This window comes from Vulpes lagopus, chromosome 4, assembly GCF_018345385.1.
Source record: "Vulpes lagopus strain Blue_001 chromosome 4, ASM1834538v1, whole genome shotgun sequence".
Lineage (NCBI taxonomy): Eukaryota > Metazoa > Chordata > Mammalia > Carnivora > Canidae > Vulpes > Vulpes lagopus.
In genome coordinates, this window is record NC_054827.1 from 70,569,017 (window position 1) to 70,641,105 (window position 72,089).

At 35.6% G+C, this 72,089-nt stretch overlaps 1 long non-coding RNA gene across 1 annotated transcript; it reads left to right on the forward strand.

Moving 5' to 3' along the window:
• Window positions 1-29,336: 29,336 nt before the first annotated feature.
• LOC121489988 lies at window positions 29,337-43,463 on the forward strand. Its single transcript, XR_005987477.1, has 3 exons — window positions 29,337-29,441; window positions 41,622-41,769; window positions 42,335-43,463. It is a non-coding gene; the product is annotated as an uncharacterized LOC121489988 (long non-coding RNA).
• Window positions 43,464-72,089: the final 28,626 nt, after the last annotated feature.

Below are 72,089 nucleotides of genomic sequence, written 5' to 3' on the forward strand. Positions count from 1 at the left end.
ATCAATCATGGAGCTTTCATATATCATGATTTAAGATGATACTTCAGGGACACCTGTGTGGCTCAGGGGTTGAGTCTGCCTTTGGTTCGGGGCATAATCCTGGAATTGAGTCCCCCATCAGGCTCCCTTCAGGGAACCTGCTTCTCCCTCTGCCTGTATCTTTACCTCTCTCTCTGTGTCTTTTCATGAATAAGTAAATAAAATATTTAAAAAGAAATAAGATGATACTTCATGTTCTTATTCTCTTGTCCTTATCACTCCAGCTACTGAAGACAGCTTCTTTTTCCCTGACTACAAAGGATCTTTCAGTTGGGGTAATAATAAAAATCTCTGAGATGTGAAATTTTTGCAGTTGCCAAAGGCACAGAAGAATCCAATTAGAGTTAATCTGGAGTCCTGATATATAGTGAACCTGAAGTCTCCCTCCAACTGCTTTAGATTAAGTGTTATTAAATATCAATAATTATCTCATTCTCCACTATATTTAATTCTATAAACTAATATATTCTATGAGCTATATGGATATTGCTCCCTAATTAATTTCCAAATCCTCTACCACTTATTTGGACATCATTTAAGGAAAAATTAAAATTTTATTTAAATTTATTTAAATAAAACTTAAATTTTTATTATTATTTTTATTTTCTCCACTATATATCATACATAATAATGATATACTAATGGATGAATGAAAGGCAAGAGTCATCTCTGTGACCAGAGAGGGGAAAATACTATGACCCAAGATAGGGAAGAGCTTCATTAAAATATTTTTACAAACATTATCTTAAGGCCAAAGCAAAAACTCCAGCCCATAAAGATAGCTTCCTCCAGCCAGAAATACCTCCTAGACTACTGTAGAGCTTTATTAAAAAGTACTCAGTAGAGGTAAAGCAGTTCATTAAGGTAATTTTTGTCATCCTTTTTTTAACTTGATACATAATTATTCTTTATTGCATAATTATATCTCAGATTACAGAAAATTTTAGAAATATATTTACTTTTGCTTTTGTTTGGGAGTAAGTCTTATCTTTTTTTTATCAACAGAGTAATCACTCCTGAGCAGATCTGAAACATTTATTGATGGTTAGTGTACGTTATATATCTTTGCTAATGAAGGCAATTAATCTATTACCACAGATGGGTTCACACTATCTTTCCTGCACAGACAGCACCTTCTTCTTTCTTGCCACATTTAAATCTTCATGACCTCATTTTTCATCCAGGATGATAATTTGTTAGCTACTGACTGCTTTAAGAACCAATCTACCATCCACCCTCTCTATTAGGATTTACGCATAAGTCTCCTCAGTGCAGAGAGGACTGACACAAACTGAAGAGTTGTAGGCGCTGTACCCATCAATGGACCAACAGCCTGGACTCTGCATCAACATTGAAGAGGAGCCAAATTAACCACCTGATTCTTTATCCTCCAGAACGTCATCAGGCTGAGGGAAAATGATTTTCCTTGCTTTGTTCATTGAACTTTCTAATTAAAGAAACTTCTCTAATCCTTTCCCTCAAACCGATGGAGCTTGACTTTTCCAAGGAAAATTGCCACTGATTTCTCAGGAGATGGCAACTTTACACACTCTTTTCTCTGCTTGGTTTTATCTGTCTCTGGCAATTGCAGTTCTGATTTATCAGTTCCCATGCCCAAGCTATTAGCTGACTGAGCCCAACTCTCAGTGAAGTATACGGGGCTAAGTGAAGTCGTGTTATTTTTTGAATGAAAAATAAAATGTGTTGAAGCATACTGAATATGCATCCCTCATGTGTAAAACTTGCCAAAATCGTTCCTACTTAAAGCTTAAGTACATATGAGGTTTGCAGTGTCATTATCAAACCTAAAAATGTTTAGCATTTCAATGAATGCTACCAATCAATAAGTATTGAAAATAATTAAAATGAAAGCTTTCTTAGGAAAGCCATTGAGGTTTAATTAAAAGACCTAATGAATGAAGATTTATTCAAATACATGGAACACATGTGATCTTGATTACATATCATAGAATTAAAATAGAGATTCATGCTTAAGAGCATGGACTCTCAACAGAATATTTGGAATCAAATTCTGGTTTTGTGACTCACTAGTTATATGGTCATGAATAAGCTAATTAATCATCCTATGCCTTGTTTTTCTCAAATGTCGGATGGGTCCGGGGAAGGACAGCTGAAAACAGTCCATGTTCAGAAGCAGACAAGTACTCTGGAAACCACATGATTGTTTTCCCCGAGCCATAGCATTAATACCCAGCAACTGCGTGAGTCATATGTTAAGGTGAATAAGAAATGTTTAGTGCATGCACTATGTGAGGGTGGATAATAAAACTGAGTTGTAAATAAGAGGCTGTAAGTTTATGCTTAAATGTACAATCAGGGCATAAGAGCCCCCCAATTAACTGTACCCAGAATTGAGAGAAAGATATTTGGCCAGTTATATAGAGAAATTTTAAAAATATATTTTCAGACCATAAAGCCTATTGCCTAATTTACTAAGAGAATAAAGATGCCTACCTATCATCAACTAAAGGCAATGATAAATGGAACAGGCTTTTAAAATTTGAGTTTAAGTTTTGTTCTTAAAAAGCAAGATGCATCAATGATATTAAGTGTCAGACCAGTTTACCACGAAATCAGCCAGAATTCCAATGGTTGACTCAGGTAGTCCGCACACTGAAAACTTGTCTTCCTAGAATACTGAATATATTCCCTTTCTTTTATTTTCTACTAATCTGAGGCACTGTTATTACTGCGAGTGTAGCAACCAACTACCCTATTTCTAAGGCTATTTCTTCTAGTTTTTCTGTAATGATTTCTCTTCCAATAACCTAAAATAGAATTAGAGCTAATGCAGGTATAGTTTGTATTATGGATTTTGTTCCTAAAGCCATGGGATTAATAGTTGTACAAGACTCTAGCCATCATCATATGTGTTAAATGAGAACATAGGTACAACATATTTAGCATAGTGCCTGGCTCTTTTTAAACACAAGTTACCCATCATCATCATCATCATCATCATCATTCATCATCTTCTTCTTCTTTATCATGATGATCATCACTATGCTCTGGGCACAGTTCATATGCCAGGGAACATAGAATGAACTAGATCGATTGGACATTGGCTGCAGGGAGTTTACATTTTATTGGGGAAGACAAAAAACAAACATGTTAAAAATGAATACAGGTTGAAAGTAAATACACAAAAAAACTCAGAATGTGATAAATACTGTGAAGAAAATGAACATGACAGTGAGCTACAGCAGAGCTGGAGGTCACTAATTTATAAGGACAATTAGACAAGATCTCTGAGGCAGTGCTGGAATTCAAATGTTAAAGAGCAAACCAGACTCCAAAAAACCCAAAAGAAGGACAACTTTGCAAATTTGAAACCACAAAGGAAAAAGAACTGAGGCTGGAAAAAGCATGACTTACATGAAGAGAAATAACCCCAGCATGTACGCAGCACAGGAAATGAAGAAGATTCAATAAGAGGCTGCATGGGGAAGCAAAATCAAGATAATATGAAATATTGGTAAGAAAAAGAGTTAGCATGCCATCTTGGTACAAATGGAAAGCCACTGAATAATTTTAAATAAAGATGTGTTATGCTTAGATGTATTATTATTTTTTGTAATGATCAAGACCACTCTGGGGAGCAAAGGGCCAAAGGAGGAAACAGTGGAGACCACTTTGAGGGCTGCAGCTGAGATCATCTGCAATTTTGAAAATAAATTACTATTTGAGAGCGCAAGAGACTGTGCTAGAGCTGTGGGAAGAATAGGAAGGCAGATCTACCTACTAAGAGTATGCTTCAGTCATCTGGGCGAGATGTAACAGCAACCGAAGCAAAAGCAATAGAAATAAAGAGAAATCAGTGAGTTTGGGGGTGGGGCATCTAGAGTGGAGAAACAAGGGATATTTTACCATTAATTAGAAGTCAGAAGTGAAGAAGAAAGGGTCAAAATTTGCCTTCAAGGTCTAGCTTAGGCAACCAACTAAATTTCAAGGTCATCCATTGATACCATGTACCATATATACCCTATGACAAGCTGGGTTTATTGAAAGATTGTGTATGTGTGTAATGCACAAATAATCAAATAGATATGTCCAGTAGGCAGTTGGGTAAATGGAGCTGAACCCGCAGAGACAAGTTCGAGTTAAAAAAATATATATATGGCACCATACGATTTCACTTATATATATGGAATTTAAGAAACAAAACAGATGAACATATGGAAGAAGGAGAAAAAAGAGAGAGAGGGAAACAAATCGTAAGAGACATTTAATGACAGAGAACAAACTGAGGGTTGATGAAGGGAGGGAGGGAGATGAGGGGTGGGCAGATGGGTGATGGGGATTAATGAAGGCACTTGCTATGATGAGCCCTGGGAGTTGTATATAAGAGACGAATCATAGAATTCTACTCCTGAAATGAAAATTGCACTGTATGCTAACTAAAGAGAATTTAAGTAAAAATTTGAAGGAGGAAAATTAAAATAAAGATCACATAGTCAGCTTTCTTCAACATTATCATTATGATTATAGAATTATTTAAATTAAAAAATATATACAGTATGTATGTGTGTGTATCTACTCCAATCTGAGTAGATTCTGATCATAGCACTGTAACCAGGTCCCAGAGGTTCCCCACCATCTAAGAAAATAACCCTTTAGAAAATTCAGAGTTCCATGAGAGCAAGGTAGCAAACACAGTGGTGGTGGGTAGTGGGGTGAGGAGAGAAACTTAGGGACTATTTAGCAACCGATACAAGATAATTTCAGTGATTTCCTAACTTGTTCATTCTTACTAGAACACATCACCTGAATGTTATTCCTGTTAATTATGTTAAGAACATCAGCATAATAAAAATGGCAACCTAAGCCATAGTTGTGGTTGAGACCTATTGGCATCAAATAAGAAATTTCTCTTATGCTTAGCAACAGTCTTCCATGGTTTACTGGAGAATCGCTGTACCTATTTTTCTTCATTAGCATAAAAAGGTCCAGACCAACCTAGCATAATCAGAATGAAAAGCTGCCCTATACCAGAGCTTCAAAAGACACCATGCAAGTAACAGGGATAAATTGATGTCATGACTAATCGTGCAACAAGAATCCATTAAACTACTACAAGAAAGGATGCCTGGGTGGCTCAGCAGTTGAGTGTCTGCCTCCGGCTCAGGGCTTGATCCCAGGATCTGGGATAGAGTCCCACATCAGGCTCCCTGTGAGGAGCCTGCTTCTCCCTCTGCCTATGTCTAGGTTGGTGTCTAGATACTCTAGAAAACCAAGAGGGAACTTACTTTCCTCCCAACCTCCCTGTTTCCTCCACCCTAGTCAGTAGAAACCGCAGGTTGAATCTAGATTTTTCAGCTCCACCCAGAACATAATGGGATGCCAGCCTTCTCGGAAGTGGTCTCAGAGAAGGCCTAGCAGAGCTTTACACACAGCTCAGCAGCAACAAAGCCATGCCTCTCTATCCACATCCACACTGCGAGCACTCTTCCTCAGCTTTCCAGCCTGGTACTATCAGCTGAGGCCTGCCTGTCACCCCTAGCCAGTCCCTTTCCCCTCGTCAGAAACTTTCATCCCTACCTGGCAGTAACGAAGCAACACCTTCTTGACAACCAGAGCTGGGTCACAGGAGGCTTGCCCCAAACCAATTTAAATAAGATCCCAAGTCTCACCATATAATTCCCCAAATGTTCCAGGGGTTCAGATGAAAAATCACTCATCAGACCAAGAACCACAAAAATCTCAAGTTAAATGAGAAATGACAACCAACAAATGCCCATAATGAGTTGACACCAATGTTAAAATTATTTGACAAACACTTTAAATCAACCATAATAAAAATTAAAATGCTTCGATAAGCAACTGCAAATAGATTTGACTAAAACAAGCAAATACAAAATACAAAATGCAGTAGAAACTAGAAGATATTCAGAAAAGACAAATGGAATTTTTGGAATTGAAAAATGTGGGACACCTGGGTGGCTCAGCAGTTGAGCATCTGCCTTTGGCTCAGGGTGTGATCCTTAGATCCAGGATCGAGTCCCACGTTGGGCTCCCTGCATGGAGCCTGCTTCTCCTTCTGTGTCTCTGCCTCTCTCTCTCTCTCTCTCTCTCTCTCTCCTCTCTCTCTGTCTCTCTCATGAATAAATACAAAAAAATTTTTTTTAAAAAATGTGGTCTTCAAAATAAAAATCTCAGTTCATGGGCTTGACAGCAAAATGGAGAACAGAGAGGGAAAACAATCAGTGAGCGTGAATATCAGTGGAAGGGAAACAGCCAGTGTGAACAATGAAAGCAAGCCAAAAAATTAAAAGAACCTCAAAAAAGACTATATTCATAGATATGGATAAGAAGGGGTAGTAAGAGAGATATTTTTGAGGTGACAATAGTTTTCCATTTCAACTGAACTTATTATGACCATGAGTATGAATCTATAATTATTTCAAAACAAAGGTTTTTAAAAAGAGAAAAACACAGACATTTCTAGTCTTTTTAAAGGAAAAATTGAAGTGATATTCGATATATTTGGGTTTATTTCTAAAACTGTATTTCCAGCTGTCTCCTGGTTATTTTTGTTTTTGTTTTTGTTTTTGTTTTCTATTTCTCTCCCTCCCAGCTTTAAGATTTACTGAGTTACTTTCTTCTTCATTTCTTATTCTTTATTATATCCAAGTTATTAAATTTAGATTTATGCTGCTAAACATTATATTTTCTATTTTACATGCCTCTTAACTGAACAAAGTAATACACTTAGGAAGAGTTCCATAATTCCCACAAAATATTAAAGGGCTTCTGAATACTTTTATCCTGACGCATAGGCTACTTTGTCCAATGTTTTAATTCTAGTCCTCTTTATTTCACAAATAAGTTATTAATTTTTGCCAGGCAATGTTGGTCTATACTATTTATTCGTATTTATCAACAGATCCCCTCACCCTTTCTTCCATTCTAGGCCTTCTATTTGATATAATATTTTTTTCCAGGTATGTTGCTCTTCAGAAATTTCTGTTAGTCTGTGTCTGTTGATAATAAACTCTAGGTTTTTGTTTTCCTGAAAATATTTTTATTTCTCTTTAACAACTGGAAAGCATTCATTCTGAGTATTGAATTCTAGGTTGACAGTTACATTATCTCAGTACATAGAAGAAATTATTCCAGTACCTTCTGTCTCCTATTACTGCTGTTGATTATAAACTGGTTATCAGTTACTGCTATTTTATTTGTTCTGTTGGTCTTCTTTGGCAGCTTTAAAAATGTTATTTCTAGTTAATATTCTGCTGTTTAACTATGATATGTCTAGGTGGAGATTTATTTTTATGTGTCCTATTTAGCTTCCCTGGATTTCCAGAATATCAGGCTTATTGTTAACCAAAACTTTTGGAAAATTCTAAGCAATTCTGTTTTCTAATACTTTTTCCACACTGCCTCCTTCTATTCACACCAAGATGAAAGCAGCCAAGTTTCCTGTTCTTTTCTCATTCATGCCTTAAGGCCAAAATCTAGTTACCTTCCATGGTTTGCTTCACTGAGAGGTATGGAAATTCCTTATAATTACACTAGTTAATAATATTCTTAGATTTTTTTCTGTATTTTAACTAATATTTTTTACTAAATGTACTAGTCATACTGCCAGAATTAAGATCAATATTATGTGTTTTTTTCCATGTGTTTTATGCAATAAATTAAGTACTGTAATTGAGAATTGAGACATTGAATAAGGCCTTAGTAAGGGACTCAGCATGACAGCACATGGAAGATGGTAGGTACTTAGCTTATAAAATGAAAATAAAAAATGCTGAGCTGGGAAATATTGATGGGGAAAATCGCTTTCCTAAATTTCAAATAAATTTTAAAGAATATATTTATTTATTCTAGGGGCACCTGGGTAGCTCAGTTAGCTAAGCGACTCCCTTTGGCTCAGATCATGATTCCAGGGTCCTGGGATCAAGCTCTGCATGAGGCTCCCAGCTCAGCGAGGAGCTTCCCCACCCCTTGCCCCTCCACTTGTGTTCTCTTGCTTGCTCTGTGCTCTCTCTCTCTCTCTCTCTCTCTAAGATCTGTTAAATCTTTGCTAAAAAGATTATTTCTTTTAGAGAGAGACACAGAGAGAAGGGAGGGGAGGGAAAGGAGGAGCAAAAGAAGAGGGGGAGCCTTAAGCAGACTCCTTGCTGAGTGCAGAGCCCAAGGAGGACTGGATCCCACAGCCCTGAGATCATGATGCAAGTGGAAACCAACTGCCGGAAGCCCAACTGACTGCCACCCAGGCATCCCAAATTCCAAATGATCTTATCAAATAATTTGATTCAACAGTTAATTCAGTTTTGACTTGAGGTATCTTTACTTAACGTTTTACCTATTTTATATAAAGGGAAATGTTCTAAACATGTTATCCTTTTTCATCTCTAGTTATAATTTTTCTTTGAAGCTTATGTGATTCTAATGAGTCTATTAGCTATACATAAAAGATTTATACAGCCCACACTTGAGGGAAATGGTATTTCACAAAAGTATGAATATTAGGAGGCAGGATCATGGGGCCACCTTCAAGTCTGTCTGCCACAATGATAATTATACATTAATTGTTACTATTATTATTTACATCGCTGAAAGAAATAGACAGAGGCTATATCTTTATGTAAAAATGCTTCCCTATCATTTTTGAAATGCAAGTCTGAGATAAATGCACACAGGCAGATCAAGCCAAAGCTGTGGTTCCCAGAATAATACCACTTGTCTTACAGGAGATAATGGTCAAATGATTGAGTCCATCTGAATTCTTCTCTTTTTATGCCAATAGTATGGCTTGATTGAAAGTTAGTTATGGTTAAGAATCATGACAGAGAGAACAATTCTATAATAATTTGTTTTTAATATAGAGATAAATTAAAAAATGAAAATTCATTGTCAGCTTTTCATACTGTTAAACAGCTAGTATTCATATATTTCTGCCCAAGACTGTATTTAATGAAATCAAAACAATATGGGTATGACAAGAAGGTGTTAAGATTAGGTTTTCATATGACTAAGTTATGACTATTATCTAGCTTAGACCTATTGTAAAATGCCGTTTATTATAAGCTACACTCTGGTGTAGCAGGGTGCAAAAATGAAAAAAGTTTTTAGAATCAGTCCTGTACAGTACCTAGAAAACTCTCCCTACTGAAATAATTTTAATATGGATCTATTTTATTTAAAATAATATAAATTATTTTAAAAATTCTTTCCTTAGCTAGTAATATGGTTTTCTTTATAGAAAATGGCTACATCTACTAGAATCTCACAAATATTACTAATATATTTATGTAAAGGGTTAATATCTATATATCAAAAATCTAATTTTGCTCCCAAGGGTCTGCAAAAGTCCACTATGAGAAGAAAGACACTCTAAGAAAGAAGAAATCTGAGAAATCAATCTGTAACACTACACACCATGATTCATCATGCCTACACATTGGTCCTCATTCCAGTAAAGTGATGATGAAGCAACAAAATTAGTCCATAAATGAGAATAAGGATATCTGGAAAAAGGAGTTGGAATCGTCATTGATGAAGTATTTCCTGCCAAACCAGGAGTAAGGTCATCTATAAATAAAATTCAATTCTGGAAGGGACATTATAGTCTTCCATAATCCAATGATGGAGAATTGGCTACTCTTGAGGAAACTAGTTCTCTTATCAGGGATTCAAAGTGCTCCCTGTTAATATGAGCAATGAGTGCTTTTAAGTGATTAATACCCCAATGCCCTATAGGTGTTACTCCTCTATGCATCAGAAGTGGGTAATAACTCACCAGGACTTTCTTACTATAAGCACATTGAAAAAAAGAAAACAGAGTTAAGGGATCTTATAGTGAAAAAATGTCCAATATATTAATGAAAACAAAGTGTCTTCTGACAGCGCATTTAACTGAATAAAACCAAAATTTTTCACTCATACAAAATGGATGTTTGAAGATTATAATTATCCTATTAGTCCAAATCAGAAGACAAACAACATAAAAATTAGAAAATTTGTCTTTGAACCATTAACTAATTATTGATTTGGCATAAGTGAACAGGCTCTCCATGTAACCATTCTTTTTCTAATGAATATAAAACATAGACATACGGTCAGGAAATATAATTTATTTCCTATCTTTTAATTTTTCTCTTTAAATGTTATAGTCTAATATTTTGCCTAATTTTCCCTCCACATACTTTTGTATTTAAAACAAAATGTTGAACTTCAACAGAAAACTACACCTCAGAAACATTATTTGACAATTCCCCCTTGACCCACACCCTCAATACAGAGTTGGCTAGAGTCAGCACTTGATTTTGTCAACTTTTTAGTTGTTGCCAAATATGAAAAATGAGATTTAATATTCAGTTACAGAAAACAATTCCCAGTCAACACTATGAATATATTTGAAACTATGGTTCATGTTAGGAATGAATCAAAAATGAAATATTTGGCTAAGAGTTTTCATATCTTGTCAGATTCTCCATACCCTTTACCCAAAAAATATTATGCTTATATGTGTCAACATAAAAAAAAAAGGGAGTATAAAAAAACCCTCAGTAACCTCAGGCTAATTAGCACAAGTGACAGAAAATAGATTGTTCAAATATGACATGACATAGGACTGTGCTGAAACAAGATTAATTAGAAATTACTTCAAATCAAATGAGTTAGCTCTACATAAAAGGAAAACACAACAAGCAAATGTAGAAAAGAATATAGAACCATAGCCTCATACTCTTTTCAGTTCTTTTCCCACTTTTCTTATGGTTGTGCATTGTCAGTCTTATGCTGGTTCCTTTTTCATATCTATATTCTAAATGTGAATGTTCTTTGCAATTCTGCTTGGAGCCTTTTTTTCTTTCACAATCCACCATACATTGACCTTGGCCATCTTACTCATGCCCATTGTTTCCTGTGTATATTTACCTCAGAAATAATTTTCTATTTCAATTTATCTTCTCCCCCACTGGTACCAGCTAAATATATACTCTCCTCATCATATGCATGGACTATTGCTTCCTGACTCCAAGCTTTCTCTCTCTCATCCACCCCCAGATCTGCTATTAAAGTAATTTTGCCACAATGTAAATGTTAAGACATCATCATCCTGCTTCAAACCAATTAGTGGTTTGCCATTAATTATAGGACAAAGCCTAACTTCCTTAGCAAGGCATAAACACCCTTTATGAACTGGTAACTTCCTGCATCTCTGCCCTCAGCTCCGATCATTTTTTTTCTTCCTACATTCCTAATCCAACCCTACTGAATGACTTTTAGCTGCCCATATTTGTGGTGCCTCTGTGAGAATGGAACGCGCGGGCAGTATGTGGTGGAAGAAATGCTTTCCTTCTTTGTCTGCTTGGCCAATTCCATTTTCTGAAACCCTGTCCATATGATTCCTCCTCTACAAAGTCTTCCATTCCCTCCTACAAACACAGAACATACCAATCTCTTCTATTAGTTCTACAACATGTACATCTCTCACTCTCATTGTACATGAAACACTTAATTGTAACTGTGTACACATGTGCTCTTTTCTGTTATAGACTATTAAGGAAAAATAGCACATATTTCATCTTTTTATCTTCAACTCATAGCAGAGTGCTTAAAACACAATAATGCATAATGGCCAGTTTATATATGGAACAAAGGAACTGATGTATGCGCTTCCAAAAAGGGATTTGAAATGAACAGCAATTTTCCAATGTGAGAATCATTCTTGAGAACAGGTTCAAAGCTTATTTTTTTCCTTTAAATTTGAAGCCTTGGAGAAAAACTTATAGCGTCTGATGGAGAAAATATATTAGTAGCTAAACCTTTCATTTTAAAAGAATGTCAAATTCTCGTGGAGTATAAAAATATCCCTAAGAAAGACAAACCTCCTCTACTCTGTAATGTAGTGAGTTAGTTTCTCCCCACTAATCAGCATCAATACAGTAAAAGATATCTCAGCACTTTTGTAATGAGGCAGCTGTTCGTAAATAGTTATAACACGATTATATTAGCTCACATTGGAAAAATGTTCAAAACATCTATTCTGTGCGAATCAGCTATTATTAACTTACAACACAGCACTAAATTAAGCATATGTGTGCACATTTAACACCTTCACACACATACCTGAGTTAATTCCTGAGTTTGGATATCTGTACCTGAGTTAATTTTTGTGAGATATAAGAAGTGGTTATATTAAAGCAGTCCCGCTGCAAATAATAGCTCTTTCATTTTTGCAACGCGTAGGCTTGTGCAGTTTAACAGTGACAGCATATTAAATATTCCAGAGGGAGAGTAAGTGACTCCCAACCTCGCCCCCAACACACACTCAGATGAAGACTGAGAGAATGGTCTGTATTTGGAATGACTACTATATTCTATAGCCTGATCCTCAACTTTTATGGTCTGGCATTTTGATTTGCTATCTACATCCATTTCTAGTAAGCTCTCAGGTATTGAATCAGGCTAATCAACATTACCAAAGAACAGGGGCACTTGGGTGACTCAGTCAGTTAAGCGTCTACCTTTGGCTCAGGTCATGATCTCAGGGTCCAGGGATCTAGCCCTCCATCTGGCTCCCTGTCCAGTGGAGTGTCTGTTTCTCCTCCTGCTTCTCCTTCTCCCAGCCCCTGGCCCCACTTATGTGCTCTCCTAAATAAATAAATAAATAAATAAATAAATAAATAAATAAATAAATAAAATAGTTTTTTAAAACAACAATAAAAGATTACCAAAGAACAGTGTATACCCAAGAATGCAAATTTACTGCAGGCTGTGTCTTTCTAGTGGTTTGAGTTCTCATTTCTTCTCAAGAGACAGCCTTCCTGAGCCATGCACTTGGATGTTCAGTTAGAAAACCTAAATTTACTTGGTAAATACCTTCTCCATCCATAAAGCAATGAGAAGATTCCAACTCAAAACAAAACTCTTGAGCCATATTCTCCTAGGTCTAAAAATGTAATTGCTCATTCTATCTCCCCCTTGGTACTTCAAACTTCCCCTCTCTTTGCTCCCATCCAGTTTTTCACCTCCATCCTGGGTCCCTCCTCTCTGCCTGGCTCCTCCAACACAGTCATTCTGTGTCCTTCAAACACCCAGATGGTTCCACACAAAACAATTTGCCTGAAATTAACCCTCACCACCCTTCTTCCCCACACTGAACACAATAGAATAGAAAGTTTGTGTTATATTCACTCGGTGATATACTATGTAGAGATAAGAATGAACCATCTACAACTATATGAAACAACATGGATGAAATCTAACAAATATAATGTTACATGAAAACACAAAAAAAGCTACATTAATGCCCCTGACATTAAATACTCAACTGCCAGCAGCTATGAACTTGCTTTCTTGTCTGGAAATGGCTAATATGGTGCAAACTCCAGGTTATGGGATAAGAATAGGGCAGATAATGTGAAGGCTCTATGATACTTTCTCTTTAGAATATTATATAAATATTTAATTGTTAAGAAAATATGTCCTTGAGAGCCAATGTTTTTCCCTTCAAATTTCATCAAATTTCTAATTCTAAGCTCTTTCATTTGCTTGAGATTCAACAGACTATCTCTCCTCTCTTAATGAGCCTTTAACTCTTCTAGGCCATAACAAACACAGTTTGGGTTTTTCATTGATCAGAAATAACTGGTCCTGAGTCTTTGTTCCCCAAAATTTAGATTTTAATCTCCTTATTTACGTATTTTCTGTTTTTTCAACCATTTATTTATTATTTATTTATTTATTTATAAATTTTTATTTATTTAGGATAGTCACAGAGAGAGAGAGAGAGAGAGAGAGAGAGAGAGAGAGGCAGAGACATAGGCAGAGGGAGAAGCAGGCTCCATGCACCGGGAGCCCAATGTGGGATTCGATCCCCAGTCTCCAGGATCACGCCCTGGGCCAAAGGCAGGTGCTAAACCGCTGCGCCAGAGATCCCTCAACCTCATATTTAAAATAATTTTTCCCCACCATAAGGATTAATCTTATCCGTGTTTTGTTCTTAGTTCCTGATAAATGTCTCCCTATAGGACAAAGGGAAGGCTGGGATGCTGGGCCCAGCCTGGGAGGTAGTTCTGGGCAATATGGCATAACCCTGGAAGTCCAAGAGCAGCTGTTAATACAGAATGTGAGTGAAGAGACATCTGGTAGAGAAAGCAAAATAATAAACCTAGCAGACTGTCCAACTACAGCATCATTTCAAAGATTTAAGAAAAGAAGGTAAAAGCAGTTATAATTTAGTAAAGGATATCAAAGTTGATTTTCCAGCAGTTCATACTATCCAGCCAGAGAAATTTTTCAAAATAATGAGTTTTCCTTCTAAAAAAAAAAAAAAAAAAGAGTTCATAATCTCCTGCAACATGCCTATTTACCTTAGGAGGTAAATATTTTTATTTTTTTATTATTGTGTACCACTGTGTCATTCCATGGTGGGAAAGATGGCAACAGATACAACCAGCCCATAATTCAGAGCCAGATTACACTAAGAAACATCCTTCCATAAAGAATTGTGTCCTGAACTATCATGATCTTCTATTCTAGGGCCTAAAGAAGAGAACTAATAAGAAGAAATAAACCGGATATTTCTGGTTTTTGAAATGTTGTAATTGAATAATTGAAGTGTTTTTAAGGACACATTAAGAAAGAATATTGAATTTACTGAAATGCACAGGTGGATTAGGAATTATTGCAACAGGCAGTCTATAAATGAGAGCAGTCTATAAATTCCTCTCTCAAATTTTCTGTAATCAGTCTAACATATTTTGGCTTAATTACTTATTAAACTTCATAAAGGTACTTACTCTCTTGTATTACCACACTACTTTCCTCATCTCCTAAATTTTCTCATTTTCCAGATAACTTAGCTAACTTATTCACTTTTAGGAGTTTCCATATAACACAGAATGAGTATATAAACAATATAAATACAATATATATGTTTTATAACATAATTATATATAACCTGTTTAAAATATATTTATATATGTCATATATGTCACAATATAAACTAAACATAAATATAAAGGCTGTTTGGTTTATAAAAATTAAAATTTTATACTCTTTGACTGGCATTGTGCTAGGTACCAGTTTTGAATGACATATACAAGCCAATTTTGATCAGCTTTTTAAATGACTTTTTTTCTGTTGTGTGGTTTGTTTTTCACATATACAAGGTACACAAACAACTGTACTATAAATTTTAGTGTACATAAAATATTCATAATTTAATCTTTTAAAGGTAAATCATAAAATATTACCATCAATTCTCCATTTAAAATCCTAGCCCAAAGAAATTAGCTTAAGATAAATAAGCATATTTTGTGGAAATTTGAAATAATTGAAAATATTTCTCTTATTCTTATGACTGTAGATGTTATATTTTCTTTGTACAAAAATGACTGCTCATCTTTGAAATAAAAATATATGAAAAAAAATTCCTTTCAAATGAATACCATTGAAACATGTTATAACACAACTCCCAGACAAGTTGCATAATAGGTAACATTTTGAAAGACAAAAGCAAAAGCTAAAGACAGACTAAAAATAAATTACAAATAATAGCTGAACTTCAAGGACCAGGAAATAAAAAAGCATAAACAGAATAAGACAAAGGCAGAAAACTCAATAAAAAAAAAAAAATGGGCAAAAGAGCTCAACAAATAATTCTAAAAGAGGATATCTAAATGGCCAACAAGCAAATAGAAATATGCACAGTTTTACTAGTTACTGAGGAAATGCCAATTAAAATTTCAGAGCAAGACCATTACACATCCACCATAATAGGTCAATGAAAAGATGAAAAAAATACCAAGAGCTGCGGTGAATATGAATCAATGTATGCCCTCCTATTGGGTTTGACTTGGTAAGCCCACTTTGGAAAGTGGTTTAGCAACATCTACTAGAGCTAACTATATGTAAAGCTAAGTCAATGGCCTAGATCATCATCTACATTGCACTCAAGAGCAATGTGTACTTCCATTTACCAAAAGATATCCACTAAACATACCTACCATGAATACATTTGTAATTACAAAAAAAACAAAAATAGAGAGCATGTTTTACATTCACTCAATGATATACCAAAAAGAGATAAGAATGAACAATCTACAACTGTATGAAACAACATGGATGAAGTCTAACAAACATAAAGTTACATGAAAACACAAAAAAGCTACGTTATGTTATTTGTACAAAAGTAGGCCAAACTATGTTGTGTTATTGGGTGTTTTTTTTCTCCCTTTTTCTGTTTCAAGTTTTTATGTATATTCTAGTTAGCTAACATATAGGGTATAAGTTATGTTATTGTAAGTCAGGCTAGAGTTCATCTTTGGCCAGAATTGGTGAGGGAGGAACAATAGATCTAGAAAATGTTATAAGACAGACATAGGGCATATGTATTTCAATGGTAAAACATATAGAAGAAAGCTAAGTACTGCTACATGGGGATATGTTACATTTTTTCCTACTTTTCTGTATGTTTAAGACTTCTTCTAACGTTTAGAAAAGCTTTGGTATTTCAAATTACAGCAATGTTTGCTATGGAATCAAAGAAAATTCCAAAGAATGAGTTATAATAGCAGTGATTGGGATCCTTACTTGTAGTACATCAACAGGGAATAGTGAATAAGAGTCCTATGCTTTTTTTGTTTTCTACTATAGTAAAGCAAAAAGGACTCCAAAATGATGTCAGTGATTGAGCATTTGCCTTTGGCTCACAGCGTGACCCTGGGGCTCTGGGATTGAGTCCTGCATTGGGCTCCCCAGGCAGCCGGCTTCTCCCTCTGCCTGTGTCTCTGCCTCTTTCTGTGTATTTCTTTGGATAAATAAATAAAGTCTTTTTAAAAAAATTATGTGAGCTTCAGATCTCAAACTAAAAAAACAAAGGAAAGTTTACACTTTTTTGCATCTTGGCTTTCCTCTAGTTATCAAAGAAATTTTTGCTCCCTCAGCAGTGCAATGTTTACAAGGACTTCAGATTTGCCTCAGGAAATTCTCTAGGGTCCTTTAATTCTTGACTAGTAATATATTTTCAAAATAGTATTTTGTTTATTTAAGCATATATTTATCAATTACCATATTTTAAATCTGTTTAACTAGGCTGTACCTTTTATTTTTAGTGATCCCTGAATTTTATGCTTTTATTTATTTATTATTTTTTCATTCTTTAACAAGCTTCTCCTAAACCTTTGCCATACATCCCGCACAATGATGGACGCAGTGCCACTGGTAAGTGAAATCCACATGCCCCTGATGCTCAGGTAATTCAGTGATTCTCACACTTTAGCACACGAATCTCCTAAAGTCTTTCTAAAACATGGATTGCTGGGCTGCGTCTTCACAGTTTCTCATGTGGTAGGTCTGTGATCCCTAAATCTGTATTTCTAAGAGGTGGCCAGATGACTTACACTATTTTTAAATTTAAATCTTGTATTACAAATGTTAGTTTTAATAGCTCTTTTCTCTTTTTTCAAATCTCCTGTTATTTAAATAATTTCATTTTCTCCTCCTTAAATCAGTGTTTGTTTTCAAATTTCTTCCATGATAAGTTATGTCTCCTTTTAAAACACACTGTTTTTGTTTCAGTTGCTTTTGTGTGCTTGAAATGATTTTTTCTATGCCATCCTAACCATGGTGAATAATTCTTTAAGTGTACTGTTGGATTCAATTTCCTAGTGTCTTGCTGAGAATTACTCACCATGATCAAGTGGGATTTAATACTGGGCTGCAAGGCTGATTCAACATTTGTAAATCAATCAACATGATGCACCATATTAATAAAAGAAAGGATAAGAACTATATGACCATCTCAATACATGCAGAAAAAGCATGTGAAAAGGTGCAGGATTCATTCTTAATAAAAACCCTCCACAAAGTAGGGATAAAGGGGACATATCTCAACATGATAAAGGCCATATACAGAAGACCCGCAATGGGGAAAAATGGAGAGCTTTTCCTTTGAGGTCAAGAAAAGACAGGGATGTTCCCTCTCACCACTGTTATTTGACATAGTGCTAGAAATCCTAGCCTCAGCAGTCAGACAACAAAAAGAAATAAAAAGCATCTAAATCACCAAGGAAGAACTAAAACTTCCACTATTCACAGATGACATGATATTCTATGTAGAAAACTGGAAAGACTCGACCAAAAACTTGCTAGGACTCATACATGAATTCAGCAAAGTCACAGGATACAAAAAACAAGATAAAGAAACCTGTGGCATTTCTATACACAAATAATAAAGCAGCAGAAAGGGAAATCAAGGAATCAATCCCATTTACAAGTGTACCCAAAACTATAAGACACTTAGGACTAAATCTAATCAAAGATGTAAAAAGATCTATGTCATCCTAATATTCTTTATTTTATATTAATTTCTTTCAAATTTGACAAAAATCTCAAGCCTTCTCCCCCCACACATTTTTAACTCCCCAATTTTATAAAAATCTCCAAGTGTGAGAGGTAGAGGAGCCAGGCAAACTTTAAAGAGGGGAATATGGAGGCCTTCTCTGGCTGCCTCCCCATGCCTCCCCACAATTACCCTTACAGACCTCCTTCCTATTCCAGTTTCCACATTCCCTTATAGGTGGCTCTCCAAAGAACACAAGACTCAAAGAATCAGTCACAATCATAAAGCCCACGTTACCAAAGAACTATTTGATTTGGTGGATCAATATTGCTGTATCCGTCCTCCTGTGATGTGCAGGTCCTAATATCCATTATCTTCCAAAGAGGCAATAACAGACTAAAAACAAATTATACAGATTACATGAGGAGGATCAAAGCATGCTACTCATGGAAGCTCAGATACAGAGGTTAGCATAACGTCCTGATTTAACTCTAATGAGAAATACTTTGATCTTGAAATTCACCAGAAAAGATAATGTAGCTTGTCTAACCTAACCTAATAGCAGCCTGCTTCTCAGCAACAAAAATATAGCAATATTTGAGATAGCTAAATAGGGGAAGCCTGGGTGGCTCAGCGGTTTAGCGCAGCCTTCAGCCTAGGGTGTGACCCTGAAGACCCAGGATCAAGTCCCACCATCGGGCTCCCTGCATGGAGTCTGCTTCTCCCTCTGCCTGTGTCTCTGTCTCTCTCTCTCTCTCTCTCTCTCTCTCCCTCTCTCTCTGTCATCTCATGAATAAAGAAATCTTAAAAAAAATAATAAAATAAAATAGTTAAATAAACTATAACATATTACTAAATTATCACTTTGGTTTCTGACCTCTAAAGTAAGCAGTTTTGGACAAGTGTACAATGCCACTGCCAGTAGTTTGCCCTCACTATTCCAATATTGCTCTGGCCTATGCCCACCATGGTGGTCATTTCCTAATGGATGTCAAGGAAACAGACTCACTTAGCGTTTACAAAGTACTTTATGTAAATTGGTATGCAATCACTTTAAATGAGCATTTTAAGGTCTGTACTGTAAATGGCCTGAATCAAAGCAATTGTAACTATTTTTATGCTGGCTATTTCTTTTTATAGTTGGTTAATTAAAACCTTCTGCTGAAGATGGCTTTGAACTACTCATGAAAATCCTTTCCTGGGCTCAAAACAGAAAGAAACATCTGAGCAAAAGCCCTAAATTACTCATTCTTCAAGGGCAATCTATATTTGTTTTTTATAAGCCATTTTGCCATGTCTTTCTTTTTTCTTATCAATTTCATCAGTCAAGGATTTTGTTCTTTGCTTTTATAAACTGTTCTGATTAAATTTTATGATATAATCCAATAATCAGAATGATAATGTCCAAAATTTTAATTCAAATAATTTTCTTCACTCATGACCTAGGTTGGAAAATAAAAAACAAAAACAAAAACCCAGGGCAGCCCGGGCGGCTCAGCGGTTTAGCGCCACCCTCAGCCCAGGGTGTGATCCTGGAGACCCAGAATCGAGTCCCACATCGGGCTCCCTGCATGGAGCCTGCTTCTCCCTCTGCCTGTGTCTCTGCCTCTCTGTGTCACTCGTGAATAAATAAATAAAATCTTTAAAAAACACACACACAAAAGAAAACAAAAACAAAACAAAACAAAAACAAAAACAAAAACAAAAACAAAAACCTATACAATAGCAATAACAAAAAAAAACCCTTTTAGTTTAAATTTCCCCTTCCCTCCATTCCTCTCCAGTCTTCTCCTTTCTTCCCTTGTTCCAGAGTAAGTATTCCAGACTGTAAATAAATAAATAAATAACATAAATTTGGAATTATAAAATTTAAACATCAACCTGATAACTTTGTGTCTATTCTTGCTCTATGCAACCCGGTCAAAAAGCTTTTCTTTTTTTCCAAATATGGAGAAAAACCCACATCACATAAATTTACCTTCTCAACATTTTAAAGTATTCAGTTCAGTAATGTTAACTGTATTCACAATAAATAACTAGAACTTTCTCTCCTTGACAGTCTGAAACTCTACACCCATTAAGCAACAACACCCCATTTCTTCCTTCCCTGGCCCCTGGAAACAACCATTCTACTTTGCTACTATGAATTTGATTATTTCAGGTACCTTTTTGTTTTCAGGTACCTTTCATAAGTGGAAACATACAGTCTTTGTCTTTTTTTTAACTGGCTCATTTCATTTGGGGTAAAGTCTTCAAGGTTTATCTATGTTGTAGTAAGTGACAAGATTTCCTCCTTTTTAAAGCCTAATATTCCACTGAATGAATATACCACATTTTTTATCCATTCATCTGCCAATGGACATCTAGGTTGCTTCCAATTTGGGGCTCTTGTGAATAATGCTGTGCTATTTATAGGTGCGCAAATATCTCTTCAAAATTATCTGCTTCCAATTCACTTGGATATTTACCTAAAATGAACTTGCTGGGTCATACACTAATTCTGTTTTTAATTGTTTGAGGAACGATCCTGCTGCTGTACATAGAGGCTACACCACTTTACATTCTCATCAATAGCACAACTGATTTTCCCACATCTTCACCAGCACGCGCTAATTTTTGTTCTTTTGATAATGATCCTCTTAATGGATGTGAAGTGATTTCTCATTGCAGTTTTGATTCGCATTTCTCTAGGGAATGGTGATGTGGAGCATCCTTTCATATGTTTGCCAGTCATTTGCTCATCTCCTTTAGAGAAGTGTCTATTCAAGTCCTTTGTCTATTTTTAACTGGGTTGTTTTTTGTTGTTGAGTTCTAGGAGTTCTTTATATATTCTGGTATTAATACCTAAACAGATATGTAACTTGCAAATATTTTCTCCCACACCATGTGGTGCCCAGTCACTCTGTCATTTCCTCTAATGTACCCAAGTTTAATGTAAAATCTAATTTTACTTTTGTTGCTTGTGCTTTGCTGTCATATTCAAGAAATCATTGCCAAATCCACTATCTTAACGCTTTTCCCATGTTTTCTTCTGAGAGTTATATAGTTTTACACTATACATATAGGTATTTAATCCACTTTGAACTAATTGTGTATTTGTTTTATTTATTTATTCATGAGAGACACACAAAGAGAGGCAGAGACACAGGCAGAGGGCTGTGTGTCTCCCTGCAGGGAGCCCTATGCGGGACTTGATCCCAGGACCCCTGCATCATGACCTGAGCCAAAGGCAGTTGCTCAACCTCTGAGCCACCCAGGTGCCCCTAATTATGTATTCTACAAGAATCCAATTCATTCTTCTCAAGATAAGTATCAATTTTCCCAACACTGTTTGTTGAAGGGATTTTCTTTCTGCATAGTGTGATCTTGGCACCCTTGTCAGGTAACATAGGATAGTCCACATAAGGGTTTATTTCTGGACTTTATTCCATTGGACTATATGTATATCTTGATGTCAGGACCAGACTGTTTTAATTACTATATATTTATAATGTGTTTTGGAATAAGGAAGCATGAGATCTCTTTTTTTTTTCTTTTTCCAGATTATTTTGCTTAATCCAGTCCTCAACTCTTTTTTTTTTTTTTTTTTTTTTTTTTTTTCAGTCCTCAACTCTTAATCCCTATAGATTCTCCTGTGCTCACTTGGGTACAAGAAGAAAAGGGATTTGATCTTGTTTGCTATCATGAAGTTTATTTCTAAGTTTACAACAGTATGACCGAGAACTTGTCACTGCATGTAATGTCTGAAGCACAGTGTTTGGTATGAGTTAGCTAACTTCGGCATCTACTATGGATGATTAATTAAACTCTTGCCTCCTGGGCGGCAATTCTTTAGGGCAAGATGGCTCACTTCCTAGTAGTGGCTTGGAAAAGGTCCCTGGCAAACCATGAAAGAGATTTTGGATCAAAATCCTTTGATTTCTTTCTCATGGCTCTTCCTATAGTGTGGAAAACTTCTCCAAAAATCTCAGTCTCATGATAAGATACAGCTTCTCACAAGATGGTTGATGAGGGAAAGATGTAGACTGCAACAGAAAAGGCCTCTGTGTGCTTAAAGTACATTCTTCTTGTAAGACAGGGCTATGTGGCAGTGGCAGGCATGTTGCTTCTATAGAAAACAAAGGTGCTTTATGAAGGAACAGAAGGCTCTATCAAGACCCGTTTCACAATTGACTGCTGCATAGTCTTCACCCCAGTATTTTCTCTTTCCTTCCCTCCTGATTCAGGGCTAGCAATAGACTATTGGTCCCTTGTTTTAGTTTTAATTGTAACTTCATTTAAAGACCTCATTACCTTTCTCTAACAATGACCTTGATTAGAGCTTCCACAACTACTGTGAAAGAATTTTTAAGTATGAATCTCACCAGGAAACTGTCAGGGGCTGGGAGGGTAAATGGATTATCACTCCTGTACTCACAGAAGAGCTCTCAATCTCTGGGTCTTTTATTTCTCTCTTTTCAGCACTCAGAGGAACTATTATCCTTATTCTCAACTGTACAGTAAAACTTGTAAGCAAATTTATTTTTAAAGTATACACCCATTGTGCTCTACCTAATAAATATTCAAGCTTATTTTGAATGATAATAAATATTTGTCAGCATTATAGCACTGCATTAAAACTACATTTTTAAATCAGCATCTTCACCAGGCCAGAAGGATACACAGCTCTCCTGTACTCCGAGTGGTTATTCACTAGCATCTTCAAAAATATAAATACATTTCTTCATGCTAATTTACTCTACTGTGAATATAGAAGTAACAATTACACTGAGACTATATTAAGCCAAATAAAATGTGTTACTGATAAATACAAAACATGCCGGCGCAGAATTTTTTTGTCTGCTTTTGAAACAAATTGTTTATTTTCCCATAGCAAACTAGCTTAATTTTACTACAAACATAACTATGACCTCAGCAACTATGTTGACTCAATAACTGTGGCAAAGAAATTCAAATTTGTATCAAGTATGATAGTGGAGTTTTATTAAATTATTTCTTGATAGCAAAAGAATTGGCCTTTACAAATAATCTACTCACATAAGTGACTGTAAGAATGAGCCTTTATTGCCAGAAAATGGGTCTGTCGTGTTTGTGAGTAGGCCACGCTGCTCTTAGAACATTTTCAGGGAATCAGCAGCTAAACCCATATCATCTCTCATTTACCAGAATGTGCATGGCAGGTTTCACATGACAATTAAAACACATTATAGATGCTTTTTGCCAAATGTTACTAAGCTTTCATCACAGTGAAGATCTAGACTCAAAGAATAGCTTTCCAGCTGCTCACATATGGCATGAATTCATAGTCTCCACCAAATCCAAGATGGCCCTGGAAGGAGATAGAAGAGTAAATGTCAAAGATCCTTGGGTTCCCTCCAAGCTTGGTTCCCCTCCTTGAGCTTTGAAGTTTGGAATCAGTCTGAATTGTAAGGGGAAATTTTTTTTTTTTTACAAGATTATCCTTTTCAACTTGGCCTAGGTTGAGAAAAGGGATTATTACTTCCTTGAAGACAAAAGCTTTTGCCAGCTGCCAACACTAGCTTATTATAAACTTTGAGTAGAAAGTCAGAAAAGTTGCTGTATAATTCAGGAAAGAGGATGCTATTTCCTGCTTATCTTCTGAGAACAATGGTATCTAGCCACACAGGGTAAAGACTGACAAAAAGAGACAAGGACTGCTCTTCATATATTTAAACAGATCATTTAAAATGTTTCAGAGAAAAAAAGGAGAATAGACAACTCTGTTCCTATGTATTAAGTCCTAAATTGTTTAGTCATTTAGCTCCTTTCAGAGAGGCATCTTAGGGGTGAGGGGAATGCAACATCATGTCCCATGAAGTTTAATATATTCATATAATTTAAATACATAACAAGCATTAAAAATAGATTTTTTTAAATTATGCTCATTTTGGGGATAAAGAAACTAAGGCATGGGGTTGGGGTGGGGAAGACCGGGTATCTGCTGCTCCAGCAGTAAAAAAGCAGCTAGACTAACATTTGAGCCTTGCTCTCTACATTGCTAAAAACATGCTTTTCTGGCTCTACCAGAGATCCTAATTTGATACTCTGAAGGCCAGAAATGATCCGCAAACTGTTTTGCTTGGCATAATGATTTGAAACACTATAGAATTGTATGCCAAACCTTTAAAACAAAAAAAAAGCTTAAGATTTTACAGAAAAACTGAAAACGCTGGCATTTCTCCTTGTGAACAACCGACTGGAGCTCAACAGTGGCTGCATTCCTTCGCCGGGGCATGGCTTCCCCACAGATACCCTGATTTCTCTCGCATCCTTCTCACTGGTATTTAGAGGTTTTATCTTACAGCACTTTTTTTCTTTAACATACTGTTAGGGACTGAATTGTGCCCCTTCCCAAATTCCCTTACCAAATCCTTAATCTCCAAAGAGACTGTATTCATAGACAGGGCCTTTAAGAAGGTATTTAAGGTTACAAGAAGTCACGGAGTGGGGCTCTAATCCTGTAAGACTAGTCCTGATAAAAAGAGGAAGAGGCCCCAGAGCTTTCTCTCTCTGCCCAGTATGGAGAGGCCAGGAATGCATCAGCAGGAAGAAGACTGCAGAGAGTCAGAAAGAAAAGTCTCACCAGAAACCACCTCTGTTGGTACCTTGATCTTGAACCTCTAGCTCCTCAACCGGAAGATAATAAATGTTGGCTGCTTCAGCCACCTATTCTGGGGTATGACCCTCAGTCTGACAGGCTGATCAATCTATTCCCTCACGTTCAGCCTTCCTCACTCATTTCATTCCTGTGATGGGCCTGGCTCCCTTTATCTGATTTTGCCACATGATGGTTTTTCATCCTGCCATAGAGAAAATACCCGGAGTTGTACTGATTTTAATATTCTCATTTTAACTTGGGGTTCATCAGATTATTTGAAATTTTTGGAGGACCAAAATGCAGATTTATCAGAAAATGATAGCGTAGAAGAGTTTGCTGTAAAATATCCTGGTAAGTACATCTGAGGCAATATATTTAAAGAGGTAGTCCCAGCAGAGAAAAAAAAAAAGGTTGACACAATAGTAAGATTGTATTCATGGCAAAGTGTGCACAAGATATTTAGGAGGATGTTCACTGTAGTAATTAAGCAGAGAAAGTGGCTTAAACTTTTCTATAAATTATGAATTATTTACAAAGGGCATGCGCCATTTGGACATGATCACAAACTATTTATGGCCTGTTACCTCCGTATCCCCAGGGCCTTCACAATGTAAGTGCTCGATGAATACTTGTGAAGAGGATGAATGGATTTTCCAGACCCAGAACAGCTCAAGTAAATAGACTAAATCCAGCAGACCTGGTTTCATTCCCAAGTCCTTCAGTAACTCTGCAATGTTAAGTAACTCCCTAAACTTAGCCCAGACTTATTTTTACTTTAAGTTAGTCAAATGAAAGGATTAAATTCACATTTTCCCTATGGACTCTTAAGATTCCAGGGCAGAGATTAACTTAAAAGCTTGTTCACAGGGGACACCTAGGTGGCTCAGTGGTTGAGCATCTGCCTTTGGGTCAGGTCGTGATCCTGGGGTCCTGGGATCAAGTCTCGCATCAGGCTCCCCATAGGGAGCCTACTTCTCCCTCTGCCTGTGTCTCTGCCTGTCTTTCTGTGTCTCTCATGAATAAATAAATATAAAATCTTAAAAGTTAACCAAAACTCAAAAAACTTGTAAATGGGATTGTTCTAATAAATAGCAAGTTTATTCTTCAAACAGTGGATAACAGTTCCTTGAGCCAAGGCAGTGATGTAACCTATCACCTATTCTTTAAATACACGTAAGGGCAAAAGGTTGGAAAGGAACTGATGTAATAGAACTGGGGGTTTTTTAAAAAGATTTTAAGAAAGAGAGGCAGAGACACAGGCAGAGGGAGAAGCAGGCACCACGCAGGGATCCCAATGTGGGGCTTGATCCTGGGGTGGGCTGAAGGTAGGCACTAAACCACTGAGCCACCCAGGTGTCCCCAGAACTGGGTTTCTATAGAGGAAACATTCACTCCAATCAATCAGTGAAAAACAATTTTTACTATGCTTTCATTTAAGAAAATCTTTTTTGAAATTTCACCCATAACTAAATGTTGAAGGAAAATTTACAAATACACGAATGTATTGTTAGTGGACTCTGATTTGTTTGTTTGTTTGTTTGTTTTGGACTCTGATTTTGAAACATAAGTCGAGGGAATGAATAAAAGTCATTTTATATACTAGATGAACACTGAAAATTAACTGCTGCAGTGCATTCTACATAATCTTAAAGAGTGTCGTTGTAGAAGCATCTAATTTATTCTCTGGGAGCAGTTATGCAGTAGAGCCATTAAATTTGTTTAAATAGTTTACCAACATGTTTTTGATAATATTATACCAAATTAATCACAGTAATGTCTTTTTTAATAATAAGTTAATGTATTTGCCATGATTTCAAATTCTATAATTGCATAGAAATCACCCACCTTCCTTTATTCATACCTGATTCTTGTTTTTTTCACTTATTGTCCTTTGACAGAAAGTGTTTTTTTTTAAAAGATTTTATTTATTTATTCATGAGAGACACAGAAAGAGAGAGAGAGAGAGGCAGAGAGAGAAGCAGGCTCCATGCAGGGAGCCCGATGTGGGACTTGATCCTGGGTCTCCTGGACCAGGCCACAGGCCAAAGGCAGCACTAAACTGCTGAGCCACCCAGGCTGCCCCAGAAATAATTTTTTAAACAATAATTATATGGATAAATGATACTGATTAACTAACCATATTTAAGAAGAGAAAATAAAATGAAAAGCCCATTCACTTCATTAACCTCTTTACATTCAAAAAATTCTATCATGTCTGAAAGAAATGTTTGATAAGAGATAGGACTTTCAAAACTGAGAGGTCATTAGAAAATTCTGGAAACATTTTTTTAGAACACAAAACACAGGCATCTCCAAACATGTAAACCCAGAGAAAAATTCAAATTACCACTTCATGAATTTACACTACATCTGACATGCGGGCTCTACTATTTCTAGAAAATATATTTAATCATCTATTTATACATGATTTTATATATGATTAAATATATATTAAATTATATTAAATCATATTTAATCATAAAGTATATTTTACTCATATTTGTATGAATGTAGATTAGTTTTAGCCTCCTCTCTACCAACAAACACCACACTAAGCCCACTTCCAAATTTTACTGAATAGCTAGACACTGAGAAATATATGTGTTGATGTGTTTTTTTTTTATGTGTATATCTACAGACTAGTGTGTACTTGCTCATATTACACTGCACTGAAAATATGGGAGATTTTTTTTTTTTCATTGAACTCTCCATCACTCGTCTTCTAGGATGCAACTCCTCTTATCATCCTTAAAAGTCATACAATAAATGTTCAGTATATTTTTATTCATCACCAACTCTGTGCCAGATAATTTTTACTACACACTCAAGATTAATAGATAAGAAAGATATGATCCCTGTCCTGTGAAATTTACCATTAATGGAGAAAAAAATAAGATATTATCAGTATGATTAGAATTAAAAATAAATGAGCAAAAGAGAGCAGTGGGGTGCCATGGGAATGTATAGTAAGTAAGTCAATTTAGCTTACTTTAGAGAGTCAAGGAGGACCTAAAGGAATAACATGTTTAAGATGCGACTTAAAGAATTAGTACCACGGAACCGGGCAATGATGGGGGAAAAACATTTTGGACAGAGTAAGAAGCCTAACTCTGCAATAAGTCCTGTAGGGTAGAGAGGGAAAGGGTGAGGCTGCAGATAATGCTGGGACAAAAACAGAGTCCTCAGGCAAAAAGAAGACATGGAAAAATGAGAGAAGACTTAAGAGCAGCTATGCAATATGTAAAAGATAATAGGATTCCTTCCCAAAAGTAATTTACAATTTTTGTATGAGAATGTATCACATATGCAAAGCATAAAAAAATACATTTGTAGGTCAAGATGATAAGAAGTGAAATAAATAGAATCACATACTAGAGACTGTATATAGCCTAACAAAAAAATTCAGAGGACTTTGATTATCTTCCATTTCAAAGCCAATAATGAAGTTAACTTTAATAACTGGCTTTATCTCTCTTATTTTACATTCTACAGAAATAGAAAGCAAATTAGGTAAAAGGCTTTTAAAGAGTTTGAAAAATAAAGAAAAAATATAAACTTGTGACAAAAATTAAGATAAACAATACACCATAAGCAAGTATAAATATGGTTTAGCATTAAAAATAAGAGACTGAAGAGTCAAGATTTCAATTTTTTCAAATAGTTACTTAAAAAGAAGGATTCAAAAAGTTATTTATGTTCACTGAAGACAGTTGAGGAAATAGCCATTTTAGGTCAAAGGGATTTCTTGGGAATGGGCCATGTTATATTTATCTACCAAGTTTTCCTTCTTAATAGCTAAAGTCCAATTAATGTAACACATTATTAATGTAACTGAGTGCCAAGTGTTAACATATGTTCTGATTTTCCTGTCTGAGGTGCTAAACTCTGATAATTCTGTTATCACACCTACGCACACACACACCCTTCTTAGCCATGTCAAATTCCACCATAGTAAGATTGTACACTACACTGTATGTTTTAAACTGGGATTTCTGGAGGGAGAGCTATTATACATTTTTAAATGTTTGGATGGTTCAGGCTCCTTCTTCATCTGAGATAAAACAAGTAAGCCAAGGGGTCGGGTGGGGGTTTATCAGAATGTCAATTTCTGGTGGCTAGCTCACATTAGTTCAATAGTAATCAGACCTTTTCTTTTACATATTGCTACAGAACTACAGTTGATAGAAGTTTGGATTTTTTCCCAGAAATGACTGTGAGAGCAAAGGCAGAAGAAACAACTGTGGTTTTGTTCTGCTTGAGCATGACCCCATCTCAGTTTTTGTAAATACTGAAATGATGAGCCAAATCAGAAAATCCTGTGCTATTTAAAGTTTGGCCAATGACTCACAAATGCCTGATGAGGGATTTTTCTTACCAAACCTGGCCACCACCCAGAACCCAGATGGAAAATGTTGGAGAGGCTGTGCTTCCTTTCTACGCCTAGCAACGAAAGTGGAAAAGGTAAGGAAAGGGGTGCCTGCGTGGCTCAGTCAGTTAAGTGTCTGGCTTGTTTTGGCTCAGGTCATGATCTCAGGGCCCTGAGATAGAGCCCCACGTCAAGCTCTCCACTGGACAGGAAGCGTGCTTAAGATTTTCTCTCTCCCTCCCTCTGTTCCTCCCTCACTCCATGTGCACATGCTCTCTCTCTCTCTATCTCTATCTCTATCTCTCATTTTCTCTCACTCTAAGAAAAATAGAAGAAAAGGTAAGGAGAATTTCAGAAATGTTTTTGATGTGTTAGGAATCAAGCAACCTAGCAGGTGTTCTGCATCTACAAAGATGCGGGTCCAAATCTTCCCGTCTTCTGTCTGTCGCAACAGCACTAAACAGATTTGAAAAATAAAAAAAAAAAAAAGAATATATGTTTATAAGTACTCCCAAATACTGCATAAACATTGATTTGAAGGTTGTAAATAGTAGCACTGGACTATACAGACTTTTTCTCTTGGCAATATTTCAATGAAGTCTTTTATGTCTCAGCAGTTAGTGCCGATCATTGCTTAAATATTGCAAAAGGGATGTGTCAAAGCACTTTCCATAATGGGCATTACACTAAAAAAGCAACCTTTCTAGCACTGTTTTTCCTCTGGAAAAGGACACTGAAACACAGTTATGCAATATAACCATACAACAGAAAATACTTTCATGAGCCAGCTAAACTGGTTTGGGGATGGGCTTTTATTGAAAAGAAAAAGGGTTAATTTGGTCTGATTTTAAAAGATTCTAAATTTTTGTTTTCCATGGGAGACAAGGGAGGACTTAATCAATTTTTTGGCATATATCCTGTGAAGCAAATACTATTGGTGCCCTGCTCATATCTCCCCAACTGCCTCCATGTGCCACATGGAGCCAATATCTTATCTGGATCCAGTAACATTGTTGCCCACACAACAAGCCAGACATGCCAAAAAGTTACATCCCAAAACAGCCCCACACAGTGAGGGAGCTTAGTCTTGAATATAAATTAATCATCCCTAATTGAGATAATTTTGAGACGTCTTCCACACACCTGTCAGAGACTTCAGAGAACATTGCCAACCAGCTGCCCGCTCAATAACACACTCTTCATTAGCTTTGCCAGAACTTTCTAACAGTATTTCCTGAGAGTTCTTGCCAATGACCCACATCAAGACTGTTCTACTGGGGTCTGACACTGGAGGAACCCAAACCAATATACTCCCATGATTGTTAAATATGACCCATAGTCTCATGGTATTTCCAAGGTAATATTCTAGAGCTGTATTGCTATAATTAAGAGATCTGTGGTAATTTCTTTTTAAATCTTAATTGCTAGGACAAAAACTTACTTAAGATAGATACACCAAATGGTCTTCACTGGGACTGGCTTAAGTAAGGACAAGATTTACCTCAAAGCAAAATTTTGCATCCAAGGACAACATACAACAAACAGTCCATCACCTCCTTTTGTGAGTCCCAAAACTTGTTTTATTGTTTTCCTTTTTGTTCTAGCTGTTTCTCTAATTACACCTTTGCATGTTGACAGAAAAGTATAGAAAACATACTTCCCTATAATGTATGGAAAACAATGTCAGGAAAGTGAGTCTGGGCAGACAGAGAAAGTCTAGTGATAACTGAAAATACGACCAACATAAAATCACTAACAGTGAAAATGTGAGGTATTACAGATACAATTTGTGACACACTTCACCCATGTGAAAAAAAAAAAAAAAAGACGTCCAATATAAGGAACATCAGTTTAAATACAACAAAAATGGTAGTAGGTGGACAGAAGAAAGCAACCTGAGAATCATCAGCAGAAATTTCCTTAAATATCCTTAAATTTCCTTAAATTCTGAGTCCTTATGATAAAATCTGTTTGGTCCTCATGATTCCATTCCATAATTACACCATGTAATGTTGAAGTTTGACATTAGATAGATTTTGCTAAAGTTTAAATTTTGAGTATAGATCATCAATTAAAGGATGCAGAAATTAGACCAGATCCTAAAGGCATAGTTTATATCTTTGAAGCCCTTGGGCAAATTATTTCATATGACATCAGACAACAGAGACAGTTGCTCTCAGAACTTGATCTCATTACCTGCCTTGCCAAATACATTTATGTACATATGTCAGTATGTATGTATGTATTTATCTTTGCATTTCTAGAAAACGAATTGGCAGAGAAGAAACAGGAAATGCAATCATAAAATGCAAAACCTGAAACATTTTAAAACCTAAAATGAAAAGTATTTGATAATTCCCCAAATCAATATTCAACTTTGAAAAATTCTGCTTTCCTGATATACTACACTGAACACATCCCCATCAATGTAATTAAGTCGCAAGGCACCTGCTAATACTGGACTTGCCATAACATGCCCAGGAAGAAAAGGCTGAAAAGACTCTCAGTGGTTTCAGTAATTGTTGAACCACCTGCGCGGACAAATAATGTAAAAATTCTGATCCGTTCATTACACAGAAAGTTGCTTCATTTCAGAAAAAGCTATTTCCGAAGGGATATTCTTGCTCCTCACTTCCACCTATTGGAAATTCTCAAAAACCCAAAAAATAGCAATATCAAAAGCTAAGAATTATAGGGAATAATGTTTTAAAATAAAAGCAGTGCAACACTTCTAATGTTATTTCATATTTCCTCACACATCAAACATCCAATTAGACAGTCGAGTACTGTGTTATTTCATAAAATGAATTACAGCAGTTCACAGGGTATGGAAGTCATCTGTGTACAGCTGATGGAAGTCACCTCCCCCCTACTTTGCATTCTTACATGTACCTGGGCTTATTATAGCTTCCTTATCAGTTTCGAGAAATTGTCTTCCACAACCTTTAAGGTGGTTAAGGTTGCAGAATGTAGACTTTCAATTTTCACCCATGCCAGGCTTTAGATATTTTAGTGATCCTCACCTCTGAGTATAAAATCCTTCCTCAGTATCTTGCACCCTACTGGAATTTCAAGAAATTGAAAAGCTCTATTACTTCATCCAAATTTGGAATACACTAGATTGCATCCATCCCAGGATAGGTCTGAATCTACAATAATGGGAATCAGATGATTTTGTTGATGCATCATTCAGACCTGGCGTATCTGATGATCCGATCTCCCAGTTAGAATTGCATTTGTTCACCATTTTCCCCAGATAATATTAACATTTTTTGACAGGGCTCTTGTTATGCTAACAAGAGCATAACCATGGAACTAACTAACATCATTCTCTAGTACTCAGCATAAATATTTCTTTCTACAAGTGCCTGCAAATGTCTCCCTACAAGTGTCTTATTTGCTACGGTCATCTCACCTTGGGGTCCTCTATTTCTTCCCTGCCTTCATATCTGTAGCTATTGTCCTTCCGACTCTAATTTAAAAATATATCCAAAACACATCCATCCATTCTTCCTCCGCCATCACCCATGCTACCATCAGTTCCCACCAGGACTATGCCCAGTATTTTCTGTTTTCTCATTTTGCTGTTCTACAATCCATTTTCCACATAGCAGACCATGAACTTTAAACATATATGAATAAGATCATAACATTTTGCTAAGTATCACCCCACAATGGCTTCCTACTGGGGCTGGGCCGGGGGGCGGGGCAGGGGGAAGCTCCCTACTGTCATCTACCATATGGTACATGATCTCTCCTCTACCATTCAGTCATAATTTCAAATGTCTCACACTTACTTTATTTTAATCATATACTTCTATTTTGCTCCTGTTTTCCAAGCATCCTAAAATCATTTTGCCAATAATTATGTTCTCTAAATACACCTCTAACGGAAATATTACTTCCCCAAATTCTTCGTTGTTTTCTTTATATCATTCAGGTCTTTGAATAATTACTTCTCCGAAAGGAGAAATCTGAATGTTACTTCTCCAGAAAAATATTAGATTTCACTATCTACTGCAGTCACTCAGTATTGCTCAGTCACTTGACATACATTATTTACATTATTTTACAATGGCTGATATTATAAAAAGTTATTCATTAAATAATTATTCATAGTGACATGGACAGGGTGAACAATCTTAAGGTCTAATCTTAGCACATAGATTGGTTTTGGCCCATAACAGGTTTCCGTAAAAATATGTTGAATGAATGGATGATTTTATGAATGAATGGCACTTATATAATAACATATATATATGCACAATAATGAACTATAATGGTACTTAACAAATACACTATGAAAAAATCTGATTTTAGGAATCTATGTATGTTTTTACAAAGATTATAGTATGCCTATTTTCCCTTTGTCTTTATCAGTTAATTAAGTATGTCTCTTTTGTATGCCAATATACAGTGTGGAAATAAATATCAGTGAGGATGGCCTGTTGAGTGGACCATGACTACCACAGAATTTATGCTGACCATGAACATGTCACTAGTGAAGGCAGGCGTGCATATATATAAAAATTTTTACACAAATATTGAGCTAAAGGATATTGGCCTATGAAGAGTAGTTGAAATATTCTCTATAATATAGAATTAGGAATATTACTTTAATGAATAACTCTAAAGAATGACTAAAATGTACAGCAGAATGGTTACCACTGAAAAGTAAGTTGGTGAGACAAAAGAGAAATTTTAGTAAGGATGAAATTTGGAGAACAAAAGGTTTAGTATAATATGATTTCTATTTGAAAACTCACAAATAACTTACTCACAAATTATAGTAAATGCCAAGGTAAACATAACTCAAGAAAATTATAGTAAATATAAAGGGATTGGGTGGGTAGAAAGAAATGTCTGAGGCTCACCTTTTAAATTCGCAAGAGTGGCTCCTTCTAGTGAGAGGAGTGGGATTGGGATAATCATCAAGAAATAGAGTTTGGAGCTTTTTACTGCTTTGCATAAAAAATGTATTCATGTATTACACATGATATTTCAAAAATAAAATACTAAGAGGGATGTGTGCATTTAGTCCTACAAATCTGGGAAGGCAATTTTTGAAAAATCGTACATAGCAGCTGGCAATGCAATAACTATTTTTCCCTTTTGTCAGTACAGATGGGATTTATAGATTATGACCCCTGGCTTTAATCAAAGGAAGCCAAAGTTAGTGTACTGTATTAAGGCTGACCCCACAATACAACTGGAAAAACTGAAAAACACTCTTTAGAAACCATTCTGAACCTCTCTCAGTAGGTCAACCTCTCTCATCTACTTAGAGGGATACTTCTAGTTTGTTTCATGTCTCATGAGACTCTGCCGCTCTGATAATTTAATGGATTTAGACCATGGGAAGGTTGTGAATAGATCCTAGTGTTGGCCACTATCCTTGTTCCAGAGAAAGTCAGGATCAGGGTCAGGACGCTTCCGTCGTTTGCTGTCATTAGACTGTTCTCACAGGTCTATGGTCCATGGGAACAAGCCTTCTCTTTCTATGCCATTATTAAGCAGGTCATTACAGGAGACAAAAATTGGGGCTAGTAGTAGATAAGGATACTCAATTGAAGACTTCTTTATAAAGACAGGTTCCAGAAAGAAGCTAAACAGCTACTAGAGTAGTAGGTCCATCTCCATGTAGACAGTAGTAGATGTGAATTCTTCCTGAAGAAAAGCATCCTCAGTTTAAGTAACCAGAATTCTCACAAAGAAGAAAAAGTAGAGTAAATCAAAAACAAAGTCAGTATTTTTTTATTATAGAAAAAATTTAAAATACAGGGAGAAAGATACATAAAACCTGTTAAGCCCACTATTCAGAAATAATTCATAACTCTATTTAGATTAATTCCTTTACTATTTTTCTATGATTGTGTGCATGTCAATTTTTTTTCACTTCCAAATGTGGAAACATATTTACTAAATTTTAATCTCTTTTTATATAGTAACAAATAAGTAAGGTTTATTTTCTACAAATCATTTCAAGCATAGTCACTTTAAAAGATGAGATAAAATTTATGAACATTATACAGCACAAAGCTTAAGTATTTGATGAATTTTGACAATTACCTATGGCATGAGAAATTAAGAAACATAGTATTACCATCGCTCCAAAAAGTTCTCTCATGCCTTTATCCATTCGATATCAAGTTTACCAGAGGTAACCACTTTCCTATTTTTACTACTAGGTTAATTTTGCTTATAGTTGGACTTCAAATACAGGAGATTATGCAGTATCTATTCTTTTACTCAACATAATACTTAGAGATTTATGCATGTTTCTTGAGTGTGTTACTTTATTCCTTTTAAATTTTGAATAATATTTCACTGTATAAGACAATTTGCTCATTCATTTTCCTTTTAGTAGGTACTTCTCTATTATCTCCAATATTGAAATACAATGAGTTGCTTATATAAATATTCCTATACAAGTCATTTTGTGGACTTTTGTTTAAATATTTTGTTTACATATTTATTCATTAGAGACACAGAGAAAGAGACAGAGACAGAGGCAGAGGGAGAAGCAGGCTCCATGTGGGGAGCCTGATGTGGGACTCGATCCCAGGACTCTGGGATCACACCCTGAGCCAGATGCTCAACCATTGAGCCAACCAGGCATCCTGGACTTTTGTTTTTATATCATTTTTATCATTATCTAGGAGTGGAACTTCTGGGTCATGGAGTGGATGCACAATTTAACTTTCTAGGAAACAAAGAGTTTTTCAAATAGCTTGTGCCATTTTATATTTTCATGTATGAAAATTTTCAGTTACTGTAAAACATTACTAATAGTTTTATTGTTAATGAATAGAAACTGTGGTATTTTCATTATTTTTTCTTTATTCATTCTACTGGGTATAAAATTAAATCTCATTACAGTTCTAATTTGTATTATCCTGATGACTAAGAATGTTCAACATATTGTGATTAACTATTTTGTTGTTGTTGTTAAGTGTCCAATTATTTAGCCACTTTTTAATGGTTCAATTGTCTTCTTACTTGATTTGTACACGACTAGGATATAACTCCTTTCTGATATATATGTCATTACAAAAACATGTTTAGCCCACAGCTTGCCCATTCATTTTATGTTTTCTTTAATAGGAAGAATTTTAAATTTAGATGAAATCCAATTTACATGTTCTTCCTGGTTAGTGTATAGTTTGTCCTGTCTACAAGATCTTTTCTACAAGTTGCAAAAAAGATTCTCCACTCTGTCCTCTAGAAGTTATGATTCTACCTGTTATATTTAAGTCTAAAATAATTGTTCATTTCTGTTGACTTTTTTTGCTTGTTTTTATTTTTTATTTTTATGAATATGTTGTTGTTCGGACATGATTTGTTAATTTTTTTCCACTGAATTAACTTGACCTTTGTCAAAAATCATTTTATGATATGGTTACTCTCAAGATTCTTTACTATGTGTTATTAATATACTCATCTATATTTATGCCAATTCCACATTGTTTTCATTACTATTAAATGTATATTTCGAAGTCAAATTTGGGTTGTTATAAGAGAATCCCATAGACTGAGTGGCTAAAACATCACTTATTTCTCCCAGTTCTGGAGGCTCGAATTTGGAGATCAGGATGCCATAATGGTCAACTTCTAGGTTAAGGATCTCTTCCTGATTGACAGATGACTACGTTATCGCTGTGTCCTCACATGACAGAGAGTTCTCATGCTTCTTCCTGTATTTTTTTTTTTAAGGATTTACTTGAGAGAGGGAACAGGGGAAGGGGCAGAGGAGAGGGAGAGAATCCCAAGCTGACTTCCCATTGAGCTTGAGCCTGACATAGGGCTCGATCCCATAACCCTGATATCATGTCCTAAGCAGAAATCAAGACTCCGACACACAACCAACTGAGCCACCCAGACGACCCTCTCTTCCTCTTTTTATATGACTATTTTAATGACTTATCTCATCATTAGGGCCTGACCTTAATAACTTCCCAAAAGCCCCATCTCCAAATACTCCCACTGGGGAGTATGGTGAAACCATATGAATTTGATGGTGAATAGAGACACAGATATTCAGCCTATAGCAGTATTCATAATTGTTTTGGCTTCAGTCATTGAATTGCCATGCAAATTTCAAAAATAACTTATTAATTTCTTCTAAAACCTTTTGTTATTAATAATTTGCTAGACTCTGTTATTTATTCAGATTTTTTACAAATCTCTAGATTTAGTAAAAAGGTGACCTCAAGAAAATATTGAGTCTTTCAATTAAAATTGCATATTTCTGCATTTATTTAAATCTTTAATTTCTTTCTGCATTGTTTTGTCATTTTCAATGTAGATGTCTTGCACAATTTTCATTACATACCTTACTCTTTGATATATTGATATTCTGATGCTATGTTAAAAGTATTTTTCCAGTTTAATGTTCAATATCACATTGCTATTACAAAAAAACATAAATATTTCTGCATAAACTTGTTCAAGTTACTTACTAATTCTAGCAGTAGTTTCTAGACACAATGCCATTTACAGATAAACCTCTTTACTTCTTCTTCCACAGTTATTTGTATTGGATACTTATCTGTCTGAAGTTAACATCACTTCTAGTAGATGTTGAAAAGAAGTGATGGAATCAGATATTATCTTTTTATTAATCTTAGAGGGAATAATTTAATCTTTCTTTATGTAAAGTAAGAGGCTATTGCAATTTTTTGGTAGGTATCCATTATCGGATTAAGAAAATATTCTGTTTGTTGGGAGCTTTTATAATGAATGGGTGTTGAATTTTGACCAATGGCTTTTCTACATTCTACATTTTCTACATTGAGATAATTAGAATATTTTTAGGTTTTATTTGGTAATGTACTATACTGATTGTTTTTTCTTTTTAATGTTAAAACAACCATGCATTTCTAGCATAAAAACATTCCTTACCTTGTAAGATATATTACCTTTTCATAGTTTTTTTAGAATACATAAGTGTTTTTGTTAAGTATTTTGGTGTTCATACTCAAGAGAGTTTTTTCCTATATTTTCTGAAGTACACTATGTAAGATTGGTTTTATTTCTTTGCTAAATGATGGTACAATTTCTTATTAAATTTACATGTGTGTGTGTAAGAGACAACAAATATTCCTGCTACAGGGACTCAAGCAAGGATGACTTCTTCTGGAGAAGTAGAAGAAAATAATGTATACCTCTGGGAAAGGTATAGAGGAACTACTTGTGTCCCAGACACAGGCAATGATACATGATGCTGGTGGTAGGGTAAATGCAAAAACCCTCTACCCCTGGCAGAAGGTCAGAAAAGCTTGCTGGGTATAGGATGCTGTACTGATTGCAAGCAGAGATTTGCAGGTGCAACCTCGGGGCAAGAGTTAATAAACTCTCCCTTATCTAAGACATAAGAAAGCAGGGCAGATTTCTGAGAAAGCCTCATCCTGACATCCAAGAGTACAACGTTTGTCTAGGATTTAGGTGTGTAAGAACAACAGAGATCTGCTCCTGCCTTTATTATAAGCCTAGGAATAACTAGCAGAAGTAATCTACCACTGGGGAATCAAAATGAGCAGAGATAGGACTCTAAGGACTCTCTCTAGAACAAGTGAAGAGGAATAGCAGAAAGCTTAGGGAGGAATAAGAAATGGGAGAAAACCCTCTAGCTATCCAGGTCCTATATTAAAGTATCCAGAGCCTTCTCCTGGAGGAATATGAAAACCATGGTATCAAGGTGGCAATAATAGCAATAACAAATCCAAACTCAGTTCAACTTATAGACTAAGTCAGTCACCTATACTCAGGCCTGAGAGATAAAGAAACATGACCATCCCTTGAGAAAAACAGAATTTATCTTTTTTTTTCACTGTTATTCTACGCATGATAGCTGTGATTCAATCAAAACTTACAATACACACTTTTTAAAAATAGAAGTGGACGTAACCCATTCTTAAGAGAGAAAGGAATAAATGGAACCAGACTTAGAAGTGACCAGATATTTTTAGCTATCAAACAGGAAATGAAAACCAACTATAATATATGAAAGATCTGAGTGGAAAAGGTTAACAGACATTAACATATAGGGTATTTTAGTGGAAAGGTATAATATATAAAAAAGAATCAAATGGGACTGTTAGAAATTAAAAAAATAGGATACCTATATCAAACAATTAGTTTGATGGACATAATAGTCATTAGAAATCCAAATTCAAGCAACAAAGAGTAAAATGATTTAAAAAGAAAAATAGAAAAAGCATCCAGGAACTGTGGAATTAATAAAATGGTCTAAATTTTATGTGAATAAAGTTCAAGAATGACAAAAGAAAGAAAAGGGGGCAGAACAGATACTGAAGAAGTAATAGCTGAGAAATTTCCAAAAATAAAGACAAACAACAAAATATAGATACTAACAGCATAAAGAAACCCTAGCAGAACAAAGCAACAACAATAACAAAACACATAACATGATCAAAAAAAAATGTTTTAAATAAAAGAGCAAAGTGTGTAGGCATCTAGAAAAAAATACATACAGAAGAACAAATGTAATTACAGCACACATCTTCTGAGAAACAATTCATAATATCAAGGGGAAAAAATAAACCCAGAATTCTATACCCAGTGAAATATATTTCAAAAACAAAACAACTACCATTTCAGAAAAACAGAAGCAGAGAATTTATTGCTAGGAGACTTGCTGTACAAGAAAGACTGTAGGCAGTTCTATAATAGAAGTTTGTCATTATATGAAAATTTGGATGGAGAAAAAGGAATGAAAAGCATAGAAATTGCAAAAATCAATATAAAGACATTTTTCTGATTTCATACTGCTGTATACAATAAGTTATTATCTACGGAAAATGCTAACAACTTATGTTGTAATTTATAAGATATACTAAGATACATGTATTTTTAAAATAGCATAAATAATGGGAAGGAAGATTTAGAAGCCCACTGTTTCATACACTTTATGTGAGTAGTATAATATTACTTGAAAGGAGACTATATAAGTTAAATATATATTTTATAAATCCTAGGATATAAAGAGAAATGAAATTAATTAACCAATACAAAATGAAATGAAATAAAAAGTAATCCAAATGAAGGTCAAAAAAAAAAAAAGAATTCAAAGAAAGAAGAAAAGGATATGGGACATAGAGAACATATCTAACAATATGAGTATTTAAATCACATCACTTCAACAATTCATTAAATAGTAATTATGAAATTAAAAAGTGGATGATCAAATTTCAAAAAGAAAAAAATATGGCATGTGTGTAAGAAACCACCATTAAATATAAATATATAGATAGGTTACATGTAGGAAATTGGGGAAAAATACACCGTGCAACATTAATCAAAGAAAGCTGGCATGACTGTTATACTAGAAAAAAAGACATTGCAGAATAAGAAATATTGCCACGAGTACAGGAACTCAGCAAATAATTATAAAGTAGTCAGTTTATCAAGAAAACACAATCCTAGATATGTATCACCTACTAACAGCACTTCAAATTACACAAAGCACATATTGTTAAACTAAAAGGAAAAATGAGAAAGCCTACAAGTATTAGAGACTCCTCACTTCTCCCTCACTAATCAATAGAAGAAAAAAGAAAATCAGTAAGGATTTAGAAGACATGAACTTTCAACCAACTTGGCCAATCTGGAATTTACAGTATGTTCTACTCAATATCAGAAAGTCCATTTTTTTTTCCATGTAAACATGGTAAGCTGCCCAGATAAATCACTTTCTGGGTAATAAAACAGATATCACCAAAGAACAGAAATCTTACAAAGTCTGCTTTCACTATTAAAAGTAAATTAGAGGAGTCCCTGAGTGTTTCATTTGGTTGCATGTCCAACTCACGTTTTTGGCTCGAGTCATGATCTTATGGGATCAAGCTCTGTGTCCACCTACTTAACTAAGCATAATTATTTTAAAAATAACAACAGGTGAAACTAGATTTTCTGCCACAATATGTATGTAAATCTGAGGATTTCCAGAAAAGTAATAAATAGCAGGGAAATAAATATACATGAATCCTATGTGTCTCAACAAAAATGACAAGAGAAAAAAATTGAAGAAATTGTTTTTACTCTTCCTTACCTAGTATATAATTTGAAAGCATTTCAAAATTTTTCTCCAACTGTAGTATTAGAAAATATTGAGATGCCATGAGTGTTACAATTGATCAATCCTATATTTGAGATGAAAGCGGCCACTATAGCTATCTCTCTTTCCTAAAAAACAAATAAATATAATTCCCTTTCTTAACTCTAATTCTTCTTTCTCAATTCTTTAAAAAATACAGAGACGAGAAGTCCAATTACGTATTTTTCTCCTAAATGTAATTGTTCTTTTATTGGCAACCGGCTGTTGGTTCCGAAGTTTATGAATCCTCTTTGGACACATGTATCCTGGAAATGGATTCTGCCTAGAGCAATAGGATTCATCAGGAGGTAGGAAAACCTTGAAATAAATGTTCCTTTCATCTCTGCTCATTTTTACTCTTGGATTTTAGGTTTTTTCATCAATGATAATTAAAAAGTGCTATCACATTCTACATCTGCACCACTTGATTGTTATATGTTCAAAATTGTATATAATGTGAAGCCTTACCAAACTACATGTTATGTATTTATAAATATTTTGAAATTGATGTTTAAATATAAAAAAGATCTAAATGTACTTTATTTCTTATGTCTATTGATAGTAGGTAGTAATTAACTTTGAATAATCATCACACACAATGCAGCCTTGTAAATATACCACACGCCTTAAATAAAGATTAAAGAAATAAAAATAGCTTTACTATTTTCTCTTTAATACTGATGAAAATCTAAGCACATAATACAGAATTTCTGTATTGAAAAAAATAAGATTTTAAAGATTACTTATTTCTAAAAGACATTCTAAAAATCCAGCTATGTAGGGCTTAAGAAACCTCAACTATGTTAATCAAGAAAAAAATTTCTTTTTCTTAGACTTCACATTCTTAGATGAATTATATGATGTTAATTCCAGGGCAAGGCTGGAGGGTGAGACAGGAGTGTCTCTGCTACTTTGAAGATATCTCTTCCAAGCTATTCCATGAAGTCTCAGTTGCCTGCAGATAATACAGCTATTCAGGGATCCCTGGGTGGCGCAGCGGTTTGGCGCCTGCCTTTGGCCCAGGGCGCGATCCTGGAGACCCGGGATCGAATCCCACATCAGGCTCCCAGTGCATGGAGCCTGCTTCTCCCTCTGCCTGTGTCTCTGCCTCTCTCTCTCTCTCTCTCTGTGACTATCATAAATAAATAAAAATAAAAAAAAAATTAAAAAAAAAAGATAATACAGCTATTCAGTATCCCTTAAAAGGGCTTTCTCCTCCCATCTTTTTCTGTCTCTGAAAATTATTTTGAACTTTTAAATATACTAAAAAAAAACTAACAAAAGAAGAAACATTTGCTGATTAAAAGGAATTTAGTGCATAGTTTAATTCCCACATACAAGGCAAACATCTAAGGTCTTAAATAGATAGTCCTTAACTTCTAAATTAGTACATAAGACAGGAACCCTTACCACCTGATTCCCAACTTAATGTCCATAGTCTCACATCAAACCGAGAGATCTGGCTCTTATAAACCCACCCACATCGGGGATTTGGTTATTTGTACCTTCTTTCTCTAGAAGCTTAAATGTGTGCTCCTGAGAGAAATGTTGGGCTACTCCTATGGTCTGAATGTGTACCCCCAAAATTCATAAGCTGAAATTGTAATCCCCAAATCGATGATATTAAGATGTGGTACTTTGAGAAGCTAATCAAGTCACGAGGAATGAGTACTCACGATTGCAGTGAGTTCCCTTACGTAAGAAGCTGTACAGAGTTCTGGAGCCCAACCCACAAGAGCAGGACTCACTGAAGAGATTCACCTATTCTTGATACCTCTCACCATAAAGCAACTTTGCCACCTCTCAACAAACCTACTGCAGGTTAGGATTCATACGAATGGAACTGTCCTTGAGCAAAGTGTGACACTAGAAGAGCTCCTGTTTTTGTTGTTGTTGTTTTTGTTTTTGTTTTTTGTTTTTACTGTGCTATTCCAATATATAAAACATATTGGTTATTAGATTTCACATCTAAAAGAACAAAATGCAAAACAAAACAACCTTTAAAAATTAAGCCAGTTACTTCAAAACCATAAGATCCTGTTTAAATGCTTTTCAAACTAATAGGTACTATTCATGTGTCCTTTGTAGTTAATTTTGTTACCATTACACTTACATGTGTATTTTACTTTTCAATTATATATTTAATTTAGAGGGAAAATAAATTTCTAATAAAACAAAAAACTGTGTGCATTACGATGCTGTAAAAAAAAATCATCTCAGTGACTGCATCTGCATGAAATAGTACTCATTGAAAAGAAAAAAAAAAGGCTGTAGAGGGTAGACATAAACAACATGACTTTTGGGGCCAGACAGGTGTGCATTTTACTTCTGACCTGAAATTAAGCAGAGGATCTCAAGGCAGTGGCTTATCTCTAAGAGCCTGCATTTCCACAACTGCAAACAGGATATGGAGATTGATATTCCTAACTAACAAGATGGTGCTCAGCAATAAACACGGCCAAACTCTCAGTATACACTAAGACCTACAGGACAGTTATTACTGTTCTTCAAGTGGGAGAAACCTGAAAGTTGTTCCAACTCCCCTTTGGTTTTACACTCATTTATAAACAAGGAAAAACATTTGGAGTTACTTGCAAGAGAGGGATGAAGCCGAAAGTTCCAGAAGCCTCTCCACACAAGTTAACAGAACCTTTTATAACCTTTTCAAGTAGCAGAATCCTATCTTTTATTTTCTATTTCACATAATACATCCTTGAAAAGTAGTGCCATTTTCTCTCAATCTAAACACTAAAAGCTCAGTTTTCTTTCTAAAATTGTAGCTAAAGGAAAATAAAAGGTTTTTTTTTTCTGAACTTTTCATCCGAACAGTCCTGTCCTATAGCTTCTATGTAAATAACATTCTTGCCATTATAATGTTTCATGTAAAACAATCCAAATCATAGGATAATTGTTACTTGGTGTATCACCCTGGAAATGTAATAGTTGTAAAGAGTGAAGAATGCATTAGAAAGCCATTGAGTTTAATTGCATTCTTGGGAATGCTTTGTTGTGCTGGCAGTTGGTTTTTTGTATGGAAAAAAAAAATTCAAGGTCTGAGATATAATTTTCAGTTGCCACTAACATTGTAGTTAGCCTACAAATACAGCCAATGTATTTAGCCTGTAAATACATTGGCTAGCCTTCAAATACTAATTAATATTTTCAAATGAAGAGGCTTTGGGATGTATCTTTCGAAATCGCTGAGGATTTTGCCCTGCAATGATGGTCCAGAGTTTAATTTTTGCTGCTGCTGTTTTTCTCCCATCCTTCCACATCACTTAGAGTGGAGAGCAAATGGCACTCCTGGGTAGGAGTCATGGATATGTTGACCTTTCCAAATAATTTTGAAATCAGAAATCCGAAGAGACTATAAACAAACTGTACTGAACTTCAGTGATGTACATAAAAGATCTGTGTCGGAGGGGTGAAGAACATCAACCCAACATATGTATCATGATTATCTTAGGTTGATTATTTTTAAGAGACTGCATACCCAGGAGCCCCAAAAATTAAGTAAAAGTTACATTTTGTAAGACACTTATAAGAGAAATCTCCATTTGTATGGGTGTCTCTAAGTACCAGGAAAAGAGGATGACTCTAAATCTCTAGAAACTCTTACCAATGGAGAAGTCATGGATTAAAATCTTCATAACATGCCCTATGACCCAGCAATTGCACTGCTGGGGATTTACCCCAAAGATACAGATGCAATGAAACACCGGAACACCTGCACTCCAATGTTTATAGCAGCAATGTCCACAATAGCCAACTGTGGAAGGAGCCTCAGTGTCCATGGAAAGATGAATGGATAAAGAAGATGTGCTCTAAGTATACAATGGAAGATTCCTCGGCCATCAGAAACGATGAATACTTTTGCTTCAACGTGGAAAGAACTGGAGGGTATTATGTTGAGTAAGGTAAGTCATTAAGAGAAGGACAAACATTATATGGTCTCATTCATTCAGGGAATATAAAAAAATAGTGAAGGGGAATAAAGGGAAAAGGGGAGAAGATGAGTGAAAATATCAGTGAGGGTGACAAAACATGAGAGACTCCTAACTCTGGGAAACAAACAAGGGGTAGTGGAAGGGGAGGTGGGTGGGGAGTTGTTGTGACTGGGTGACAGGCACTGAAGCAGGCGCTTGATGGGATGAGCACTGGGTGATATGCTATATGTTGGCAAATTGAACTCCAATTAAAAAAAAATAAATTAAATTAAATTAAATCTACATAACAACCTTACCTTTGTTTCCCGTGCTTTGCCTGAAATCTCCCATAACTGACTCCTCACTCCCCAGCATCTTCTTTTATCTTTAGCCAGAGATGTCTTTAATGTGGTAGCTTGGGCCATTTGGGAGTTACTCCATTTTCCTGGGTATTTCCCATGTGCAGAGAGGTACAAGTGTTGTTAAACTTCTGCTTGTTTTTCTCCTGTTAACCTGTCTTTTATTACAGGGAGATCTTAACCAAGAATTTAGAAAAGTAAAAGGAAAATTATTTTTCCTTCCTTAACAGTGTGTGTGTGTGTGTGTGTGTGTGTGTGCGTGTGTGTGTGTGTGTGTATAAAGATAACTATAGCCTAAAAAGAACTAAGATTTCCTTTGGTTATATGGCATTAATGTGGCATCTGTCTCCTAAAAGTCTGAGGCATTCTTTAATAACCAACCATTATTCAACATGCTACTTTGAGGAAAAGAGAAGAGAATGTTACACTTAAGAGCCATGGAACTAAGATTCTGAGCAGTTACACGTATTGTCCCAGGTGACAATAAACAAAGAAACCAACCTAGGTGAAGGCAGTTCAAAACTTAACACAGTCCACTAGAGTCCAAACCTATGACCTGTGCACACTGTGCTTCAAATTGTATTCATGGGGGAAATAAGCCTAATGGGTACCAGCTTTAAAGGGATAAGAAAAATAATAATATCCCAAGTCATAATATCCAATGAATAATAACTTTAAAAAACTTGCCACAGAATTTATGATTCTTAGGGAAAGCAGGAAGAGCTTCTCCTAACCCATCTGTTCATAAAACAGAAAAAGCAGTAATGAATAATTCTATTTGATGGATATATATTCACCTTTTCCTTTTGTCAGATACTGTGCAAGGCATTACCAGGAATACATTAATGTCACTATAGCAGTAGGGTTTTGCAATGGAAGACTGGCATGGCCTTGACCAAGACATGACCTTTATGTTCCTCTCGGCTTCACTAAACATTAGAGTTTTGTCCTGACTAAAGGCCTCTGATCACTCTTCTCTTAGAGCATTTGCTTTAGAAAGCTTGTAATTGGAAATTTTTTTTTCTGCCCCTTTGAAATGTAGATAGATCTTCACCCAGCCTCTTGCCAGTTTTACAACTAAGGAATATCTTTTTCAAAGACTGGGGAGCCATCTCTTTGAAATGTAATCATCTAATAAAATAGAGCTCCTATCTGTGAGAGGATAGGAGCCTTGGATAAACACTAACTAGCAAATACAGGGGCCTTAATCACATTGACCAGTGGTGTCCCTAACATCCTCTACTACTTTCCACTGGTTCACCCCAACTAAAGGAAAGCCTCTCACCTTTTGTCTGAATGGAGTTGAGTAATTTCTTCCTTGACCGTTTTACAGATAGGCTGATAAAGAGAAATTGGACAGTAGGAAGAATCCCACAGTCGTCAAAGACTGAAAGGTTAATATATGTGATCATGTGCACGAAGATGACTAGTTAGGAATTACGAGTCTCAGGTTACAAAATGCACCTGGATCTCTACTTGATAGTAGGGTATAGATGACAGCCCTACAGTTTCTATCCCATGCATCTCTTGGAGCCTACATGGTTTGTAAATAGAGTTGGATGTTACCCATTTACCATGGGTTATTGTGGAACGGATCTTGAAGAAGGGTCCAAAACTAACATTCAGAGAATGTCAGTAAAGAGTAAGTAACAAGAGATTGGAGGGAGAAAAAAATGAAATGATGCATCAGGAAATAGCAAACAAACTTACTTTAAATAGACCACAAATTTCAATTTGGGGAAAATCAAGAAATAAAGGTGATTTGGTTACAGAGAGCTGTTATTGCAAAAGCTTAAACACACAGTTTATCTTACAGGGTTCTTTGAAATGAAGTAATTTTTAATAATAAATTTGAAAAAAGAAATAATAAATTTGAAGACCGAAGTTTCTATTAAGACAATCCAAATATTGTTGTAAACTTGAGTTTTAGAGCAAGCGTTTTCGCTTTTTCTTCTTAACATCAAAAAATAATTGGTCATCAAATGACTGATTTAAAAAACATTTTCATAGTATGTTTCATACATTAAAACATTTGATGTGGTTATATCATGTAATACTTTAAATATTTAAATCTATACTGTTATTCTCTATCTCTTCATAAAGATTACCATACATTTGTTAACATCTACAAAAAGCAGCATATATTTTTATTTACACCATGACTTCTTCTGCAGGTATGATTTTATTCACTCTGCTCACTAATCAGCTCCATATTAAAAAATTTAAGGACATTTTTTCAGTCACAAGGCATCTCTGCAATATTGGACACTATTAACTCTCTCCTTCATGATATTTTCTCCTTGCTTTGCATTTAGACACTAAACAATCACCATTTTCATTCGAACACTTTCTTCTTCTGTCTCTAAAAGTACTTTAAAAATTTGCATTAATTTTCTTTCTAGGCTTTTTTTCCTTTCAAAACCTCATCACCTCAATATTCATCTCTGTAACCCTGTCAAAGCAAGTGTGAGATACATCACTAGCTTTCCTAAGGCCAAGTGTCTAGATAGACCTATGGTTGTTCAGTATAGTCTCAAAGGCAGCTAATAGAAACAGAGTAGATCCTTGGGATATAGGCATATGAAAATATTGATTACTAAGCCATTTTTTTTCAACAAACATTTTATAAAAGGCTGCAGTCAGTAGATCATGAATATATACTAATAAGATAGAGTATTCACATTCTAGTAAGAAGAAAGCAAGCAAAGCAAAAGAGTGAACTAATATTGCAGCAAACCTACCATTTGTCAAAAATTCTTCATGGTCTGAGAATTACGATCTCTTCCTGTCATATGAAACAAAATGCAAATAAATCAAAGAATCTCAAATTTGTCACATTCTCCTACATACTACACTGCAAAATCGGGATAAGAATCTAAGTATAACCATCATGACGTCCAAATTCTTTCTTCATTTCCTTGTGCAAAAGAAATTAATCAGAACGCAACAAGTGCAGGCCTGGTGGCTCAGTGGTTTAGCGCCGCCTTCAGCTTAGGGCCCCATCCTGGAGACCTGGGATCGAGTCCCATGTTGGGCTCCCTGCATGGAGCCTGCTTCTCCCTCTACCTGTGTCTCTGCCTCTCTCTCTCTCTCTCTTTCCCATAAATAAATAAAATCTTAAAAAAAAAAAATGCTACAACAAGAAGCCAGAAGATGATGTCAGCAAAATAATGGAATAGGAGGTCTCAGTCCTTACCCCTTACAAAAACACTGATTTGGCAGTCATTCCTGATAAAAGTGCATTTGTGGGAGCTGTGGGATCCAACTAGGAGATTGTAATATCCTGGCGGAACCCAAGAACAGTGACTTCAAGACAGCAGGCCTGTTCCCTGGTAGCCCACAAGATGAACACAGATCTGACTGCAGATGTGATAGGGAAGCAGCCTTATGACTCAGCTTTAGTCCTGCTCCATCATATCCCAGAGACAGTCTCTTCTACTCATGTACCTGGCTGGAACTACACTATCCAACAAAATGAACAAAATGAAAAGGTAAAAATTACTGAATGGTAGAAAATATTTGCAGAGCACATATCTGGTATAGATTAACATCCAAAATACTTAAGAAATTCCTACAACTCAATAGGATAAGAATAACCCAATTAAAAAGGGGCAAAGGAGGGAAGCCTGGGTGGCTCAGGGGTTAAGCATCTGCCTCCAGCTCAGGTTGTAATCCTGGAGACCCGGGATCAAGTCCCATGTCAGGCTCCCAGCATGGAGCCTGCTTCTCCCTCTGCCTGTGTCTCTACCTTTCTCTCTCTGTATCTTTCATGAATAAATAAATAAATAAATAATTTTAAAAGGGGGCAAAGGACTTTATTTCTCCAAGTTAGATATCCAAATGGCTAGTAGGTACATGAAAAGGTGCTTAGCATCACTAATCATTAGGGGAATGCAAATCAAAACCACAATAAGATATCACCTTATACTTATCAAGATAGGTATTATCAGAGAACAAAATATACAAGATGCTGGTGAGGATGTGGATAAAAGAATACTGGTTTATGTTGTTGATGGGAATTTAAACTATAATAGTCATTACAAAAAAGAATATGAAACTTCCTCAAAAAATTAAAAATAGTACTACTATATATTCCAACAATCCCACTTTCTGTGTGTGTGTCCAAAGGAATTGAATTCTGGGCCTCAAGATGGACTTTTTTTAAATAACACTGACTATTTTTTTTTAAGTTTGTATTTATTTATTTATTTATTTATTTATTTATTTATTCATGAGAGACACAGAAAGAAAGAGAGAGGCAGAGACACAGGCAGAGGGAGAAGCAGCCTCCATTCAGGGAACCCAGTGTGGGACCTGATCCCGGGTCTCCAGGACCATGCCCTGGGCCAAAGGCAAATGCTCAACCACTGAGCCACCCGGGTGTCCCAAACACTGACTTTAAAACTAGAGATAGATTAATACTGCCTGACCTCATGTGTGGAATCTAAGTAAAACTCATAGAAGCAGAGAGTAGAATTGTGGCTACCAGAGGCTAAGGCCCAGAATAATGAGGAGGTGATGGTCAGAGAGTACAAAATTCAGTTAGACAAGGTAAATTTTGGATATTTCCTATGCAACATAGGGTCCATAGTTAATAATACTTAATTGCATACTTAAAATTTGTTAAGCAGACAGATCTTATGCTAGGTTCTCTTATCACAAAGAAAAAAACCCAAGGGGGAATAGAAGGACATGTTGGGAGGTTATTGATAATTTTATGGCATTGATAAAGATAATGCTTTCACAGGCATAGATTTATTTCTAAACTCATTACATTGTATATGTTATATAGTGACAGCTTTTTTGTTCATCATACCTCAATGAAGTGATTTTTTTTTAAAAAAGCACCCAAGAATCCAGTCACTAGACAGTGTTTGTCAAGAAGCAAAGAAATGAAACAAAACAATACATGCAACATACAGCAGAAACACATACCATAGAAAGGAAAGAAGAAATACGTGTGTATATGAATCATGGCAAGTCATTCTCCAGCCCAACTAGATCTTGTTGTATGTTTTCTCTGTGCTTCAAAGTGAATAAATCATCTAAGGGGGTGTTTGTTTGTTTGTTTGTTTGTTTTAACCATTTATTCATCTGAGAGAGAGAGAGAGAGCAAGAAAGGGAGAGCACTACCAGGGGTGAAGGGCAGAGCCAGAGCCAGATGCAGGCTCCCCACTGAGCAGGGACTCAATCCCAGAAACTCAAACCATGACCAGACCCAAAGGCAGATGCTTAACCAACTGAGGCACCTGGAGTTGTTTTTAAAACATAAGTGATCCAGCTACCCCATTCCCCACCCTCCTCCCCTTCCGCAACTCTTTGTTCATTTCCCAAAGTTAGGAGTCTCTCATGGTTTGTCACCCTCTCTAATTTTTCCCACTCAGTTCCCCTCCTTTTCCTTATAATCCCTTTCACTATTTCTTACATTCCACATATGAGTGAAACCATATGATGATTATCCTTCTCTCATTGACTTATTTCACTCAGCCTAATACCCTCCAGTTCTATCCACATCAAAGTAAATGGTGGGATAAGCACTGGGTGTTATGCTATATGTTGGCAAATTGAAATTAAATTGAAAAAATAAAATAATAAAGCATTGTGGTCTGAAAAAAAATTTAAAAATATGTAAATAAACATCAATTGACATGCAGGTTGAAGGTAAATAGTGTTGGGTTGGGTAAAGAGAAAGCTTAGGTGTTTTACTATGAATCTATGATATGAAGATGGACACAGTTTTACAGATCAGTTTGGGACAAATGTGTGTACTATATTTTCTTTTTTTAAGTATTCTAAAAGAACACTTAAATGTTATTTTTTATCAATACTTTATGAATAAAAAATTTTCAGTAGTAAGACTATAATCTTAGTTTTTATAAGTGACAAATATTGAGGGAAAAATCAGAATGGCAATACTATAAATGCTAAAGCTCTGGCTGTCATATTTCAGTTCCTCCTCATTTTGCAAAAGTAATAAGAAAAATTGTGAGAGTACTTCCTTTTCTAAGCAGTTTAGAATATTATTATTTAGCATGGATAGCACTATCATTTATTTAGTATCAATATTAATGATTTGGAATGGGAGTAAAATTACAGTAATGAAATTCATAGCTGATACTAAGTCTTCAGCTGTTAGGACTGCCAAAAAGAGATAAATATATAAAATGACTTGGATTGCTTAAATTGCAATGGGAGTTTTAACAGGCACTTCGACTTAGGGGAACAAGCATTAGATATTTCTAGTGGGGAATGAAACTCTGAATTGGAGAGTATCATTTATAAACCAATAACCCAACTAAGGGAAGATTAGTTCATTTCTCTTGAATAATATTTTGTTGGTCTTACACTGTTTGTAAAGGAAAGCTGTAACTTACCCTTTTAAATATAAGTCACTCATAGGTCAAAGAATTGTTCATGAAACTTCACCACCAGAACCAGCCTGTTCCTTCAAATGTATGAATTGTTTTTAATCATTCCAAATGACTTAAAGTTTAATGATTTTTCCTACAAAGCAATGTGATCCACTCTCTGCTATCATCAATAATGGCAATGGCTACCCTCATGAGGGTGTTAAATCAAGCTACATAGATAATGCCATAGAAGCCATGTTTTCACATATATGGGATGCCCTTCGCTTAAGTTTCAACCAGGAGAAGAGAGTCTTTTCAATAAATCCAAAATAACATAATTATCTCGGCTAATGAACCAAAAGGTTGATCAAATGTATTAAGGCAAAATACACTGTATCTTGGGTAATATATTTTAGGTATTCTGCAGAGAACATTAAAACAAAGAAAAATTATTTAAAACAGTAGAAGATGATTTTTTAAAGATCTTTAAAGTTTTATTTTTAAGTAAGCTCTAACATCCATTGTGGGGCTCAAACTCACAACCCAAAGATTAAGCATCATAGGCTCTACTGACTGAGCCAGCCAGGCACCCCAAGGAAGATTTCCTTTTAAAACTTCCAAATTTATGGATAAAACTATTTTCTGAGGTCAGGACTTCAGTTAGAGAAGCTAACATATTAAAGATAAATATATATATCATCATCACAAATCCACCATAACAACAGTCACCATTCACTAAGAACCAACTATGTGCAGGGCATTCCAATATGTACTTTATTTATACTACATCATGTGATCTTACTTTTGTACATCACGTAAAGAAACTAGGACTCAGGAGGGGTGAAGAGGCTAACGTAGAATAATCAGCAAGTGTCAGAGTCCACGCACAGTCAATGGAGGCAGCTAACCTTGCCTCCAAATTTGGGGATCTTGTATCCAGTAGGGTACCTACCTATGAAAGAGTAGGACAATTTAAACCGATGTAGAGAAAATGATACTGAGAGCAAACCAGAGTAAAGTAAATTCTGGAGTAGTTGGATATAAATTTTCACCAGTGTGTACTGAGAAATTTAAAATTTATATCAGAAATCCAATGAAATATTTATAGTACCTTGTATATAACTGGCATATGTTAACTTTACTAAAATGGTTATAAAATTTTGGGTCATTTATTGCTGTTTTCATGTGTTTTCCTTCTTAACCCATGAGTAGAGGAATACTCTAAATATGTGTAGGTTCCAACAAGAAATATATGATCAGGGTCTTCACATGGCTATTAGAGACAAAATTTCTAAACCCCTAAATATTATACAAAGTAGCTCAAGTTCCAGATCTGTGACTTAATATGGTATATGGCTTTCTGAGTGGTCTACATAATACCAAAGTAGATGAGAAGGTATTTAAGCAATGGAAACACTCTCAATATCATATAGTCATTCTTACTCTTGCTGAAGAGTTTTTATGAAGAATTATAATTATTTACAGCAAAAAAGAAATTAAATTTTCCTTCTAAAAATAACATTGTAGGGATGTTTGGATGGCTCAGTGGTTGAGCTTCTACCTTTGGCTCAAGTCATGATCCTGGGGTCCTGGGATCGAGTCCCACACCAGGCTTCCTGCAAGGAGCCTGCTCCTCCCTCTGCCTATGTCTCGACCTGTGTGTGTGTGTGTGCGTGTGTGTGTGTGTTTCTCGTGATTAAAATCTTTAAAAAACTAAAAATAAATAAAAATGAAATTGTAAACACACGGGTATAAAGAAAGCATTCTAAGTAGAAAACATGTCTTAAGTTCTCTTAAATTCTGATAAACCAGTTTTTTTAAACAAAAATTCTCTGGCCACCAGTTATGGACAAAGCTAAGGAAGGTCAAAACAGAACAGGGTGGGAATGAATGGTAGTTTTGTTGCTAGGGAAGGGATAGTGCCTTGGAGGGAAATGCAGGAGAAAATTAGCTCCTTTGTCCTATATGAAAGAAGAGAGAGGCATAGAAGGATTAAAGAAAAAAGTTCCTATTAACTATGTTCAAAATTGAAAAGAAATGCCCCTCTAAAGTGTTACCTTCCTGCTGAAACAATGCTTCATTAAGAATGATTTATTTCTAAAGTTTCTGTTTTTTCCACAACACATTTCTGTCACAAGTGGCCCTGATAACTCCTTTGTAAAGACTGTTTTGGTTTTATAAAATAATTCAATAGGACTAATAGCCAATTTCATTTCAAAATTGTAAAAAGTTCAAAATAAAGCACAGTATTATAGGAGACTCATGAATGTGTCCTATAGAACATATGAAGCACACAATTTGAGAGCTTCCTATTTTTGACAAAAATTTCAATAAAAAGCTAAAATGATGTGATATGAATCCGCTGTCCAATGGTAATGTAAAGTAGTATGAAAGGGGTAACAGTGCCTGTTTCAGTGAGTCTTCTTTCTATTGCATGTAAATAATGCAATAAATCAACCTGCTGACGTGGGCTAAGAAAAAAAAAATCAAATTATCAGAAAGCAAAGTAGAAAACAGTCTGAAACTTCCAGAGCTGCCATAACAAAATACCATAGGCTAGCTGGCTTAAACAGAGATATTCATTTTCTTACAGTTCTGGAGGCTGGAAAGCCCAAGACCAAGGTCCTGCAGAATTGGTTTTCTGGCTAGGACTCTCTACCTGACTTGTAGAACACTGACTTTTGCTGCGTGTCCTCACATGGCTTTTACTGGGTACATGCACACGGAGGGAGCAAGTTCTGGTATGTCTTCCTCTTTGAAGGACCCCATGAAGGTGGGGCTCATCATGAAAGCCCCACCTTCATATCTTCATCTAAACCTAATAACCTCCCAAAAGCCTCACCTCTAAATGCCATCATATTAGATGTGAAAGCTTCAAAACATGAATTTTGGGGAGACACAAACATCCAGTCCCTGACAGAAAAGAACTTCTTAATCTACAATTGTGTATTCCTGGGATCCATTGTCAAATTAGTAAACTAAAATTGTTGCTGCTAGGGTCTGGGAATTTTAATACATTCTCCTACGTATTTTTTATGCATATTGAATCATAGCTTTAGAGAAGAGATATAACTGTCACGTGCTATGGAAAGAGCTTTATTGTTTATGTATAAACGACCGGCTCCCCCCACCCCTCCCAAAACTAACTTAAAAAAAAAATGTCATTATACCAATGGCTGACCTATTTTCCAAAGAATTTGAATGTCTGGTTATCATACTCTGTTCTAAAACTAGCTAATAAATTACATAAGTACTTAATTGGGTATAGAGTATATTTTACATTTTCAGAGAAATTTAACAGTCTCTAACTTCAAAAAGACTGCATAGATACGGGGAACCATTTATAAGGTACACAGACAATGGAGTTCCTACAGAGAATAAACTGAATGAAATACAAGGTGTTCTATGTAACAGAATTTGGGGTGAGTACTTTCCATTATTACAAGAGAGATCATATCATATTACCATGAAATCTCATTATCTTGACTGGTCAGGCTGATTGTGTATGTATTACTAACTTGAATATTCTACGAAGTTTTAGTGAAAACCATCGAATTTCAGATGCTATTTAAATTGCCTAAATAATGTTTTGCTTGTCAGAATAGGAGGGCAGACCAAAATAAAACACTTTCAAAAGCATGGGAATGTTGACAATTTAAATGAGACACACCCAAGAAGGCAAATTTGAGTCAAGAAAAAGGGATTGGAAGAGGTGAGGACAGAAAAAGGAAAAGCGTTTGATCTTCCCGGCGAAAGACCTGAAGAAAGAGAATATTGCAGACATGGTGTTCAATGCAATGGAAAATTGATGAAGGGCTTCGAGTAGGCAAAGATGGGTCAGTGTGACAGATGAAGAAGCCAGCTTTGACAGTAATAGCTAGACAGATGAAAAGTACTCAATCCTGGAAATGGGAAATCAAGTGAAAATGAAGTACTAGCAGCCAAGCTGAAGATAATCAAGTCTATTTTATAGCGAGAAAAAAATATAAAGAGCAAAGTAGAGGAATGGGCTAGAAAGTAGAAAGCTCTGGTAATGTTTCCTTGGAGAATTGGCAAAAAGGAAGTGATCAAAAGATATTTCTTGAATGAACTAATTAATGATTTATTGAGTGACAATATATTTAATTCAACAAACATAGATTTAGTACGCACTACGCATCAAGTGAGTTTGTTGCTAGGGAAAACAGCAAAATGTTGTCAAAACTTCCTTATTTGCCACATTAGAGAGATGGTGATACTGCCAACTGTGAATAGAAATGTACATTTAATCTTCAAGCATTGAAATGTGGTTTTACTTTGACTTAATCCTAATGTCATCAACTGCTTGGAAAATATTTATTGTTGACTGCCAAAAAGAAGGCATTTTCAAGTGCAATTTCAAACCTTTCAAGCTTGCTAGCAAATTGAATGTTAAAGTCAATAGAATTTGCATTTATGAAGATTCATATGCATAGAAGTGAGTTTTTCAGAATGTTTCTATCTATCTCAACCCCTGGAAAATGAGAAAAATGAGACATTAAACTGACTCTTGCAGCTCACCTCCTCTGTCATTTATGACACCTGATTCTGTATCTTGCAAAATTAGAGTATAATGTCAGAAACCATTTGGTCGATGGCTGAAGAAAATATTAAATGATGCTGCTATTCACATACAAATGTCAGCACCAAATAATACAGCAAAGCTTTGCTTCTAGATTTGTGTATTCCCTACCCAACAGCTTTACGAACCAGGAAAAAAAAAAGAGGGATGAAAGATTTGTTGCAATGAGTTTTAGGCATTGTTTAAGGCTTGCTTGCAATAAGGATGCCTTCTCCTTCTCCCTTGAGATGTCATAAAGTATTTTCAGCTCTCAAATGAGTTATTCAAGAAAAAGTAAATCCCTTGGAAATTATTTGAATTATCTGTGTAAAAAAATAGCTATTTCTCATCCATAGTATTAGGGGAAAAAATCAATCTCTTTTAACACTGCTACTTCCACTTTGCTAGTGGAAATAAGAGTTCTTATAACAGTACCCCACACAATCCTGGCATATGCCTAGGGCAACTGATAACAAAGTTTTCCAAACAACAGTGCACCACTTCTAGGATGCACTTTTTTTTATGCTTTGAGGTCTCTGAAAGTTGAACTGCAAGAATTGTTGCTTTCTTGGTTATTACACAAAAGACAGTTTGCCTTGGATGTGATGAAAAGGTAGTAAGCCTAATCATCATACCCAGCAGTAAATCCCCAACATACCTTAGAATTTGTGACCCAAAGAAAAATTTAAAACAGAGTATGAAAAAAGGGAAGGTATCATTGTAAGACCTGTAAAGTTATTATTTAGGACGTGTCAGCCATATGATCAGTGGCACAGTCTCTACTCAGTGAGCTTTTCGGTTGACCAGTAACCTGTTTCAAGTATCTACTTTCACCTTCACTGGGATGCAAACTTCTAATGCCCATGAGACAGGTATAACTGCTCAGGCAATTGAACAGTTTGTTTCATGTGATGTTTGGGGGAAAAAAATAAATGCCTGACAGTTTGTAAAGGTAGCAAGTTTAATTACCATTTCTAGAGCCACTGCAAATCACTTGTGTGGCCATTCTATCTTAATTATACAGCAGAGTGAAAATGGTAGCACCGCCCAAGACAGAATGGGTGCTGTAAAACCTGCCAGAGGTGGAGATGAAATACTGAAGTGCGAAGCACCTTAATGGAGAAAACACTGGCTTGGGAATCCAAAAATGATTTCTGTTTAATCTCTCCATCGTTTCCTCACACGCTGAACACTCCCTTGGTTGTAAAATGGAAACGATTATGTTTTCAGGCTCTGTGAGGTAATACGCAAATAAAACAATCACAGCGTGTACCAGTTTTTGCTTCTTGGAAGGAAAAGATTATTTCAATACAAATAAAAAGGGGGGGAACAGGATGATAAATAGATCAGGATTGCTACTTATTAGGGTAAATAGAAATATGATGGGATTTCTCAAGATCCAAGTTATATTAAACGAACATTTTTGTTAAGCAAGAAATATTTGTGATTTTTGAGGCTTAATTTCCTACCAATTTTTTGGGGGGGAGGGTATTGTGGTTTTTATTATGTTCCTACTAAAAAAATCCTGACTTTGCCACCTACTACACTTGGTGCGCTGCTCACAGACCCGTAAAGCAGGTGGCCACCAGATGCAGCACACCTCTAGGAAACAGAATCAGCACTTGGCAAATTTGTTTAGGCAGGTGGTCTATGAATCCAGGTGGTCTCCTAAGCAAGTTTCACTGTATTTTCAACCTCAGAAAATAAAAGCAGAAAAACCACAGGTTAAATAATCGATATAACTGTATTTCAGGGAAGAAAAGTGGGATTCTTGCAAAAAAAAAAAACTTAAAAATTAAAAAAAAAAAAAACCTTAAACATATACAAGGAGAGAGAGCTTAGGCATGTGTGAGCTCAGTGGAACAGGGATGCAGAGACTTGGGTGTGGGTATGGGCTCTGTGACCCCGGATCCATCACAAACTCCCAGAGCATCTGTTCTCCACTGTCTCAGAACTGGAGAGAGCCCCAGTAATTACTTAGTTCAACATTCTCATTTCCAAGATGGGGAAACAGATTCAGAGAGAATGAAAGCTTTGCCAACAGTCCCACAGCCTGACAGGGATATAAACAGGCAGAAATTCAATCCCAAATTCTTGCCACTATCCCAGCTACCCCTCCTTCCCTGAAAAAGAATTTTACAAGTAGAATTACTGTAGACCAGTAGGTGACCTCTACCATTTCCTCCAACTCTAAAATTGCCTATTTCACAGTAAAATATAGTGAAGTCTTGAGAAGTTTTGAGGATTTTTTGGAAGATTTTATTCATTCATTCATGAGACACACAGAGAAAGAGGCAGAGACACAGGCAGAGGGAGACGCAGGCTCCATATGGGGAGCCCAATGCAGGACTCAATCCCAGGACCCTGGGATCATGACCCGAACCTAAGGCAGATGCTCAACCACTGAGCCACTCAGGCATCCCTAAAAGTTTTAAGCATTTACAGAGCAAACGAATTTAAGCTAGCTAAACTAACAGACTAAATGAGGAAAAGCTGAAGGCGAACCCAAAATAGAAGAGAACATACCATGTGCTCTATCATCCCAAATCTCACTGTCAATCTTTAACATTTACTCTCAAGCATTTATATTCAAGATGATATTTTTCTCTATTTACTATCTCCATTTGCAAAAGAGATTGTGTTACAAACTTCCAGGAAACTGCAATAAAATCACATTAAGCTAAGTAATAAAATGCCATTATTAGAGTGACAAGAATCTTCACTACCTGAAGTTATAATGCTTGCTCCCCTACCAACGGGGATGTTGTGAGGATTAATGAGTTATTTAGAAAGCATTTTATGCATATGGAGAAAAGAGCCTAATAAATGCAAAAGAGAAGTAACAGTAGTTTATCTCCCCCATCAACGGAGGAAAGCCTGTCGAAACAGATGGACCTGGAATGTTCCCTTGAAATTGAGAAAACACTACCTGTGTTAAAGAAGCCTTAGGAGAAAAGGCTTCTTGAGGGGGTGGGAAAAGTCCACCCCTGAAACTAGAGAGGTTTTGTTCGTTAAACTTCTCTCTGGGGTGACCACCTGTCCTGGCTAGTTTGAGGCTGAGGTGTTTTTTGGGACGTTTTTGCAGGACGTGCAGCACAGTTCCAGAGCAACCAGGGCACTTGGTCACCCTGTGTGAAGCAGTTTTCTTTCAGATTGTTGTCCTTTTTCCTACAGCACTGACAACCGCAGGGTCTAATACTGTCACTCAGGTTTTGAATTACTTGATCAACCTGGATGAAGACATGTTTCGGGGAAATGTTCAGACAAATGATTTAATGCGTAAAAGTGACCTTAATCCTTCTTGGCTGAGGCCAACGTAGCTCTAGAGGCATTCAGGTGAACCAGGGAAACTGCAGTGACATTTCAGGGCAAACCCCACCACCTAGTTATCTGCTAACATTTCAGCCTTCCAGGTACTTCTAGACTGTCTAATAAGTCTTAGCACAGTTTCCCACAATAGTGCTTTTGTGCTTTGTGGCTGAACCTCTGCTCCTCAAGGTTTGACCATTGAGAGGAATTTCCAAAGGTTTGCAACTCTGGAAGGTTTATCATGGGTTGCCCAATCTCAAAGGAGCTCCAATGCTCTAAGATGAGCCTGGATAGAGCATTTTCCAAAATGCATCTTATTTTTCAAGCACCATTCTCTTTTTGGAAATACCCAAGTGCTTTTTTTTTTTTTCTATCATGGACCTCTCTTTGAACTCTTCCTTCCCTTCCCTTATTTTTTTTTTCTTCTTTTTCCTATAAAGCTTTAGTAAAAACTTAACAAAAATTTTCTATAAAAACTTAACAAAAATCTCTGGCATGTAAGAAGGAAAGGAAATATTTTGTCGAAAGCCTCATTTTAAAACACTGAATTTTCTTGCCATTATAAAGTGTATAGTTCTGAAAATATTAGTGACAAGCTTAGGAAGGATAAAATACTGGCTTTGCAAAAGCCAAAGTCATACAACGTAAAATTATTGTTGCAGACTGCATTACCAATTTCTTTTTCTTTCCTTCTTGTTTTCAATATACTAGAATGTCAGAAAAATGAAATGATTCCAGGCATTCTTACGCTCTGGCAGGTGCTGGAACCAGGATGAGAATAAACAATAGAAACAACATGTATCTATCCTTTACACCGTAGTCAACATTCTTCTAACTATGACACTGTAAAGAAAATACACTTTCTTTTGTCTCTTTTATGCATCTTGACTTGTCGGGTCAATTTGATAAATCACACATTGACAAAAAAAGAGGAGAAATATACAAAGAGGTGACTCCATGGTGACCTTGTTTTGTACCAGGTGATCATACACAGCGGGGGGCGGGGGGAGTTATTCACTCAGCTGCCCCTTTTCATTTTAGCTTATTAATGATCTATATAGAGTTAGACGACTGCTTCCCTGCCTCTAGCCTCTCATGGGTTAATGCCTATTTGCCTACACTGCTGTTTTTCATTCTGTGGTGAAGCCTGAATAACAAACACCATCAAAAACCATCAAATCAGGTTACATGGAAAAGATACTCCCATATATATCCTACACCTCTTCCCAAATTTGCATTAGTTTTCTCAGCTCCCTGTACATGGATACCTTTGTACTCGCCCTGATTATGCGATCATATGGAAACTGGCTTGAACATCTTCCTGCAGCTCCTAAATGAAGCCAGAGATTAAAATTGTGGCTGGATACCTAAAAATAGGAGCCCTTCTTGAAAACAAATGTAGTACTCCCATATTTCAATCATGAAAGTCAAAGAAAAACATGGATATTTATTTACAAAATGTGAACAAACATTAAAATATACCTCTGTAGAGGGAGAATTTCTTAAATAATAACAATGTTTCGATTTTAGACATCAAAGGCATAATAAGTTTAGGTGTTATTGTTTGCAATTCTGTGTCCATAAACGTTTGAAACTGACCATAGATACTTTATGGTACCTACTGTTTTCAGGGGGAAAAGGATAAGGAAGATATGAGTTTGAGAAGAGTCCTAATTCATCCCAAAATAGAGAGGATAAAGGAAATGGGCGGGTGTTTATGGGAGTTTGAAAAGAGAATGGATTTCATCTGGGGAGAATGAAGAAAATCTTCCTGCAAGTAGTATCATTTGATATGGAATTTGAAAGATAAGTAGAATTTCGACACTTGACATTAGGGCCACTTCCTCCCCCTTTTCTTTATTATAGACACTAATATGAAAATTACATTTTACTATCCAATCTGAATGGTAACCATGATGAAGTCATGAACATGTCCTCTCGAATATTTTTATCTATCCAACATGTGTTCATTAATTAGGTGATGCTTCTGGTGAAGACTCTCTGGGGTCAGATCCTGGCTCCTCCACTTATTAGCTGTGCAGCCCTGAGCACATTCCTTATATGTTTTCTGTCTCAGTTCCCATAGCTATAAAATGAGTATGATTTCAGTTTCTACCTACCTCACAGGGTTACTATTGATGTGAAATAAAACAAATATAAAGCTTAAGGAAAGCCCAGAACATAATAAGTAATTTTTTTTTTCATAATAAGTAATTTGTACAAGTCAGTTATTTGAACTGTGGCAGGAATAGGAACAAGACCAAAACCTACAGAAGGGGGGGATTTATTTTTTAAAGGGTTTTATGTATTTATTTGACAGAGAGAGCACAAGTAGAGTGGCAGGCAAAGGGAGAGGGAGAAGTAGAAGCAGGCAGCCAATGGGAGGGCTCAATCCCAGGACCCTGAGATCATGACCTGAGCTGAAGGCAGATGCTTAACTGACTGAGCCACCCAGGTGCCCCAGAAATGGGCAATTTAAATTAGGCTTAAAGAAGTGGGTGAGTTTGAATATAGGACAGGAAAACCCTAAGAGAACTGAGGATCATTGGCTTGGACACACAGTGTGAGTCATATTATAAAAGACCACAGTTGCCAGAATAGGGAATTCATTTTCAAGAATTGGAAATGGCAAACCTGTTATGTGGAGTCAAACGGGAAAGCCATGGGATAATTATAGGAGCCTAGTTTAAAAATCATGAAAGCCCAGTTCCAGTAAGGAGGACCAGTGGAGTTCCAGTGGAGACTTGCATCTGCATCACTCTGCAACAGACTACAATGAGGGACCAAGGAGGTGGAGGATCAGAAGAAAAATTAAAGTTTCACTTAGGAGTATAGCTGAGAACACCCTACGTATAACAAGAAAGCTGAAGAGAGAAGACAGAGTTGAAAGGGGAGCAGTGACAGAATTCCAAAATCACAATTCCCCTCTACAATACACCTCAGGCCTATTTACTTATGATTTAAGGAAAGAAAAGCCAATGTAATTTAATGGAGTCACCCACACAGAGTCATTGCGCAAGATGTTGCCAAGCATAGAGAAAATAAAGTATATAATTAAAAATCCTGTTTTTAAAAACTGTGGAAAAAAAGTGTAATGTACAGTAAATGCAGTACATTTTTAATAGTTAACCTTAATTTGCTTATAGACAGCTGTGCACATGAGACTAACCTTAATAAGGAATTAGAAAAATGAATTCCCATCATTGTCCTTATTCTGATCAATGTCAGAGCATTCCAAGAGAATCGGTATAATGAGCACGCATACATGGCTTTCAATCCCTCAGAGAGAAGAACCGAACCTATAGAAGCAAAATATTTCAGTTCATTTCAAATAGTGTACTGCAAATTTTTCTTCCCTTTGTAGCTGGGGATTTACTACTGAGGTTTTAATTCTCACAGCTAATGTGATGTTCTTTACACATTGATTTTCCTCTGTTCTTCTTTCCCTTAACCCTATGCCTTTCACAATAGGTATGTCAATCAAGCTACACAAACAATTCTAATTTAAGAAGCAAATGTATCACCTTACAGATAGCAGGCAAGTCACAGAACTGAATAAACACCTAGTGAACAGGCTCAGGAAATAAGTGGGAACAAAGCAGGGTGGTGACTAGGAAGCAGAAAACACCCCAGTTCTTACCAAAAGAGGAGTCGGACTAGGGTCCTGGCCCCAGCATCCCTTCCGTCAGACTCTCCCACTGCCCCGCAGCCCTACACCAGCATGCCAAGTCCTTAGGAAGAGCCTCACCCTACCTGCCAGCATCAAAAAAGAGGTTGGACTCCTATTTCACTCTTTCTCTGGGCTAATTTCCATGTTAAAATGTTGGTCCTAAAAAAAATAAATAAAAAATAAAAAAATAAAATAAAATAAAATAAATAAATAAATAAAATAATAAAATAAAATATAAAATAAAATAATAAAATAAAATAAATAAAATAAAATAAAATAAAATAAAATAAATAATAAAATAAAATAAAATGTTGGTCCTCAAACCTTTCTTCAATATCTAAGTAAGCATCCATTTAATTCCTAATTAAAAAAAAAACAGTGCAGAGATTTGTGACGGTACAGAGCAAGTGAGAGACATGCAGTGTACAGACTAGTCCCTAAACTCCTGGAAGATGAGTTTGCTTTGTCCGTCTTGCCTGGCATTTGGTAGATATGTTACACTGGATATTATTTGTGTGTGTGTAGATATAAATGTGTATACAGATGTAAGTATCGATATATAATTTGGTCAACTAGTTAGTCCATTCAGTCATTTCAAACAGAAAAGCTTAGCATGACATGATTAAAGATCAAAATCTTAGTTTTAGTATTTATAACGTAAGATTAATTAGTTACGGACTAAAGGAACCAAAGTAATTATTTTGCTTAAGCAAGGAGGACTCGCTGAAGTATTGCTTAGTCTGAAATTAATTCTATTCTACAGTCAAGGCAGTTTATACAAATTCCTACCATTGTTGAAAAGATGGGAATGACATTCATTCTTAGGCACATGCAGCAGGCATATTTCATGACGTGGACAGTGGAGAAGAAAGTCACCCCATTCGGTGATAGCTGTGCAAGGATCTCCACGGTATTTATAAGAATGGCGTTAAGAGGGGTGCCTGGGTGGCTCAATTGGTTAGGCAGCTGCCCTTGGCTCAGGTCATGGTCTTGGGGTCCTGGGATTGAGCCCCTGGTCAGGCTCCCTGTTGGTGGGGTGTCTGCTTCTCTCTCTGCCCCTCACCCTGCTCATGCTTGCTCTCTCTTTCTCCCTCTTGCTCTTTCTCAAATAAAATCTTAAAAAAATAAATTATTTAAAGAATGACATTAATGGAGCTAAAGAAAGTATAACACTTTCCAGTTATGACTTATAGAGTACTTATTTACACTACTACTTAATAGTAAAAGAAAATAATAATAAAGATATGGTCTAAAACAGGAAAACACTACTTTGAATAAAATTAATCTGGTTTCTTTGAAGTATATTTTATAGTCTTTAACATGGTCAAGAAGTTATAGATATCCTAAAGCAAGATAAAATATCTTACAGTTTCCCAAACCCAACTCGGTTTCGACTCAGGTCATGATCTCAGCGTTTTGAGTGAGTCTCCACACTCAGCAAGGAGTCAGCTTGAGATTCTCTCCCTCTGGCCCTCCCCTTGCTTCCTCTCTCAAATAAATAAATAAATAAATCTAAAAAAAAAAAAAAAAAAGAGAGAGAGAGAGAGAAAGAAAGAAAGAAACCCTGAAGACCCAGATGATGACTCTCCATGCTATTCATATAAAATGAGAATATACACTAATATGAAGTTCTTTAGTAAATAAGAATTAAAAGGCAAAAATATGCCAGGCAAAGATCTATACACAAAAAGTATAGCTTGATCTTAGAGCATCTGTATATATAAGTATTTCCCTGCATTGTAAACAAAATGTGGATGGATCTATAATAGAGTAAGCTTAGATATTTTTTTTTTTTTTTTTTTTTTTTTTTTTTTTTTTTTTTTTAGCTTAGATATTTTTTTAAGTTGACTTAGCCCCTCTCGCTTTTGCTATAGCTGACCACAATTGGATGTATCAACTAAAATTAAAATGACCATGAATTTCTGTATGTGAGAACACATCAGACACAGACACTAGGCCTGGAAGGACATTTAGATCAACACTTCTCTATTTAGATAAATCACATGTTATGGTGGCAATTAAGATGGGGAAAAAAAATCCCCCAAGTGAATCTTGAGATATCAAAATGAAAATCCAAAGGCTTTGGGCAAGAATTTTCAAATTTTAACAACAAGAAGGATTTTTTTATACACAATATGTAAATATTGCTAAGTCAATCAAAAAATTGTGCAATATGGAAATGTCATTTGTCTTTCATTTTAACACAAAACAGAAATGCTTTGATATGTTTGAGCTTATTTTATCTTTTACCATGAGAATAATTGCTCAAAAACAGGAGTATGTTTGAATTCCTTTGTAGCATACAAAATATATTTTGATCAAGAAAATTTAATAGCTATTTAAAGTTTATAAAATTATTTCACCATTAAAAATTAGGCCACCTTACTTTATATATATATATATATATATATATATATATATATATATATATATATTTCTATACAGTTCTTTAGCCATGATGAGAAAAGGAAAATCAGTACAGCAATGAAGTTAAGAAAACAAATTTCAAATAGCAGCAATGTAAAAGAATTTGATAAAAAAAAAGTTGAATTTAAGTAGTAGGAAGAATTTGGCCATAATTGGATTTAGTAAATGGGAAAAATACAGCATAAAGAATTCTTTTAACAGTATTTATTTTAAAAGTTTAACCAATGACTGAACCCAAAGGACTTTTATCTGTGGAAAAGCATGATTGCAAATACAGTCATTTATGTAACCAAAGAGGATGAAAGATATGAAAGGGAAATTAAATTTTCAATGAAGCAACTGCCAACCACTTTGCCATTTAAAATACAATGAAGTAGCAGATGTGCAAAGTATTTTTATTTCATTTTTGACCTTCAAGAGTCATACTATTTATTGATAATACTATATATGAAACTGAACAACACTAATAAGAACTGCTATAAATCAAATTTTATGAATATTTACGTGATCAGTCCTATTGGTTTTGCTGACCTTATTATTAACATTTTTACTTGTACTTTGATCACTTTACAAAATGTTACATTTCAAACATAATTAAAAATATTGGTGATATACATGTAGTTATATGAGTTATAAAATCAATAAATTTAGAAAGAAAAAACATTGAAATTCTAATTTTATTAGAATGGCTTCTTCTCTTGCCTCCCAGTATTAGAAACCTGAGCATTATTCCAAGTTGAACGTAATTACCACTTCTTTAATAGAACATCTCTAATCATTAATACAGTACAATATTTTACTGACAGAGCATTTTCTAAATTATCTACAAGCACATGTAGGTATCATTTTCTACAGGCCAGTAGTTTATTATTTGTAACTTATTTGATATTTATAATATTCCTCTAGGAAAGATACTTTATTCCTAATTTATAGATGAAGGAAACTGAACACCAAGAGCTTGTCCAAAGTCACACAGCTAACAGGTGGCAATCCCAGAAATTGACCTAAGTAATCAAGTTGAAGACTAAATTCTTAAGTATCATGTTTTGTGACCTTTCAATGATCAGGGTTATAATCCACGCGTGATTTTAGGGTTTTGAAGTAAATTTAATCTTACTTCTAAAGATAAGTAACTTTTAGAAAAGGCACCATCACTTTTAAATTAAGAAAAGTATATGTTAAATCTTAAAATGCCTATTTCAGTCAACATTTTATGTGTCATATATATATACATATATATATCATTATTTATCATGATGAAATATGGTTATGAACTGGAAACCTGAACTCATATCAAAAGATTTCTAATTTGGAGGGGATGGGGAGGATGAACCATGTAAATATTGGGTGATCTTAATAAAGGTGTAGATTACCCTATAACTTATTTCCATATATATAAAATGGAGATTTAAAAAATAATAGCTATACAGGTAAGATCATGCCACTAAGATTAAGTATATGCTTGACTTTGGTTTCATTTTCAAATCATGTATAGATCAGCTGATACCAATACCAGAGAGATTCTTCAATTTGGGCTCATTCAAATCAAATATGATTAACCTGATGACTATAAAACCAGTGTTTTATTTCATCAGCTTTTATTTTCCATAACACAATGATTGGCATCTGGATGGAATACTTTTACTATTTTTAAAATATATTTATTTGAGAGAGAGCGAGCACAAGCATATGGGGGAGAAAGGCGGAGGGGGACGGAGAGAGACAATCAGACTCTGTGCTGAGCAAGAAGCCTGACTGAGGCTCAGTGCCAAGATCCTGAGACCACCACAACCTGAGATCATGATCTGAGCCAAAATCAAGAGTTGATAGCTCAACAGACTGACTCACCCAGGAACCCCTGGATGGAATACTTTTGAAAGACATTACCTGTAAGTAATAGACCTTTCTTCTCCATCACTTCCATGAGGCTATTGTCTCATGTTGTCTTCCAGAGCATAAATACAGAAATATAGGCTGGCCTGAGAGAGCTAGGATCAAATCATGGAGGGATAAAATCAAGCCAGAGATACCAGAACAGGGACTGACCAGATTATCGCTAAGGAGGATGAAGACCACCAGTTCTAAGTTAGAAAATAAAATGTTGGAGGAAGCCAAATTGGTAATAAAGAAACATGATAGAGCAGGTATAAAGCCAGAAAGCCTGAAGACATTTCATAGAATGGGAAGTGCAAGATGAGTAGGGTAAATCTAACAATTGATCTTCATAGTCTTCCCTTTGAACATATCTGCTGTTGGACCCACAGTTGATCCTCCAAACCTCCATGGTAGGAGTAGAATTCTTTCAGGTTTTTGCTGGGTCATTTTGCCTTTTTCTGAGACATGCTTAGGAACCTGGAGGTGGGAAAGTACTTGGTGGGCATTGTTGTCTGTAGGATCTACTGACCCACACTTTCATATATTGTGAAATGTTATAACTGGCTTAGCAGCTTGTCTAATCAGAACAGACTTGAGCATATGATCTCGGTTTTTTTGCCTCAGTAGATCAAACAGGTTAGAAGTTGTAGGTAAAGATTAAAATCTTGCAAGTTATATTCAGGATGGGCCAGTAGAACAGATGGTAAATGATGTACGTGGGTTTGAAAGAGAAGGAAAAGGCAGCGAGAGACTAGAAAGAAAGCAGAGGAGTAGCATATGCTAAGCTGTAATACAATATTTCTATGGAAATTGGTAAACCGGAATATAACATTCTGGTGGACATAACAGAACATTAAATTCCTATTTTTATGGTAGTGTATTATAAATTGCCTGATCAGATAAGAGAAATACAAGATTTATATAGTCTTATAACATATTTCTGGGCCCATTAGAGCCCTAATAAAGATACTTTTCTCTTTGTTTGAAACATGCTCCTTTAAGCCTCCTTCCATTTGGCTCTTCTACTTCTCTCTACCTAGGCTTAAGTCAAAGTTTTCTTCATTGCACCTCCCACTATTAAAGTCAGACACTCTACTGTCCAAGCTGGATGCCTACCCAAATCTCCAGCCTAAATTTCTTAATTTTATTCATTGATTCATTTATTAAAATATTCTATTAAGTGCTGCCTTTAATGGGTATGATGATTGACACCAGAGATTTATCTTCTCCTCATTCCAATGTCCACTGTTGTAACTCATTACCTCATCATTTTTCAACTCAATCTTAGTGGCAGTAACAGCTGTGTTCTGCCTCATTCTTAATATGCCCTTTTCAATCGTGTCTCTTTATTATTCCTCAAATGAGTTTTATAATACACAAACTTGATTATGTCAAGCCCCTGACATAACTCAAGCTTTTTAGCATGACATAGAAAACCCATCATGATATAGTCTCTGGTTACCTTTGTGGTCCCTTTTCTTGCTACTCTTCAATTACATCCAACCTTCATCTCCTGATCTAATTGCATCCCAGAACATGAACTGATCTTTCTCAACACTGAACTAAAGATCACTCTGTCTTCTCTCTTCCGTATATCCCTATCATCACACTTTATAATTGCAGACACATTTCAGGTGCCCCCTCCTCTGGGAAGCCTTCTAAAACCAATCACTCCCAGAAAGACTGGTATAGAAGTTCCTTCAAAAAGTTTTCATAAACACCCATGTATATCTTTACCCTAAATTTTTCACATAGTTTAATTACCATCAGTTTATTATCTGTTTCCACCCACACAGTAAGCTAAAAACTGTTGGTGGCAAAGTATGTATCTTAGTTATGCTTACCAAATATAGTATTTCAAAATTGTTGATGAAAGAAAACATGGAAGAGTATCTCATTTGGTTAAATATAAAACATCTGAAAAAAGTTGACAGGTTGAAAATTATATCTGACAGAGAGTAAAAAGAGAAAATAAAGAAGATCTTGAATGTTCTCATCATAAAAAAGAAATGGTAATTATGTAAAGTGATGGAGGTGTTAGCTAACACTACAGGGGTAATATTCCAATAGATAAATATATCAAACCAACACGTTGTACATGTTAAACTCATACAATGTTATATGTCATTTATGTCTCAATTTCAAAAAAATAATAAAGAAAGAAAAGTAAGCTGATTTTCTGGGTATAACATGAATATAAAGATCAGTTCCAATTGGGGAAGAAATAATTACAGGAACCTTCAGTGAGAGACAGCTGGTTGTGTTATAATATATGACAGCAAAATGGTCAATATGGGCAAAGTCTGCATTTGAAAGTGAAAAGAGAGTTAGGGACATCTCCAAAATGAAGTCCTGATTGGAAGTCATAAGTAATTGTACCTAATAAAACATGACAAATGTGTCTAAAAAAATAGATGAGGCTACACAGAGAGCTCCATGGAAAATTTATATAGAAAAGAGGCAGCCACAAAAGATAAGAGAATAATAAAAGTATTGTGGTATCAATATTTTTTTTTGTAAAACTCTTTAGCATAGAAGCAGATATGAGTGTGTTACCTGAGCTTCAATCCATATCAATGGGCCAATTGGTAAACAGAACTGGAAATACATACTCCAAAGGTATATATCACTCCAAAGGTCACTCTGACAAGTCTTTTGACTAACTTTATGAGAATTCTTATTAAGTAGCATAATATATGTTAGAAATTGGGTTTTATTGGTAAAATTAGTTTACTCTCAAGATTTATTGAGAAAAAAGATCGGTTTCAGAAAAAAACATAAGACTGCTTTTCTTCACTAGATGATGTATAAAACTATCTGGCAAGCATATATGCATACACATTAACCTTGACATTATTTAATGCATATATATATATATATATATATATATATATATATATATAGACACACGCACACACACACACAGTGGATTTAGAGTTCACTAATTTTTTCCTAGTGGACTTTTGCTGTTTCAGGATTCAATGTGCTATGATAATTGCCCACTTTTTTTTTTATTTGATTTTGATGACTTTGGCAACTTTGAATACTGACTAAGTATTTTGTAGATGCCTTTCAATGATGTTTGTATAGTGCTTTTCCATGATTAGAGTCAAGGTATGGGTAGAAGAGCACACAGATGAAATCCCATTTTCAACACATATCAAGGACATATGTCAATATATCTATCACAAATGATACTAACCTTGATAACCTGGTCAAATTACTGTTTTCTAGACTTTTGCACTGTAAAGATAACTTTCCCCCTTTCCATACTACACTCTTTGGAAGCAAGGCCCTAAGCACACCCACCAATAAGGAGTTGGAAGTTATATTCCATCACCTTTGGAAGGTCAGTGTATCTATAAAAATTATTTGGAATTACTCTATTTAAAAAAATTGTTCCTTGGGCATCCCTGGTGGCATAGCAGCTTAGCACCGCCTGCAGCCTGGGGTGTGATCCTGGAGACCTGGGATCGAGTCCCACGTCAGGCTCCCTGCATGGAGCCTGCTGCTTCTCCCTCTGCCTGTGTCTCTGCCTCTCTGCCTGCCTCTCTCTCTCTCTCTGCCTCTGAATAAATTAAAAAAAAAAAAAGTTAAAAAAATTGTTCCTTCTTCCTCATCTATTTAAGTTATTTATATCACTAGGGACTATGTATATTTATTATGCAATTTGAATTATAATATAGTACTACCTTTTGTTTTTGTTGTTACTCAAATTATTTCAGCTTTAGCCACTGCAAATTCTTCCAGTGGACTCCTCCATCTCTTTAACATACCACATAGTTTTTTCTTTTTTTCTTTTCTTTTCTTTTAGCTCTTTCTTACTCTCTAGATGTATAAGATGCTCCAAACTTATTTTGTTTGTATCCTGCCCAAGTCTAAGAAACAGCCATTTATCTAAAGAGCATTGCTTCCTTTTATTAGAGAATGATATCAGAAACTAAGATGTGATCAATGAATAGGCTCATTGACCCTGGAGTATTACTGTTTTGGGGCCTGCTGAGTGGACAGAAAGAGATAGATAGATAGATAGATAGATAGATAGATAGATAGATAGATAGATAGACAGACATATATGTATATATATATATAGATATCTACATATACATACCAGCCTCTTTTAAATAGACATG